Raw genomic sequence first — 72,089 nt, forward strand, 5'->3', positions numbered from 1 at the left:
CACATTCTTCACTGATTGACGAATCTACAGAGGCGCAAAGAGATGCAGTTAATTGAGTATTATTTTTGATTTTTTTATCCCAGAAAAAATTCCCAATGTAACTTGTAAGTAGTGTCTTACATATTCAAGCATGCCAAAATTAAATAAATATGATCTGTGCTGCAGATTGAGGACAAAGAGACAAAGATTAAATTCAATATTCCAACATTATTATCATGATATCATCACAACTGATAGAATATACTTTATATATTAATTATAGAACATATGAGCCTGCATTTTCTGGTATCTACTCATTCAATTTTACCACTAACCATAAAATGCTAATGAAGTCTTAATCATATAGATTAATTAGGTACCTACCTCTCATCGTATTCGTTGAGCGTACAAATTCTAAATCGAAGTACAAGATTTCGGACCTCTCTATGCATTTCCAGTTAGTTAGGTTTGAAACTCTGGATGCTCTAATTGTATCAATGTTAAGGCATTGTTAACCACATATAAATCTTGTAGTTTTTGGTTAAATTAAGTCGATCGTCTAGACCATAATGACCTTAGAATTTCAACCTGGCCCCAATCCATCCATGGAGGTCGAATTATGTGAACCACGTTTTCTCTGGGTTTGCACATCACATATATGACAAAGTGCAGGCCCAATTTTATATATATTTTGACATGTTGGACTCCCATAATAATAATAATTCTCAATAATAAATAAATAAAAATATGCATGATGATCGCACACTTTGCAAAAATAAAATTGGTCCTCATGGGTTTCATTTAAAAGCCATGCTTACATGTAACCCTACACAAAAAAACACAGGACGACCTTAAAACTTTTTTCCACAAAATAATTATAAATCATCTACTTGGCCTACCAACTCACAGTGATCTGACACGTGGGTTGTCTCCTCCTTTTTTTTTTAATTACTTTAATTCTCTCTCTTCCATTATGCATGATAGATATTGCATAGTCATCCAGCGAGAAGACCTTGCAGCCGATCAGTGCATAAATACAATTAATTGTTAATCCAGCATATAAGATACTCTCATAATTGAGCCACTTTTCATACATTGTCTGGTTGATTGGCTCTTGGAGCAAACGAAAGAATATTTCGAATTTTGAGATCCTATTTGACACCATATATCTGCTCATGATTCTACATCATTATAATTTATTAGAGCTAGTTGTACCGTCCAATTCTCGTTTAGGGTTTTTTTTTTTTTTTTTTCCGCTATTTGTATCATCTCAAGTTTGATCATACTGTGTATTATTCTTAATAGGAATGAAATTCATTTGTAAGTGGTTTGTAACTCAAGTGGTTAAGAGTATTAATCCATGCATACTTGAAGTTGTATGTTCGATTTCCCTCTCCTCCAATATCGCTTATTAAAAAAGAACCAATTGAAACTCATTTATATAAGTTATGTGATGTCTTATCGTTTAATAGAGGTGAGGTTCGCTTATATCCAATGTTGACCATATGTAAATGAGAATAAAAATTCCATAATTTGAATTTAGATATAAGATAATATGGTCGGTATATCCGATCCACATAAAGCTAAGCAAAATTTGTTTATAAAATTTGTCTTTTAAGTTGGTGATGGACTGGTTTCACAACAATATTCTTGCTCTTCACTATTCTCTGAGGCTCTGAATTAAGAAGAAAGAACAGATAAGAATATAATAATGGAAGGTTTATTGAGTTCAATGATCAATATAAGCTTTCGTGTTCCATGATGTCAATTCAGTGGATTTGAATTGTAGGCTGGTAGTTGAAGTTGGGCTCCATTCTTTCAAATCTGTGATGCATTCCTCAGTTCCCAGTTTCAAATTTCAATTAAATATCTCATTGACTTCTTTCAAAATCATGATTGTATCCTAACCAAGATTATACCCATGTTAATCTTCCTCTTTTTTTAAAAAAGAGGACAGAACGATATTCTAAACTATTCTAATAAACGAAAAAAGGGTTTATATTTGAATATAAAGGGGTAAGCACGCTGCCTTGAGCAAAATCTGAGTAATTTAATTTTAGTATTATTGCTATTGAAATGATGAAGTATGTGACCTAAATTTGTGGCCAAAACTTTGATTCTTTTTTATGAGTTGTCTCCCTCCCAGAAACCCTGGGCCAGACTAGAAGAACGTGGGAAAGAAAAGAACTACAGCGTTAACCCAACAACTGGAGGACAGAAACTAATTAAGCAAAACTAAAAGTAACCAATGACCAAGAACAAACCAAAAGAAGTAAACACCAACTAAAGCTAAACCATAATTGAAATCCAAACATAACACTCGATGTAAAAATCCAAAACAAATCAAAATCATCCCTTTATCAAAAAAATTTAAGAGTCAACAGATTAAGTCCTAAAACAATAACAACGTGGTCACTTATATTAGAGATATGGTCAGCAACGTGATCGATAAATGTAATACAAATAATATTATTATATTCTTTTTCTTCTTTAGGCCGTGAAATACAGTTCTGTTTTTATAGTAATAGCATGCGGGTGGAAGAGATGAGCAATTATAAACGAATTAGAAAAAAGAAAAAGAAAAAAAAAGCAAAGATAAATTGGGAAAGAAAATAGAAGTGGTAGCCTAGCAATCCCACTGCTCTATCTGGCATGCTTAAACCTCTGTCCTATTTGATCTTCGTCTAATTAAGAATTTTAACAGACATGCATCACACTGATGTCCTTTTAATCTTTGATTAATTAACTTGTATTTTATTTTTTCGATTTGTCTTAATTTCTATTGTGGTAAATTAGATTTGTCCGCCCATTTCTTCACACGAGTATATGCTCAATGTGTGACAAAATCAAGCTAGCTAGGTTACAGGTGTCATTTAAAATAAATAAAAAAATCTGTATGAGCAATATAATGATCCATCCATATCGATAAATAGACTAAATTATTATTATTTTATATGAAATAATTTAAATATGCTGCCACATCATTCAAACAAGAGCACCAGGACAAATCATAGAAATCACAAATATACCACCACTTTCCTCTTCTATCAATGCAAAGGTCTTTGCTATGACCTCCCACTATAAAAAGGCCACAAGCCCTGCCCCAGATTGTGCCACGGTTCCTCCCTTTTTGTATATATAATTCACTAACACTTTTGGCCTAAAGGAGAGCAACCAAATTAGAAATATTAAATAGTGCAGCTTGTGCAGAGCTCCAAACTATGAGTAATTGTACCCTCCCAGAAACACAAGAGAAATTGACCCTCCCGGATGCCTGGGACTTCAAGGGCCGCCCCGCTGAGCGGTCCAAGACTGGCGGCTGGACGGCGGCCGCCATGATTCTAGGTCTACATACATAGCTACCCTACTCTCTTTTTCTGTGTGACTCCCCCATGATTCTTTGCTCTCATCTTTGATCTCTTTGATATTCAGGTGGAGAGGCTTGTGAGAGGCTAACAACGCTAGGAATTGCTGTTAACTTGGTGACTTATTTGACTGGAACCATGCACTTGGGCAATGCTACCTCTGCTAATACCGTCACCAATTTTCTTGGTACTTCCTTCATGCTCTGCTTGCTCGGCGGTTTTGTGGCCGATACCTTTCTTGGCAGGTAATTAATTTTCTAATTGGGTTCACATTTTTTGATTTTGATATTGGCTCACTCCCATCACTTTTGGTGTTTGGTGTGCGCTTTTTCAATTTCCTTACAATGATTGATGGTTTAATTAATTTCACATTTTGATTGAGTAATTCTAAAGGGGGGACAATTTTTCAAACTTGATGAGATCTAGTCATTTGTTGTTTATTTGGTCCGCTAATATAACATGAAAATGTGGCTTTTCTAACATTACTTTTCTTGTTAAATGTTTTGACAGATACCTAACCATCGCTATATTTGCCACCTTCCAAGCAATGGTAAACTCACTTTACATCATCACTAAAATTAATTCAAACTTAAATTAATACGCAGTTATGTATCTCATATATGTTCGATTCTTACTTTTTTCTCCTCTCTAATTCTATGAAGAAAAAAAATGATTTTATTAAGATATAATTATTTGGTTAAATTCATTAGTTTGGGGAACTTGCTCTCTAGTACAACAACACACAAGTCATTTGGATGTGATGGACACACTATTACATGGTGATATTAATTTAAGTGTTATAATATAAGTGGACGACTTGATTGATATGTTATAAATTTTAGAATATAATAATATCAATAAATACATAATATATTATAATATAAGTGGATTAATAATATTAGGTGAGATTCATACCAAAGAATTTCTCACAAGCACTTGCTTTCTACCTTACTTCTTTGCTTGTTAAATTCTTTTTCCTTTCTTAATTACTTGTTTTGGTTAATAGGGTGTGACAATATTGACAATCTCAACCACAATCCCCAGCCTCCGACCCCGAAAATGCACCTCCGACACCGGCACACCTTGCATCCCGGCAAGCGGCAAGCAACTCATGGTTCTCTACATAGCCCTCTACCTGACAGCCCTGGGCACCGGCGGCCTAAAATCGAGCGTTTCAGGCTTCGGCTCAGACCAATTTGATGAGTCAGACAAACAAGAAAGAAGACAAATGACAAACTTCTTCAACTGGTTCTTCTTCTTCATAAGCATAGGCTCACTTGCCGCAGTCACCGTTCTTGTCTACATACAAGACAACTTGGGGAGGCAATGGGGCTATGGCATATGTGTCTGTGCAATTGTGCTTGGCCTCATTGTGTTCTTGTCAGGAACAAGACGGTACCGTTTCAAGAAACTGGTGGGCAGCCCTTTGACTCAGATATCGGGGGTGTGTGTGGCGGCGTGGAGGAAGAGGAACATGGAGTTGCCCTCCGACATGTCGTTTTTGTACAACGTTGATGACATTGATGATGGACTCAAGAAGAAGAAGAAGCAGAAGTTGCCTCATAGCAAGCAGTTCCGGTTAGTGTTTTACTCATCCTAATTCCTACTTTAACTACTGTAACTGCATTATTTTATTTTATTTTTTTCCAAACTAGATACATATTAAATTATAGATTTATTCTCTGATGTTAAATAGATGTGGTGGTGTGGTGCTATATATGTATATATATAATTTAATTTAATTTGATTTAGAAATTAAGAATGAAAAGCATATATTCACGAGGGTTGGGGCCAGACTGTCCTGGAAATCGGTCATCACGCTTCTTGTCTTGGACTTGGATGATTGAACCTTCTTAGTTATCACCTTCACCCAGCAATATGAAAATGCCTGCCTGTCTGTCTTGCTCCATCAGTCACGGACATACTTGCTTATGTATTCCACTGCATCTGCCTCTGCATCTTTGGCCACATACGTACTCTATTATTTCTAAATCACCCACTTTTTCAAATCTTTTCCTCTAAATATATATATATATATATATATATATATATATATACACACACACACTTGTCTAACAAACTGGCACAAAAGAACAAACCCTGAAACTACAAAAACAAAAATCATCATGTGACTCGCAAGGTTTCCCTTGTGCCTCTCACATGACCATGTTTCTAAAATGGTGTGTTATTATTGGGAAATGTTGCCTCTCTTTCTTTATTTTTTGTTTTTCCTAAAGTTCCTATGTATGTATGAACCTAGAAAAATGTTTGTTTTCATTTTGAACCTATGAACACGTGGTTGCTAGTTGAATGACAATATGAAAGTTCTCACTTCATAAAGTTTAACTGGATGATGTCTGCTACTCAATATATCACATGACATAAAAGTTTCCACTTTATAAAGTTTAACTGGACGGTGCTTGCCACTCAACCTGTCACATGACATGAAAGTTCCCAACGAAAGTTCTTCTCAAACTAATAAGAGAAACTATGCTGAGACAAAAACATGATCACTACGTCATCCATGGAAACGAAATTAATTTGTTGGTTTCTTCTTGTGCAGTTTCTTGGATAAGGCAGCAATCAAGGAACCCAAAACGACAAGCGGTACAGCCATGATCATAAACAAGTGGAGCTTATCAACCCTAACCGATGTTGAGGAAGTAAAATTGATTATCAGAATGTTGCCAATTTGGGCCACCACAATCATGTTTTGGACTGTCTACGCTCAAATGACCACATTCTCAGTGTCACAAGCAACCTCCATGGACCGCCACATTGGAAAATCATTTCAAATCCCACCTGCCTCTCTCACAGCTTTCTTTGTAGGCAGCATTCTCTTGACAGTCCCAGTATACGACCGGCTCATTGTCCCCATGGCAAGAAAAGCCCTAGAAAACCCACAAGGTCTAACCCCATTGCAACGCATGGGGGTTGGCCTAGTTTTCTCAATCTTTGCAATGGTAGCAGCAGCTCTCACAGAAGTCAAGCGCTTGAACATCGCACGATCACATGGCTTGACCGACAATCCAACGGCTGAGATCCCACTGAGTGTTTTCTGGCTGGTCCCACAGTTTTTCTTTGTGGGGTCCGGGGAGGCCTTCACATATATTGGGCAGCTTGACTTCTTCCTCAGGGAGTGCCCTAAGGGGATGAAGACCATGAGCACAGGCTTGTTCTTGAGCACTCTTTCATTGGGGTTCTTCTTTAGCTCTCTATTGGTCACTATTGTGCATAAGACTACAGGGCACAATAAGCCATGGCTGGCAGACAATCTCAACCAAGGGAAGCTTTATGATTTCTATTGGCTTTTGGCACTTCTGAGTGCTTTGAATTTGGTGATCTATTTGTTTTGTGCCAATTGGTATGTTTACAAGGACAAGAGGCTTGCTGAGGAGGGCATAGAATTGGAGGAACCAGAGATTTGTGCCCATGCATAATTATCTGGTTTTTTCTCCTTTTTTTTTGTTCTTCATTTTTTCTTTAACCTAAGCTTGTAATCTTTTATGTACAAAAGGAAAGAAAATAAGAAATGAAGAATCATTAAAGCTTGTTAATGATCACACACACCATTTTCTTTCACAAGTCTTAAAATCTAGTTTGAATATAAATAAATAAATAAATGTAATTTATAAAATTTATAATAAATATAAAAAAAAATTAAAATTATTTTTAAAAAAGAAAAAAGAAAAAAGACAGAAGCATCAAAGGCAATGCAGGGTACATTACCATTATTTTGGATCAAATTGATGTGATGTCCCTTAACTTATATAGAGATCGCATTATGAATTGCAATATAACATGATCAAAGAATAACAATAATACATACCATGCAAAACCATGGGCAACACGTCTCTGTCTCGAGCCTGGGATGGGAGGCATCCTTGTCTAAGCCACATCATTTATCCAAATGATTCAACTCCATTCTATTAGGGCCCAGTTTGTTCTAATAACTAAGTAACTATAAAAAGTAAATTAAAGGTTAATCACAGTTATGATCAATCTTAAGTTATTTTTCACTTCCGGCCCCTCCCTCCTCCCTCCTCCCTCCTCCCTCTACATTAGAATCTTTAGAACATCGTCTTGTCACTTTGGCTTCTTTAACTTTTAGTTATATTATTATATATTCCTTCCTCGCTCAATTCTAATCTCTTACCCATCTTCCTCTCTGCTTTTTTTATTTTTTATTTCCAAAAACCAAGTAACAAGCCATTAGAGTAATGTACAAGAAAATATCCAGAAACTTTGGTACATTAGCTTTCAAACTGAAATCAAATTTCGGGTATTTTATCACATAACTTAAGTTGATGAGTTTGCGTATCAATATCACAAAGAATTCGAAATGAGATTCAGTTTAATCCTCACCGAATTCAAATCGATGAAGTTCGTAGCAAGAACACTTGTATAATAATTGCCAGACCAAAGCTATTACATAACTGAATGATGACAAATTACATTTTTCTTTTTATTACTAAAGAAAATACAAATAAATATGAAAATGCTTAACCAATGGTTAGCACCCAAAGAAAAGAAAGATAATAAACAAACTACAACATATGTGAGAGTGAGAAAAGGAGAGAGATTAGATAAGTAAACTAATATCCCATGACACTGACAATGATAACATTACAAGGATACATAAGACTACAGTCTAACCATCATCATCATCAACTTACAGTCAAAGGAGAGAGAGAATTCTTCTTTAAAATGTCCAGGAGGATATCTGCTATCAACTTGACGACCAAACTCTTGAACAAATACACCAACTCAGGAAACGCCAAGCTAAGTTTTACACAGCTTTGACTGTGGCCATCTCAACGCGTTTTATTTTTCCTGCATTATCAGAAAAATTACTTAGTTAACAACATTTTAGTGAATTGGTAGAATTAATTCATATATGGCTACCACCATATATTGCAATTTTAAGAATGTACCAACATATCTTTCCAGGCAGTACACACCTGAATCATAATCATGACCCTTCTAATGCTTCATCAAGGCCTTCACTAAATTCACCAAAAATGTCTGGACATTCATCCCATTTTCCCTGCTTCCGTGTTTCCCAATAGCCCCCAACGTAGCGGAAAGGTCCATCTTCACCTTCTCTCTGGAACCATCTAGGTTTCCACCCATTTTCTTGTAGTTTCCTCGACTGTGCATTGAATATATTCAAGGATCACCATCAATATTAATAATCATACAATAATATTTCGGTTGCATCATACACCATGTCCATGTAAATATCCACATATTTATTCCAGTCTATACACTGAAAATATTAATAAACATTTTACGTTCAAAATCAAATGGATGAATCAAATAACTTTCTCAAACTGCTCTTCAAATCTTATGGAGCTCAGTAATTTATTGTAAAGGAGTAAAATGAGGGAAGAGGAAAACCATGCATTTTTTGTCATGTTCGAAGATGAAGTTGCTGAAGTCCCTTAAAACAAATTCCAATATTGACCAAAGAGTATCGTAACTTCTTATCTACCAGAAATATAAAGTCTCTCACAACTTTAAAGGGGAGGGACATGCAATCTATAAATGCCGGACTCCAACATGAAGGCTGTTTGATAGACAGGATTGACTCTAGTTGGCAAGTGACTTGAATCAGCATTTGGTCTGAATATGGTATGGTATGGTATTTGAATTTGATGACAAAGTATAGGGGTGCAATAAATTCTTAAATTGGAACATCATAGAAAAACCAAATACAAAGACCATGGCGAAAACTTAAAACCGGCAAGAAGAATATCAGCCATTGAAGCTAGCATGTAGGAATGTCTGTGTGCATGTGACCAAAAAGATAGGGAAAGATGCCAAACATACCATTCTTTGCCTTTTCTCCAACCGCTGTTTCTCTGCATTTGCCTTTTCATATTCTCCATTCTCCAAATGCCGCTGGTCCGGCCTGAGCCTGGAATCCGTGGGTGGTAGCTTCTCCTTAATCCGTGATCAAATACCCGGGATCAGACAAAGCTATAAAAAACAATTAGAGATGCATAAGAGGAAAATGAAAATGCATACGAAACATTTGATGTAATACATCATGTCTACCTGCAGTCCAGGTGTTAGCTCGTTCAGTGTGATTGCGAATGAAGTTAAGTTATACCGTGTGACGTTAGGAGGTTTACTACTTTTCCACAACAACGAAGCATCTGAAGGATTTGGCTTGCCACTGCCATCACCATTAACATAATGTATGCTTTCATCCCACTTCCCAAATAGCGTAGCAACCTTTTTCCCCATCACGTCTTCCACAACTCCATGGACCTATATGGATGTAGAGTTGCCATTAATCCAACAATTATGTTGGAACAAAAATTCTCATATTAAAGAAAGAAAATGGTTCTATCCTGAAGAGCGTCACAACATATAGGCCCACATAGATGTGAGTTGATAAAGGCAGTGACAATGTTTCAACATTCTTTACAGCATATAAACATCATTCTCTACGCATATTAAAACATCATTCAGGGCCTACAAATACAAAATGCACCACTAACCTGGTGAGGATTTCGGTCAAGAATTGATTGCTCTTTGAACTTCAGTTTGCATGAATGCTGACGATTACCCCGTATATGCATTGTACCATGGTGATCGCAGTATACTTTACCAAGAATAAGATTATATATACTTGTTGTGACCTATTACAAGACATGAAGATGTTTAAGCATAATTGTAGGCTTGTAGCATACATAAAGAAAAGGCAAGAAAATGATTCCAATGAGCAGTCAGTTTGCGGCAAAAACACAGTTACACATCAATGCGCACCTTGCTCCACTGGAAAATTTCACCATCGTCAAACTCCAAGCTCAGAACTCCAACAGGGTCAAGCTGAATTGATCGCCCCCAAAATTTTGTGCGGATATTGCTATCAGCCCAGAACTTCCACCCTCTACCTTCACAGTGACAGGCAATGAGCGTTGGGTGGTGACTAACCTGTTTCAAGTAAAAATTTATTGACATATTTTGGATTGAGTAGGTTTTTATTTTTGGAAAAATAATACATTTATATAAAACCACTGGAAGAATATCAAGAAAAGTTATAGCCTTTGCTTGCCTGTATCAAGTTCTCAAAAAACACTGACATTTGTTGAGTAATTTTCCTTTTCAATAGGCTAGGAAATATTAATAAACTTTCAAAGTCCTTTAAGTGAGAATATTTATGGTCCAAGTAGCATTTTATCTGTGATGAATAAGAACTGTAAACTCAGACATTATAACTACCCCTTTTAACATGAGTGGCAATTTCATTTCCATTTTTTTTTCCTTCTTTCTCGGAGGACTTAAGCCCAAGCCAACTTATCATATTTCTACTTTTCACTTCTCACAGTTTCTATTATTTGATGTGCTTTTCATTGTCAAAAACTTTGTATTGCAGTTTCTTTTCCAAAATTCAGGAGTCTTTTCAGAAGTTATATGCTTGTCACAAGTTGATTCATATCTCAACCTTATTTTCAGTTATCAGGTCTTATTTTCAAGTAAAGTTCAATAATACCAATTGCTCCCTTATTTTACTCCCTTACCTTTTCAGAGAAGAAGCGAATTCCTTTATCAGGATAGTCAGCTTCATAAGTTTCGCCTAACAAAGGATTGAATGGCTTGCAGTGCCGCCCTACAGACGATGCATATCCAGAAACCGCAAATGCAGCAACATTTAGAACCCTTTGGAGACTATTTCCCTGATAAGATAAACAAAGATAAGCATACACTATGACAGCAATTTATGATTATTTAGGAAGCCTCCTTAATCTTACCATTTTCCCATACTCATATGCCCGATCTAAAAGATACGAGTACTCCAAGTCCTCACAACACTTTTGAAGAGACGATATTGGCTCGTTAAAGTACACAGGGAGGCAAACTCGAGTGAGATCCTTTCCCACGTTGTCTTTGATCATAGACCAAAGGCTGACCCCTTTCTCCTTCTCAACTGGAGTGGGAAGCTCTTTTCGCCTTTCAATGTGTGGGTATCTATAACCATGAACTTCCTTCTCAGTTTGCATCTCCTCAACATTATCAAATTGACTTCGAGGTTCACGGTGCTTATTACTGTTATTTACAACTCCTTTCATAGACCCACAACCTATGTGTGGTTCAGTAAAATATTCTTTTGTGTCATGAAATGGCATTTCATCTTCATCTGACACTTCCTCAAGCTCTTGTTTCTCAATATCATCAGATGATTCAGTTGTGCTGCACTCTAAAAACCATAATAGATGTTACTACAAAATCGCACATGCTATGAAGCATGATAAAATAGATAATGCTCCGGGATGGCAGATATTTTGAGTATTTAAGCTTTGAAAGACAAAAAAGCTACAAAGTGAGAACAAAAAATGATGATTTCCATTGACCATTATAGTCTTCATAATTATACTAGCCACTTTTTTATCAAATGAAAAACGACAAGCAACAAAACTAACCATTCAAATGGGCAACCAGTTGGCATTATAAATCTTATCAACAATGTATGCATCATCAAGTCAATTCTAATGTTGAAGAGAGGTCGGCAAATTTTTTATTAAAGAATGGATCTTCAATGGATTAGTTTAAAACATAAGGGAATGTATAGTTCCACTTTAAGTGTAGTCAAATTCTAACAACATCTCATGGAGATCCTTAGTTTAGGCATAACCCAATCAATTGTGTACTCAAGAATAACTACTTTTTTTGTTCAAGGAAAGTGTATTGTATTTAGAAATAGAAAATGAAAGAATATATAAGAAAGTGGATAGAGCTAACATAAACTGTGTACCACTATATTTTCCCTGTCCCAAACCGGGAAACTCATGCTTCGTCAATTGGTATTCACCATTATGAATCCCAGACGCATCAGCTTCATAATTAGCTGCCTGCATATGCAAAAGTAATAGGCTTAAATTTAATGCATAACGAATACAATTGTAACATAAAAAGATGGGAGGTCACTCAATAATGAACCATTATTAAAAAACCATTGTAATGCCTTCATATATATGGAACTGGCAAACCAAACACCATAAAGAATAAGAATATCTTATGAGAATTGCATTCAAGAAACACAAGACAATGCTCTAACAAATTACCTAAATGGAAAATGATTATAAAAAAATAAGAAGCATCCAAAAGGGTAATGACAATTTTGGTTATGACATCTCTCTCGCTCATAATATCGAAGTAGTTTATATTAAACAAAAGTTTAGAATGATTTAAGCCCAGCAGAGCTTGTTAATTAGGACCAGTCCTTGAAAAAAAATCTGCTCTTGAAAGCTGGAATCAATCTTACTTGCATGTATTTAAGGTAGTCTGAGAATTAAAAAATTTGTTATAAAGTTGGAAAGCATGTCAAAGCTTGCTAATTTAATCTTTACATGTCCACTAATTAATGTGTTCATATAGTAACGTTCTCTTGTTAGTGGGAAAGGAGTATATGTATCTGCCTAGCTTTGTTAGATTTCCTCCAATGCAATCGACAGAAATTCGACGGATCCCTCGGTGGATAAGTCCAACAACTCAGCAGCAGTGTGGACTTGGGTATCCTGTCTGGTGGATCTGATCAATTGTTAGAGACATGCATATAGCTTTAAATGCTTTGTGCCATCGAGCTACCAAGATGAGCTTTACTGTTGATTGGCAGGTCCCACACTGTGGGATCCACTTCAGCCAACGCATACTGATGCTAGCTTTCTTCCTCAACCAATAGTTGAGGAAACGGAAATTATGATCCTTTTGTGCTGTTAGACACGATAAATAAGTGCATTTAATGGCATGCATCTGTTCTATGAGGTATGCAATTCCACTGACCAGAAAAATTAAAATCAAGTATAATCGTTTAATTGGTTGAGATATCGATTACACAATAGGCAGTCAAGAAAAGTAACTCTGAAATTTGCCCAACCAAACTGAAAATATAGACTAAAAAGATAAGGAAAAAAATGCAGTCCTAAGGTGTGAGAAAATTCCTTCATAACAAGATCAAAGATTTAGTTCATTGGATTTCAGGAGTAACTTCCAACTTCCAATCAGGAGGAAGACTGTTTATTACTTCAGAGAACTAGGAGAACAAAAGGACTAAGATGGAAGTTGGAGCTGGGAGAAAAGGCAAGATGGTCTATGACTAGATATCATGTGCAACTTAAAATTTAACTTTGGGAAAATGTAGTAAGAACTAGTTACCTCCAACTGCCTTAGCGTGTCGAGTAAATTGGATCGTTCTTCACAGAGAACCTTATACTGTCCTTGTATTTGAGAAAATTCAGAGAGCATTATCTGCTCGCAATCCTGAACAAGGTTCTCACTGGTTCCCTCTTCAAGTAGGCGTTTTTTCAGTCTTTCAGTCGATACAGATAAATCAGTTTGTACAAGGGAGAGACTATCATTCAAGTATCTAAGCGGAAATAGGCTCCGAGTTGAGACCAAAGCTTGTAGCCAAGCTGCCCGATCACTCCTTGAATTAGTTCTTAAATGAAGGGTCTTTGTAGCAGTAAATATGTAAAACTTCCGATCATCAGACTTGCTTTCTCTGAAGGATGAGATCTGCTAAATAAAGAGAAAGAAACATCTCTTTAGATTACGCAAGAAACATGAAGTATTAGCATTCAATGTTCAAAACAAATACAAATCTCATTACAAACATGAAGTATTAGCATTCATTCAAAGAGCACAAGTCAATGGTAAAGAAAAATATATCATCAATGCAGATAACATAAGGCCCTGAAAAGAAAAGCAGCTGATATCCAGAAATGAATTCATTAGCCTGAACTCAGCCCATCCACCTTCAGTCTTCAGACCACCAGAAAATAACCCAGGTGAGAGAAAACCACTTCAAGCTCCTAATTAATGACACCCACAATGTATGAAAACGAGATCATGCCATTTCCGTTTCAAAACCCAGAGCAGAAACTCTACCCAAAACCCCCCCTTCGGTTTATCACTGTAGAGAAAAATCCTCATCATGGACTTTGAGCATATCCACTAATAATTATAAAACCCGGCTTTGAAAGGGACTAAGAATATGCTTAGAAGTTAAAATAATTCTTTTTCCCGATTTAAAAGAAGTGGTTGCATACATCTCAACCTTGAAAAGGGCAAAAAAGCCACCTAATGGCCTCAAAGTCTTCACATTGTTAATATAAGCCACTGAAAATGAAACCCATTGTTCAACCTTCAAATATACAATAAAATAAAACTTGAAAGCAACCCCTAACTTGTGAACTCAACCCACGCCAAGTCAAAAGGAAACAAACAAGTGACAACCAAAACCCAGCAAAACACAGAATCCCACTTCCATATTTCAGAAAAAACACCATCCCCACCGTCCGATCACTGCTCTCTTTCAGTGTTTTTCTTTATATAAAAAAAAAAATTTCTCAAAGTCACGTCTGCCCTTTGCATATCTGTTACTAAGGAGGGCCTTAAAAGTAAGTTTCAAAAAAAAAAACCAAACCTTGTTTTCTTCTCTTCTTTTGGGCGCTTTTTAAACTAAAATTACACTAGGATGGGACGTGAAATTTTTTGAAAGAAAAAAACACTGAAGTGAATCAGAGAGCTGAACGCTCAAATGAGAGATTGAATCCAACGAATAAAAATCCAGCACCGATGTGACCACAGGATAATACCTAGGCCAACGACGTATCCTATCAGGCCCATGCCCACCTGCTGATGTGACCCACTTCACACTAACAACCAGTTAAACTGTTAAAAAAACAGAGCACGAAACGTGAAAATTGAAATTGAAAATCACAAAACCCAGAAAAAGAGAGAAACCAAAAACCCAGAACACGACGAACAACGCGACGAACCAACGGTTCATACCCAGTTCCCGCTCAGATAACAAAGCCTAGTTATATTTCTCGCAGATTCACAATCAGAACCCAAAATTTTTTATAAAAAAATTAAAAATTAAAAAAAGAAACAGAGAGAGAGACACACAAAAGAGAGAAAGGATAACGTTTTTGGTAAAATTTTGAATCAAGGTTTCTCCCCCATATTAGAAAGCGTTACCGAAATAGCGCCACAAAGAGAGCTCCAGCATTTCCCGATTGCAACATTGTTGCTCTAAAACCGATCGCAGCGAATTACGAAGACGAAGACGAAAACAAAACGAACCGTTTCGGTGCATACATTTACCTTGAGGTGGACGATTCCAACAGTTTTTGGGGGCTTATTGTTCCGTCTCCCCGTGCCGCTGTCAATCCTCGAAAGGCGGTGAGTGGAGATCTCACCGATGAGTCGAACGTCGTCGTTTGGCGTCAAGAGACTGAGCGTTTCGGGGCGCCGAATCTTGGCGTAGGAGAGGACGCCGTTTCGGAGAAGAAACCACCTGGATCTCCACCCCTTGCTGTAATTGGTCCACTTGTGGAGAACTCCGGCGACGGTGGTCTCAGATCCCGCCGGCCGGCCGGAGGCATTGGTATCAGATCCAAGCGGCGCCGTCGCCAGACTCGTCGGAAGGCTACGGGTCCGGGAGAGCGAGATCTCCGGCGACTGGTCGCCGAGTCCCGCGCTCTCCAGCGTGATGCAGCAGAGCGGGTGCATCTCCTTGACTCGCATTTCGGCCAACCAAAACGACGTCGCGAAAATTCCAATGCAAAAGGAAACGAAACGATTACAAGCGACAACCGTTCACCGATTGTTAATTCCCCATTCTTTCATGCGCTGAATGAAAAACTGCAACAGAGGAAGAAGAAGAAGATTAATACGAATAATTAATAAATATACGCAGCGTCGAGTTGCGTCAATCAAAATCGAAATTAATTACGAGAAATGAAAATGCAGGCATGCATATGTCGATCGTCACCATCAAAAAATGTGAAAATTGATTTTAGGCTATTTTGAGAGAGAGAGAGAGAGAGAGAGAGAGAGAAGGCTCCTCTGCTTTCTCTCTCTTTCTCTCGGTTAGAGACGAACCTGGGGAGAGTGGAGAGCTCTGAAACTGAGAGAGATTCGGGAAGAGAGAGAGAGTGTGTGTGTGTGATTGTGTGTGTTTGAAAGAGTAGAGGATTATTATAATGAGGACCGAAAAGAGCTTCTTCTTCTTTTCTTTTCTTTTCTTTTTTCTTTTTATTTATTTTATTTATTTATTTATTTATTTTTAATAATTATATTTGTTTGGCTTGGATTGATGGCAAAGTATTTATATAGAATAAGTTGGAAAGGGAAGGAAGGAGGGTTTGGTGTCTCTATATGGTGTGTATAAAGAGCAGTGGGTGTGAGACTGAGACTGAGAGTCTGTCTGAGACTGAGAGAGAGAGAGAGAGAGGTGTGCGGTGAGTAATTATAGTGGCAAAATAGTAATTAAATGCATTGGGAAACAGATTTCCAAGCTGGATTCTACTACTTACTTCTCCTTCTTCCCGCTCTGTTTAATCCTCTTTTGCTTTGGACATAGAGCAAGAAGAGAGGGGGAGATCTTTTATTTCTCGCGAGATGATTGAAAGTATATCGGAAAAATCTCGCGTGGACGGTGGACGGTGGATGTGGGGTGTTGGCGTGGCGGCAATCGGGGGAGAGGGAACTGAGAATCGGGAACCGGGAAATGGGCGGGACAGAAAATACAGATCCTGAAAGGGGTGTTATTAATATCCATTTACTGTGGTAATTATCATCAAATTTTTTTTTCCAGAGATAAATGAAAATTATCAAGTTCGGTCAAAGTTTTTTAGGGCCCTACCTATCCTGTTTAATTAGTTGCTGTCTATTAATATTTTCGGTAGCCCAAGTTCAGTGGTTTCCCTCCACATGGCATATTCCTATCCGACACTTGGGAGATTTCTAGAGGGAAAGAAAAAATTATACAAATATTGAATATATAAAAAATTATATTTGGGATTGGTTACAGAAAAAAATTGGTAACTCCTTTTTTTTTTTTTTTTTTCTTTCTCAAAGTTTAAAGAAAAGAAGGTTGCACAATATAATATGAGGCTTTGATATGTATGATTTTAAGATCCGTAGAAGATATTCGTTGTAATTTATTATATATTGAAAAGAAACGATATAATTTGAGGAATGTTACCGAAAAATATTGGAAAAGAGGTTTGTTTTAATTTTGGTCAAAGGTAAACTTCGTTAGAGAAATGAAGTTAGGACAAAAATTGTTTGTTCCAATAAGAACAGTGGATTAAAGGCCAAAAAGAAACAAAAAGATTAGTGCCTAATTGAGACATTATGATATGATTCATTCCATGATTTGATTCATTATAAATTTTCTCAATCTAACTTTCTTTTTTATCCCCAACTCACTGTGCGTTACTTTCCATCGATTGGATTACTTGACTGAACCAAAGAAAATAAATAAATGGCATTAGAGAAAGACTTGTTTAAAGAGGCAAGTGGCACAAGAAGTTTTCGAGGGCAAAAAACTTGTATTCCATTTTTAATTTTAATTTTTTTTTAATACGAGTAATAGTTTAAACTATTGTCGTGGAAATTCAAACCTAAGACTTTTGATATGCAATTTAATGCTATTTTTTATTAGGCTAAATTTATTTCTTAAATTAGAGATAATTGATTAAAAAGATAGAGAAATAGATTCATTTTGACATGTTCTATTCAAATCAGTTTCCCAAACTTTTCTTTTAAACCACCCTTATGATTGTGTGTCCGAATTACAAATTCTAATTTTGTCTTACACAATAATTATTACCATTGTTGAAACAACCAAATCAAATGAAGCCATCAACAGAGGGATTCGAAAACTCAAATCATGTATGTTAAAAAAATAGAGAAAGTTAGAGCTGCAGAATGGTTACAAAAAAAAAAAAAAGTGTTGGAAAAGGGAGATAGAATAGAAAGACAAAGACACGTGAGAAGAAAAGAGTGAAAGAAATGTTAAAGAATTCAGAATAACCATAATGAAGACAAATGTATATCTTTAAAGGAAAAGACATTTCCTCAAACATATAAATCCTATTTCAAATATAATTGATTAACTAGTAATACACTGACGTGTGTAGTAGTGACATAATTTAGTAATATTCTAATATTATTGAAGAGCAAGGCTGGCCTCCTTAAAACTCATGGAATTTCGACATTTGTCAAATTCTGATAATATTGACAAAATTTCAACAAAAAAGAATAGAATAAAATAAAATAAAAATGGACACGTGTCAAAAACACATTAGTTAAAAAGAGGATCTCTTTCGTAATTTTAAAGAGCCAAACTTTTTTCTGCATCATACGCATTCTTCTATATCTATATATATTATCTATATATATAAAGCAAAAGGCAGAGAATGGTGAAACATTCAAAATACCAGAAAATGCCCTTGGTTAATGCAAACATTAAGAATTCAAATTATTAATTAAATGAGGATAATATGGTAAATTCAACTTTTTCATATTTAAAAAAATTAAAAGAAAAAGAAAAAGCAGATAATGGATCCTATTTTTATGGAACACAACTACCCATTATCTTTTTTAATTCTAAAATAAATTTACTTATTTTTTTAAAAAAACCTCTTGCAAGCGCGGAAGCGCGTGCAGAGAGGCTAGTTATATATAAAGCAAAAGGCAGAGAATTGTGAAACATTCAAAATACCAGAAAATGCCATTTGTTAATTCAAACATTAAGAATTGAAATTATTAATTAAATGAGGATAATATCGTAAATTCACATTTTTTAATATTAAAAAAATTAAAATTAAAAACAAAATAAGATAATAGGTCCTACTTTTATGGAACATAACTACCCTGTTATTTTTTCTTAATTCTAAAAATAAAAATAAAAAAGAAAAAGAAAACCAATTGGCACATGCGTAAGCATGTTTCAAGGGGCTAGTATAGTTATATACATAAGAACTCCTTTGACACACATATGCAAAAATAATTTATAAAAAACACAAAAAGAAAAATTTCTTCACACACGTCACACAGTCACACTGCTATTTGTAAAAATATAAAAAATCTTATTTATCTGATAAAAAGGAAAGTATTTTCCTATGCATAATACAATAAGCCAAAAGGCCTTCACGGAAGCAAAAGGTTACATGATTCCATAATACTTGTAAAATATATTATTCTTGGTGTTAATTAGGCTGTTAATAGTTGGTTTGCATGGTCGTTAGATAGGAACCCATCAAATCAAATCAAATCGACTTCAAAGTTCAATCTAACTAATTAATCTAACTAATTAATCCAACTAATTAGTCTAACCATAATCAATGTGCCGTCCCTTTTACTCATTGTGATATGACCATTCCTTTGGTACGAGCCTATACACCAAAATGATAAAGTAGCAAGACTAGCTAGGTTGCCGAAGAAGAAAAGATGAATAATGACTTCCACTTCACCCAAAAAACAACAAAAAAGATGGTGACTTCCACAAATTCATTTTCGTAAACCTTGTACAAATTTACATTAGTCGTTTGACTTTATAAAAAAGAGTTGTAGATGTGACAAACTTAAAAGAAGTGATATAACTGTATTGTAATTTTCACTTTACATAATTAGTACCGCACGCTTGTTAGACTATGAATTAGAACCATTGTGGATAAGGACAGTAAAGATTTAAAGATATCATTCCACGTAGATTATGATAAAAAGGTAACTTAAAGATCTTCTAAAGAGATTTGCATTACAACAAAATTATTATAGAACTAGGAAACCCTAACACTAGACTACGCGTGATTAACAGTTCCTAATTAATCAACTGTCTACATATATATATATTTGTTAAATGATGTTAAACACAAATTTACTAACAAATCAACAGAGATTTGTGAATAGAACAGTAAAAGGTTGGGTGATGGGGGGGGGGGGGGGCCTTTAGAAGCAGCAATGGGTTGCCCATCTGGAACCCTCTTAGGTTTAGTTGGTTTTAGTCAATGATAGCTGCTGGACACAGCTATTAAAGGAAAGATTATTACTTGTATAATTGAGCACATGATTCAGTTTACCTTTCTATTTAATTTTCGTCAATGAGTTTCTATTTTTGGCTGAGGAAAAAAAAAAAGTATTTCTATCTTTCTTACCTTTCAATTAAAGTGACCAACAAATGATTTGAACATGCATGGCCGCAGCTTGGTGTGGCAAATCCAAGAAGCGTGGCCGCAACTTTAGGTTGGTTTGGTCCACTCTACTTCACACTTTTCTAGTTCTTTCAGTGTCAGGCGTATAGCTTCATGTTATTGCACTACTTTTGGCAGAGATTGTGACTCAAATTAGCTAAATCATCTGCCAAAAAATTAGCTTCTCTGTAAACATGCTTGCAAGCAAGAGCATAAAATCCCAACTACTCTTTACCCAAGTTCCCAAAAAGCATCAAGAAACTTTTCATTGATTCATGTTCTTCTTTTTATTTTATTAGCTATTAGATTTCATGAATTGAAATTCTTGAGTATTCTACTTCTGGTTGAATTATGAATTCTCCAACATATTAAAGCCAATGAGCAAGGGGTTTATAGTGATTAAGAACAGTTATTCCCGAAATTCTGAGTTCGAATCCCCATCCCATATCACTTGTATTAAAAAAATAAATAAAAAATAAAAAGTCAATAAATCCTTTGAAATTCACAAGCGATATAATTGTATGAAATGTGTTGCATCCTGAAAAGGGGCCCATTGGCCTTGTACGTTGCTCTACCCACGCTGTAATGGTTATGTTTTGATAGTTACAAACCATGAACATTGAAACCAACGGTGATATTTGTCTTGAATTCTTTTAATGTCAAAACCAATGTTTCTATAGATTGAATTGTCGTTGGCATCGTCTAGTGAATCAAATCAAGATTTTTCCAATACCCTACATCAAATTACACCAAAAAAAGAAGAAGAGAGTAACAAGTTTGAGAAATGAAATGTTATTTTTTTAATACAAACGAATGAGAGAGAGAGAGAGAGAGAGAGGTTTACGTAAATATTCATTGGGTGATTGAGAGTTTCAAACCTCTGAACTATACCATTGGTTTTGGGAGATGAAATATAAATCGAAGTCTTGATGTATAAGTTTTTTACAAGTTCTGATTTGAAGTTTGAAAAACAAAAAACAAAAATCAATATAAACATACACCACAAATGCATATATAGTTCATCGAATAAAAACCTGACAAAAAAATGTGAGAGAGTGAAAGCAAATCAAATCAGAAGCAAGCAAGCAATAGCAAACACTCAACCCCAAAAATAATGGTGTCATCTCTTTGTGAGACCAAAACTATCTTCTTTGCTATCTCTTAGTCATGTGTCTCTGTATTAAGGGTATGTCTTAATACCCCCATTATTTTTGCTGCGGGCCCCCACAAGGGCTCTTAAGCTTAAGATAGTCCTAATCACAAGTCGCTTCACGCATGATCTTAAAGTTTAAAACAAACAAACAAAACTCCTACTTCTCTACATGTATTTTCAAGTACATTTTCATCAACTTTATAATATTCCTCTTCTTTTTCTTTTTTTCTTTCTTCTTTCTTTCTTCTTCATGCTTTTGGTTGGAGGAGGCACTTTGATTTGAACTGATTGACATGTAAACCAAACAATACTCTTGTTTTTAATTCCACAATCTGTATTTATATATATATATATATATATATATTCTATATAAGGCATGCATGATGCATTAGATAATTATTGGTGTAAATAATGATGGTCGTGGGAGTTGTTGTTGAAGGTGTGGGGATTGTATGGGGGGATCCACATGGTCGTGTGTTTACGGGAGAGGAGAGCGGCTTAACCAGTGATAGCACAACCTAGCATAAAAACTCTCTTCTAACGAGAATAGCATTGTTTTACTATTTTCGACCAATAATGCAATTATATGTGGAAAAATTATTCCATCTGTCATTGTGCTATTAACCAATGATAGCAAAAAGTTGAATAGTTATAATAACCCGTGATGAACTTCTAATTACTAAATTATTTATGTATATATATTATATTGTCATACTGTGAATTTGAATAAGACATTACTGATTGTTATATTTGTCCTAGTTAATGTAGACAACTAGTCCACTATGTGGTAGCTTTAATTAGGCTTACTTGTAAATTGCCTTTTATCTTTGTTCTTTCCATCTGGGTTATATATGATCTTTCTAAAAGTGGCCTGCAAATGGATATCGTCTTTACATGCACCTTAATTTAGTATCTAGTAAACTTGGAAAATAGCTTTTGTTTGTGTATCTGGAGGCAAGCAGCGTGGGAGCATCATTTCCAAGTTGTATGGGATGGTGTAATGAATCTATCAACTAATTATTTAATTAAGCTTTAATCTACAATTACAACAAGTTTTAAGCACGGTATGTTGGGTATCTAATGATGCTAGTAAGTAGTGCCAAGTGATTACAAAACACAAAGTTGGAGACAAGAAGAATAAAAAAATTGTGAAATTACCAAGAATTAGTCCGTGGGTTGTACTTGTATCCCAGATGGTTTGCAGCACATAATGTTACAGTGATTTATTTATTTTCCTTTTTATACGAGTGATATAGGGGGAAGGGAATTCGAATACAATACTTTGAGCGTAAAAAAACTGCTCTAACCACTTAAATTACAAAACTACCTTGTAATTTTAGTGTCACTTTTAATATTTCTCCCCCTTTTCCCATTCCCTTATTGAAGAAAAGTATATGAAAAACTAGAGCTGGTCTATTAGCAAATTGAACTTCCCTTGGATCTGGCAGGACTGTTTGCTAGTTTATAAATATACTTTTTTCCTCTAACAAATGAGAAGAAAACAACTAAAACATGCATTTAGAAGTGAAGTTTATCTACTTTTTATATCAGTAAAGTTACCTCAAAAGAGTGAGGAAAGCTTCTACTTGAAAGGAAACTTATATTAATATTTAGGCTGCATATACTGTTAGAAGAACAACACCACTTCTATAGTTCTTATTTATTATGTAGGTCCAGAAAATTCTACCTAAGTTAAATTAGGAGTTAATTGAAAACAACTATAATCTCATCAGCTAAATATATAGGATTCAAAAATCAGCTCTTGAATTGCATAAGTTTCTAAATTATGCAACGAGTAGGATGAGAGTCGAACTCTTTTCGATGATAAATAGTTAACGCTTTTATAAAAGAAAATTCATTTTCTTCATCTGAAATTTCAGTCTGCAGGACTGGCAGGACTTCTGCCATTCTTAATACAGAGATCGAATCGAGTACTAATATGCAACCTCCCACAAAAAGCAACAGGTTGGCAAAGAAGATTGACTTTTGTGGTCATTGGTCAACCTGTTAAATCATAAACATGCCATTATAAAAATATAATTATTTAATAAATCAGTAATTTTGTTCCTTGTGCTATCTAATCAACCATCACTTAGCACTTAAATAATTGCAAAAACCTTGTTATAATTGTACAACGCCATTGACATGACCCCTTGTCCTTGGTGGTCACTGGTCTCCCTTGCTGCAATTATACCCTTCTCTCTGTGCTGCAGATTCTCTCTTCCTCTTCCCACTGTTACCAACAGAACAAAAAAACTACAAGATATGCACATGCATGGAAGAAAATGTCCATAACTTTATGAAAGATTTCAAAGATGAAAAACCCAACACCATCAAACCAAGATTTTTTTAGAAAAGTATTTTAATTTGGGCAATGAAAATTTGCACGAATTATATGGTTTAGGATTCAAAAGAAACCAGCAACCACCAATCAAATCCTTGTTTCTTAAGTACCAAACAATGAACAATTTTCTCCATTGGAGATCACCAGACTTCCAGTTGGGAAACAACTCATTGAAGCACTAACAAACGGCCCCCACAGCTCGTTATGTCCTCTGTGCATGGAGCAATATTTCTTTGTTCCCCTATCATTTCAAAATTTATATCATATCACAAATTGTATCTACCCAACACAGCATGTGCCCTGCCCATACCATCAATCCTCACTAGGCATGTTGATTTTTCTCACATATTGCATGCAATTTTGTTGCTTATGATATTGGGTTTCGTTTTGCTTGATTGATTTTGCATGATTCATGTCTTCTGTAGGCCACCCACATATGCATATAGTTCTTTTCTTTCAACAAGGCAACCACATCATTGATTTGAAATTTTGTAGTGTGAATGCCTATGCTCGGACATGGACTCTTGCTCTATTTAAGTGGTAGAGATCCACTCTGCCGGGTGTCGGTTCTTTCTTAAACGATGGACGTGTCAAGAAAATTTCATTTTTATTTTATTTGTTGACAATTACTCATGTCAATAAATAGAATCAAAACTGAAGAAAATTTCTCAACGCGAAATAAAAGAATTGGCATTTCTGTCACGTGTATATGATACTAAAACAGTTTTAATTCTGTTGGATCATATAGAGTTAAAAATGGTGATGTCCTTTCAAATTATGTTTAAATTTATGCAAGGACTTTAAAATAGCCACTGCTTTCAACCACTTTGTACCAAATTAAGGGCCCTCCCTCCCAGCTGGTTAATCTACCAGCTCATCCACAGCCCTTTTTCAAGGCTCAAAATCTGCAGGTGTCTCTTACTTTATTTATATATTAAAATTAAAATAAATTTTTTTATTTTTATAAATAAATAAATAAATAAAACCCTTCCCTCTAGCTCAGTTTTAATGGTGACCGTTCTAAAGTTTACATCACAAATATAGGAAACTACTTCAAAGTCCATCCACGGATATTTTGTACCAACAGATTTCATTTCACAGCTTTTCTTTCGTTTGTGAATTTTTCATCAAGGGCAAGAGGGTTGGTTGAATTCTTTTGTACTGTTATTCCAATAATTGTTACCTATCAGTAGAGGGTGTTTATATTTTTCTTGTTTGGCCAACTAAAAGAACAGTATTTTAGATTCGAATCTAGGACAAATTCTTGAAATTATATTGAATTTTCACTATTGGACTGAGTGCATAGGACAATAAAATAGTCACTTTTGGTAACTCAAAAAAAGATAAAGATAAATGGATTGGATTGTTTTTTTTATAGATGGAAAATGAAGAGAATTGTCTCGAAATTCAAATTATGGAGGGGACAAATTTCTTGACGTTCCAATTGAGTCACATCAGTACACACACAGATTGCAAGTGAATTGTACCTCTAGTCGGTCATGTTCAACATCACCCCAAAAAAGGCAGGAAAACTTACTTGTAATGGGGATAGCACTGTTTTGCTATCCCCGACTAATAATATAATGACACGTGAAAAAATCATCTCACGTTTGATTGTGTTATTTGTTGAAAATTGCAAAAAACGTTCTCCTCGTTGCATAAAAGTTTCTTTCCCAAAAAAAAAAGCTACGAGTATTTTAAGAAAAAGGAAAAAAAGTTGTCAAAATGTGTAGGGTTTATTTCGTCATTCAAGGAGAACACACACAAGGGAAAAAAGAAAAAGTAAATTTAGGTTTTACCCATAAAAAAACTTTCACTTTTGGAAAAAGCCAAAGCTTTTTCAAAAAAGACAGAATAACCTCTCAACTTTCAAACCAAAGACATGCAAATGTAAAGGATTTCTTAGGAAATCAAAAAATAAATAAGGGCAATTTTGTCCATTTTTGCTTCTTTTAAAAATTTTCTCTCTCCTTTGGGCTTTTCCAAAGTCTCCCAAAAGAAAAAGAATAAGAAAAACCCACATACCAAATCCCATTGGCTTCCATCTGCAACATATTAATAAAATTCAATTTGCCTAAAAATTGGGAAAATGGAAACAGTCTAAAGTAAAATTTCATGTGAGCTTGTTGAATTGAATGGTTTTTTTAAAGTCTTTCTGAGCTCAATCAAAATCTTTTTCGTTTTGTGCACCAAACTTCCCCTGGATCTGACAGCAAGCAATCTTAATTGTAGATTGACCCAAAATTCACTGCAATCTTAATTGTCAAGTAATCACCTTACTTAAGTTTTCAATTGCCAAAAAGGCACACAAATGATCACCACCACCACCACCAGGTACGTGGGGGTGGGTGGCTAGAAATTCCACCTGTTAAAATGAATAAACAGGCTGATGAATATACTCCAGTATTTCAGTTTTGTACATGAGTATATACGTCCATTAAATCCATAGAAAATCAAGCCATTGTTTCGACTGTAAATTTGCAAATATTTAGAGAGGGACAAGACAATCTTCAATCTCACCTAAAAAAGGCAACTTGGAGAATCTAATGGCCATGCACGGTGCTTAATGGGCCATAATGTGTCACCGCCAATGCAACCAGGCAGTATTCATAAGAACAAATTATGTTAAGGGTTCAATCCAGCCATTTTAAACATTTTCATCGATCGAATGACTATTGTTGACCTACTCATTACAACTCCTTATAACCTACTCATGAGTCATTACAACCCCTTATTAAAATTTAGAACCTTACTCTAAAAAAGGGTTCTCTCTCTCAACACACATATATATAGAGAGCAGTCCCGATCTCTTGGACCACAGGAGTCCAAGAGATTGTGGTCACCTACTTTTAGATATTAATCTAATGATTCAAAAAAGTTTTTTAAAAGGAGTGCAAAAGTGAGTGAACCGTTGAATTTACATCCAACGGTGAGTGACCACAAATCTCTTGGACCCATGTAGTCCAAGAGATTAGGACTGATATATATATATATATATATATATACAATTCTCTTCTATTGATGGATCCTTCAAATAATTTTATTTGAGGGACGCCCTTTAGGGTACCCTACAATTTTTTTCCCAATGATCAAAACCATCTATTTTTTAGGACTTCATTCATAGATCATCCTTACAAAAAATTAGACAAATCGGAAACCGTTTCGACATCCAATTGTGTCTTACAAAATCAATGAACACGGTGCTTCAAGAAAATACTAAAATTTCAATAACTCAATTGAGTGGTCAAATGATATCCGATTCAAGTGATTTTTTGTAGAGATGATTTTTGAATGAGTATCTACAAAATAGACAGTTTGGATTAGTGAAATACAATTCAGAGTGGAGCCTACAAGGAGTATCCCTCAAATAAGCTTATTTGAGGGATCCCTCAATGGAAGTTCTCTGTGTATATATATATATATAGAAAGAGAGAGAGAGAGAGAGAGAGAGAGAGAGATTAAGAGAGATCATTTTGATATTTAAAAAAACCAAAAGAAACCGCATGTGGGCTTAATCCTTCTTTCGATTTGAACTGTATACTTTCAGTTTTTCCGCAAGATTGTTCTTACGAAAAACCAACCAATAAGAAAATCATTTATTTATTTAATTATGACAAAATAAATAGATGAATACAGTGATTTCGATAAATATATCAAATGTTTAAATGATTTCTCATTTTTGATTGTTTGCGTGAATGATTCTTAAATAGGTATACAAAATTTAGATAGTTTGTATATAATCATTGAACCACATTGCCAAGTCACCCGTATAAAGAAAACTTAGTAAAATGTGTACATATATATTGCTTCTATTGAGGGACTCTTCAAATAAGCTTATTTGAGAGACACCCTTATATGGCGTACTCCGCATTGTATTTCACTAATCCAAACTGTCTATTTTGTAGATATTCATTCAAAAATAATCTTTATAAAAAATCACTTGAATCCAATATCATTTGACCACTCAATTAAATTATTGAAATTTTAGTACTTTCTTGAAGCACCATGTTCATTGATTTAGTATGACACAATTAGATGGTTTTAGATTTGTCTAATTTTTTGTAAGAATTATCTATTAATGAAAACCTAAAAAATAGATGGTTTGGATCGTTAAAAAAAATTTCGTAAGATACCCTAAAGAGTGTCCCTTAAATAAAATTATTTGAAAAATCTCTTAATAAAAGAAGACTATATATATAGAAATTCTCCTATGTGGAGAGCTTGGAACTCATAACTTCCCCAGAAATGCACATTAATCATGAGCTGTGACTTCTGTTTGCTCATAAAAGAGCTCCAAAACCAATCATGCATAGAAAAAAACAAAATCAGTGTAATGTCAACAATGCTTTTGCAATAGAGGCCGAGTAAAAGAGAAAAAGAGGAAAAAAAAAAAAAAAAAAAAAAACCCCCTCCCGTGTGGCAAAAGGTAAAATGAAGGAGCTAAAAACCAAAGGTGGCTCTGTTGGTGGGTTGGTTAGAGGACAAAACTCAAAATGATTTGTACTGTCTCCATCTCTACAGCTCTTTTCCAACATTGCAAATAAAGTCGGCAAATATGACTCTGAATCTGAATCCCTTCTCTGCCCAGGTCCTCTGTTTATGGCAGTGAAGGACTAACTGACACTTGGTCATACACAAAAAAATAAAAAAAAATAAAAAATGTAAAAAAAATCTCTCTGTCCTCAGGTTTTTGGCTATCCAATGTGGCTCAGTGGTCCTCAGCTTTTTCAAAGAGAGACACCAAATTTGAAGCTCATCATCAGCAGCATGTGCCAAATCAGTTCAATGATAGCATGCAAGCCAGGGCCTCCCAAAATGCTAATTTGGGCAGAAAACCAGAGAGCCTCACATGTTCACATCACTTTATTATGGAGATGAACTTGTGAACTGGCATCTGTCAAAATGGCTTTGAGGTCATCATCATCATCATCATCATCATCATCATCATCTTTCTTCATCCATCATCCATTCCTTACTAGGGTTTCTGATCAGCCAGATATTTTGTCCTCCTAAGTTGGGTCTAAATCAACTGGACTTGACCGTTCGACGTTTCACAGCCTCCGTTCCACGTTTCAGAGCCTCAGGATCTGAGGTTGGTCCAAGGTCCATGGTAGATAGATATTACAAGCACCAAATGGTCAAGTATAATTCTGACACCCACAACATGCCCATACAACTAAATTTGGCTAGGGATTTGAATGCAGACTTGAAATTATGACAGGCACATAATAAATTATCCAACTGGAAATCTGGTTATCAATAGAATTTCTGAAATCATAAAAAATTTAATCTACAATGTCACAAAATACAAGTTGGCTCCAAACAAATTATCTTCTTACCATGGAAATTGACAATGACCTTTTTTACCTTGAGGGTTTTAGTTTCTTGTGAGCGTGGTGATTAAATAGATAACCCACTTGATTTTTGTATCAATCATACAAGTGATGGGAGAAAGTTTGAAAGCCTAATAATGTTGACTAGGTAGAAGGTAAAAGTAAAACATATCTTTCAACTTGTTCCACATCTTCTATCCATTTGTAGCCAATCCAGGCACATGCTTTCAATCTCACAAGGCATCAAGAAGAACCTGTTCCTGCATTGGACCACTTGTTCAGATAAAAAGAAGAAAAAAGTTTGTGTTAGTTTTTCATAAAAGCCGGTGTTTGTGGATTCAAACAACAATCATGGAGAAGGAAAAATCAAAAGCACACATGTAGGTGACCCACAAACTGAAAAGATCCAACTACATTTCCATATTGTACACAGAACAATCTCATGGTCTCAAAGGAAAAGACCGTGATTTCAATGATTAAAATCCATGGTAGGACCGTTCTCTTCTCTCAAGTAGTGGATGAGTTACATAACCTAAATAAGTTCAATAAACCAGCATTTAAGACAAGGGCCATCCTCATGGCAACAGAACAAAAAGATAAGACAATGAATTGAATTTCAAAACACATTTTAAATTTCATCAACAGGCACAACACTTGGAAGTAGGACCAACAAAACATGAAAAGAAGAATATATAATGGCCAGGTTAGGAAGGGAAATGAGGGGAGAAATGGGTCCTAAAAGAGGATTTATGCCTTCTTCAAAAGTAAGATCCTTTCACTTCCCTTGGGGTTAACAGGTTATATTCCACTTCTTATCCCACCATTTCCATCTTGGATGCATGCTACTGCAATTATGCAATCACCAAACTATAACAATAATTGTCAGCACTAATCTTCCAAGTTTTTGATTGATTTCTTGTTCAAAGAAATGAATAGCAGTCAATCAATCAGTCAATCAACGAGATCTTATCGAATAAATCTTATCACAAAAATAATTAAAGCACATACTTTGTAGACGATTGAGCAAACTAACTGTTATTTTCCTCCAAACAGAGTTTTTTGATTCTGAGACAAGCTAAATTCCAATGCAGTTGAATCACAGAAATACAGAGCTTAATACATTTGGAGAAATACAGTGCTCAATAGATCCAGTGAAGCATGGAAAATACCACAGAAGAAGCACAGAATTTGCCAGCATATATTTCATCAGCTGAACTCAATATAATTCTCAGTACATCTGGATGCTACTGCTACTGCCCCTTGCATAGAGTTGCGGAGGAAATCTCCTCTACGTGGTGCAAGAATATCTTTACTTTCATCAACTTTCCACAATCAAAATGACGTTAATGGACGATCAATCCAGCCGTGCAGCACAGAAAATAAAATAATCGTCGACAGCTAAACCAGTTCCATATCCAACGGGGGTCATCACAAAGGAAAAGGAGTATCCCAAACCTTGAGAAATTATTTTCACCACATTGCCTTCGAGCCAGAACTGCGGTCAAATAAAACAGATTTCTGACAGCAGCAGATTTCCACAGGAGATTGTCAATATTCAGGCTGCTCCAGTCAGGAAAAGTCCTAAAATTTACAGTTAAAAGCCATCCATCCAGTCAGTCATTCAATTGTATAGAACCTAATTTTTTGTACAGCATGTAAAGTGCATAAGGGAACAAAATACTCATATTCAGCCAAAGAGAGAGAACTAATTGACACCAGGTACCAGTCAGGGTAAAGCATGCCCTCACTGCCATAAAGCAATTGGCAAGACTGATATAGTTCAAAGAAGGAATACCAGACGGTAGTGGGATTCAGAATTACATTTTTTGGGCTCGTTTCACTGATCCAAGTGACAATTTTTTAACATCATCCAAGCAGTAATACATTTTGTAATTTCCATTTGCAATTTTTAAATCCAATCAATATAGACTGAACAGAAAATTACCGCACCCCAACCCCAACCCCCAGCCCAAATTTACATTCCTACAAGTTTTACACCTTTAAATGCTAACCAACCCATCCTAAAGTTCCCTTAAGCAACTGCTGTCAAGAATTTCCGTAGGCACTTTTTCTACTACATCACCCAATGAACTCAGCTAATTTGCCCCTTATTCCCTCCATACATTTTCATCCCATATTTTCATTCGTAATCATGACATATTAGGTCTCAAGCCCCTACACCAGGGGCATAACATTCAAGTCCCAGAGGCATAAACAAACTACAAATATATTTCAATTGGAATAAAAAAATTTAAACACGATATTTTTTCTTTGGGGTGGGAGAGCTGGGGAGAAAGAAAATACAGCAATTTCCAATATGTATACTACATAATAAAAGAGGCATATTGCTCTACCCATCATGAGATTGTCAATTACATTTCCATTCTAGATAGCAGCACCTTAGCTTGTGAAATTTGTTTTTTATACAAAAGAGATTGAAAGATATGTTTAGGCAGTGTGGGTTTCTTATTATCAAATGGAAGCTTCATTGAAAGTCTGTGTTGTCCTCGCATCTTTAACTTGTTTAGTGGGGCTTTTGCTTGGGAAGAAATGGGGCTGGTTTCTCAGAATTAAAAGATGGAGAGTCCAAATGGGTTGTCAACTTTCTATATCACGATAGATGCAAAAATGACTTCTTTATCCACAAATCCCATGCCTTACAATTGTCTGAGTAATGAAGACACAACCCGCAAAATTATAGTACTGGTATGGGAGTTGCCATACAAGTAATGTGTAGGCGCCTTCAAAATTATGGAGAGGATGACAAGCAACGCATATGAAAGGCAACAAATCCATTGTTTCTCTTCTTTTTTCCTTACTTTTTTTTTTTTTCTGGTTATAAAAAACAAGGAGGCTGATCTGCTGCTTTCTATTTGCAAGGAACATTACCAAGTACTCCAGATTGGAAAAATAAATAAGTCGGATGCTATAGAAAGTAGAATTTGCATGCTTTTATATTAGTGAATACATTGAACTTGAACAACTTGATAATTTTTACCTACAGTTTTGATATGGTCTGCATAGCCACGCCTCATTAGGATATAGAACTAGAAAGGGACTGAACCTGAATCTCTTTTAAGTTTTATCTTTACCATTTTGATATGATTTGTTATTTTATAACAATGGTACCACATGCAGTCCAACTAGTGTTGCTATAAGGTGAAAGTGAGCGAGTGAACCCTCCCTCCCTAAACTCATTCAAAAGCTTGGGTAGAAAAATTGGCCAACTTGATACAAGGTTCTATAAACAGGTCAAACTGAACTTGATACAAGGGTGCTACACATATAAATATTGTCGTTGCGCTGCCATGGAAGTGGCTCTAATACTACCACTGCCATCAATGCCAGCGTCGATACCAATGTCACCGACAGAACTATGTCATTATCAACACTGACAACAGAACCACGCTGGAAATAGACATTGACATAGGCACCACCATCCTCATACCATAATACTTGCAACCATCACAACCACTGTATCACAACTATCACCATTGTCATGCACCATCATTATTAAGCCCTGCCCACTAGTATTGCCATGACCACCACTACTGAACTAGCATTGCCAACCTAACCATGCTGGAAATAGACATTGACACAGGCACCACCAGCACCACCGAACCTTTACTACCTCCATCACTAACATCACCAAACATGTATTCAAAAACATCTCACAAACTGGACTTTTCATTAGAATTGCCTCACTAAAATTATTAACCAAAATTTTTGCTTAACTTCTAGTATTCTAGTTCTAAATTTATGCATTTGTAATGTTACTTAGTAGTAACAATTCGAAATTCCATAATCATCAATACCACCATCATTGCTAATAAACCCATGTCACTAAACCTTTTATTCAGTAGTATGTACCCAATTTAAGTTTTATCAAGAAAGATCACTAAATATTTCTGAACTATAACCAAATTTGTTAACTTTTAGCTCCAAAATTTTAGCACTATCAACTCAATCTTCAACGTTATACCATTTTCTGGATGCATCAAACTTTGAAGAAAGCTCCAATCTTGCCAGTAAATCATGATCTCCAATTCCAAACTCATTCAAATAAATGTCTAATTGCACATCGAATATTGACTCTTATTAATAAATGAACAAAACTTGTGGGAACATTCAGCGTTCATACCTTAAAACCTGAGGAAGCGAAACGCAACGAGACCCTCAAACATGCCCAAACACGCCCCAGCGCAAACGTCGGTGACGAAATGCCTGCCCAGCACAATCCTAGAGAAGGAGGTGGCGTAGGCCCAGGTCCAAGCAACCAAGACCAAAACACTAATGGCGCTGACGGGGTCCGCGCCGATCCAGCGGTCAATGAACGGAGACGTTGGCCGGAGGAGCGCGAGGGCATCGGCGAGAGCTGCGGCGGAGAGGTGGAGAAGGGCGGCGACGAAGCAGACCCTGGAGGCGTGTCCGCTGGGGAAGGAGAAGTGGTCGACCGAAACGGCGACGTTCATGTTCTTGTTGTAGAGAGGGCGGGCGCGGCGGAAGAGGAGCTTGATTAGGCCGATGAGGGCGAGGTCGAGGAGGAGGCCGAGGATGAGCGGGGAGAGGAGAGGGCGGAGGATTTGAATTGGGCTTAGGCTTGCGCCTGGGCCTGGGATTTGGATTGGGGATGGGGTTAGGGTTAGGGTTGGGGCGAGGAGGAGGGAGAGGGAGAGGGGAAAGAAGAAGCGGAAGTCGGCGGAGATTTCGAGGAGGAGGAGGATGAAGTGGGGAAGGAAAGGTTTGGCGAGGACATGGAGACGTTGGGAGAGCGTCGTGTCGAGAGTTACTAAGCGGCGGTGGAGTGGCGGCCGCGGCGGTGGCTGTGGCGGTTTGGTGGTGCTCTTGGATTTGGGTGGTGGCGATGGCTCCATTGCTGTAGTGTCAGTCATTGGCCGTTGGGTTTTGACAGTTGAGAACTAACCAACGGTTAGTTAAAGGGTGAGTTTGGCGGGCCAGATTTGGATTTAAAGAAGGTTTTTTTCTGAATTCATGGCCCATAGAAACACATTTGGGTGACTGAAAAATAATTTTGAAAATAAACATTGGCCCAGTATTAGAGGATTGTCGGCCGAGCTTGCAACCCTAGTGGGGCTTTGAGGTGCTGGAACATTGGCCCAGTATTAGCGGCTTGGGTTTGGGATGCCTATCTATTGGCCCGCCATTCCAAGCCAAGGGTTGAACCTTGTGGCTCGAGCGAAGGCTCTGGGTCACAGAGTTTCTAAAGAGGAGGGAACCGGATAAGGTTGGCTTCACAAAGCAACAACTACCTCCCGCTCTTGGCCGTGGAAGGATTACAGATCAGTGTCACATGGATCCACCATGGCCCTCTATATTGTCCCAATTGAACTAAAATCTTTTACAAGTAACTAACGGAGTCTAACTCAATGAAAATAATATTGACTTGTAGACTAATAGTCTCAGTTTCGAACTCCAGTCTTTGATAGCTTAGTAGTGTGTGTGTGTGTGAAAAACCACTCCCCCTTATAATTTAGACTATCGCTTGTATTAATAAAATAAAATAAAAACCAACTAGTTATTAATTTAATGATATTTTTTCACATAACATTAGCACTCTCCTAGATAAAGTTATAGTCAATCATGAATGATTGTTGTCTCATTAAAGAAATGTGGATTGAGTCAGTCGATCTTATTTCGGTATGGCTAACTTTTATCTTGTTTCGATTAGGCACTTAACTCATTAAAACTGATTGAATCAAACTGACGTACTCTGATTTGGTACCTTTTTTTTTTGTTGTCAAAATCGATGATAAACCGAACCAATTCTCTCATCGGTTTTTAAAAATCAAAATTGGGCGAGTTCATCAAACCGAAGAGCCTCTAATATACGGCGGTTCAATGTCGGTTTTCCGAGATCACTTACCTATGGCGTTGGCTCAGTGGCCTATTCGACCTAGCCGGTTTCATTTTTCCATGGCCAAGGGTCACAATATGGACCAAAATCTTGACCAGGCCACTGATGATCCATCTGGAGTCTATAGGCCAATATTACTGCTGCATGCCCGTGCACTCATAAAATTTTGAATTTTTGAAAGACATCGGAAAAAATGCAAGACACCAGGAAAACTGGTAATGAAATAATAACTTCCATAGTAGGAGAAAATGCAATTATACTTTTTGTCATCGTGAAGAAGGAACCAATTCAAATTATTTATCAATTGGGATAAAACAAGACAAAAAATGAATCAATAATGGTTAGGATTTTGGAAGAGTAATAGTTTTAAAATCTATTGCATGATAATTTGACCCTAGTTATGGAGAACTGGAGAAGATGATAGGCCAAAAGTCACCTTAAAATATGGAGAAATTGCAGCACATAAAATTCCAAAAACGTTAATTATTGAGCTTGAATCATGTGCATTGCCTATATATATAGTTATTTTCTGATTCGGATGTCTGTACGTTATTATCGTGCGGATGCTATTGTAAACATGCAGGAAAATAAGAAGGATTAATACAAAATACATGACGTTTGCACGATAATAACATCTGAATATCCGCATTGGAGAATTTATATATATATATATATATATGCGCCCATGCTAATGCTATAGTCCCTATGGTTATGGATGTCTGCAAATTGGCCATCTTCTTTTTCCCATTGGACTTTGACTTGAAACCTATTATTCTATTGTATACTTCAATCAAAAACAATGTCATAATGTCTCATTAGGCTTAACAAATGTTTAAATATAGACATAATTTGTATGCACACAAAATCGTGCAATGAACATTATTCGTAGGGTTTTTTTTTTTTTTTTCCTGGCTTCATAACAATGGCCTTTGAAACCAATGATTGTCCATGGAATGATTCTGAGCCTCATTTATTCACGCTGAGTGAGCAACTCTCATGTTATGTCCAATATCCCAAGTATATGTTATTTGCAATAGCTCATTAACAATGTATGAGGTTCTTGGGTGAGTAGAAATACAACACTCACCAACTTTAACCAATCAACCATACTCAAGAGAAGAATCCTAAGTCATATTCAACAAGTTGAATCTTTTACAAGTGATAGGTCATGAGTGAGTACGTAAGGCCAAGTCCATGTCCATACAAGATTGGCAAGCTGAGGCCATTTTCAAGGCTCACGGGCAAGTCTTTGTCTAGATCTCAACCATCAGAAAAATCCAACACATATTGGCAATTGAAGGCAGATCAAAGGTGAATATCAAGGAAGTTAAATCTCCAACAGCAGGCCATAGACAGGACCACCAAATTCTGGGTCCAAACCAAACCCTCTCTCTCTCTCTCTCTCTCTCTCTCTTTGCCATCCTTAATTACTGACAATGCTTATCTGATCATATTTCATCCATTTCTCAAAGCTCTTGTTGGCTCTAGGGCAGCCCAACTCCTTGCCAAAATGTTGCATTTGTTTGATTCAATAATGATCCGAGAATCACTCTCCACCCGACATTGTGTAGTTATGATCCTGCATCATCATCATCATCATCCTGGCCTTACCCACTGTCCTAATTTTTATCATTTTGAATTATAGATTAGTTAAATAAAACTTCTGATTGGTTTAGGCGAAGCAATTATAACCTGCATCATGGCAAAATATATAGCCTAATACATAATGATTGAAGAGATCAAAAGATTGTGAGTGGGGTGAGGTGGGTCAAATATGCTAAGAAGTCTCTAGTGTACATTTGGATATAAAAGGTTTTCACATGTATAGTTCTTGAGAAATAGGATGCCAATGGGACAAGTCCCATTCCCAAGCTGCATTGATGGGAGATTTAAATGATGTTCGAGATCAAGGTGTATAAGAATTTGTGCACGTATTAAATAAAGCAAGGAGAGATTCAGGAGAGATGGATTTTTTTATCTCCAAAACCACAACATCGCATTGATGTTTCCATGACCCAAAGTTTGGTCAAAAGATATGCCATTAAAACCCTTAATTAGGGTAAGAGAAAGACACATCTCCCTTTGAAAAGCCAAGGTCTTCCCTTTTCCTTTTATTATTTTCTTTTGCTCTCATCATTGCTTCTTTCTCCATAGAACTCTCTTTGCTTGCTCTTGTTGATAACTCTCCATAAATTGTGTCACCTACCTCAATACCTTGCTTAGCTTTGTAGTAAGACGAAGCTTTTATGTTTTTTTTCTTCCTTATTAAACAAAAAGACTCAACCATATAAAACCCTAAAATGTGTGTTTTTTTAAAGAAAAAAGTATTACAAAGAAAATTTGTGACGGATCTGAAGACCATGCGAATCAAAGTTAACTCTTTAACTAATATCCACGCGAAGAAGATTCGCGACGGATTTGAAACCAAATAGGATGTGAAGACCCTATCAGTATAATTTCCCTTATTGACTAAGGAATCTACTACTATATTAACTTCCCGATAAATATGCTGAAAAATAAAACACTAAAATCTAAACCTAATTTGAAAGATAGCAAACCAAAATAGAAAAAAACAATTGAAATTTTGGAGGTCCAACTCCAAACCAAATACACAGCACGCTTTGGATATAACGCAGTTCCCGGGGATGGCTTCAAAAACAGGCGTGAGAGCAAAGGCTGTCAAAACTCCACAACCATATGGTTTGCTTTTTGCACTCCTAAACCATGCACTTCTTTTAACTAATAACACCATACAGAATCTCATAATCACCCTATCATAAAAAGCACAAAGAAGATGAGTTTAATTCGAATTTTGCCCATTTTGCCCAAATGGGTCGTCCATAATTAACGATTTCTCAAGGTTTTTGGACCATTTGGTGTTTAGGATGCCTTAATATAATCATGTTTTAGTTGATTAAGCTTTGATTATCTCAGTAAAATTGTCTCCTTGTGTAGCTACAAAAGGCCATTATCCCAATGAGCACAAAACTTTGTGCAAAACCCCAACTTGATTAGTGCCTAATTTGCCAACGGGTTAGCTATAGCTACAGTACAAAAAAGATAAATAAAATAAATAAAAAACTTGTGGAGAAGTTGTCGTTTTACTAGTTTAAATTTCAGGGCTTTTTTAGATGCACTCTCTGCCAGTTTCCATTCTCTTCCTAGTTTCTATTCTTCTATTCTATTCCCACTTCAAACTCCTATAAAAGATTCCACCTCATTCTGTCCCCCTTACTCTTTTACAATATGGAATTTGGAAAATATATTAAAATTATACAATAATCTCTTTGCAACTTGCATCTTCAAATCAATTATCAATTATAATTTAAAAAAATTTGCATTCTATATACTATGCCAACTATGAGTATCCTTAATTAACATTTTTATACAAGCGATAAAATTTTAAACTAATCAAAATTATAGATAGGGGGATTCAAACTCGAGTTGGAGAGTGGGAAACACATTTGCTAAACAACTTGGTTAGGTCTATATCTGCTTATGTGGCATAAATTAATCCTTCAATCAAGCGCTCCAGTTATAATTCTTGAACAATACAAGATTTATTTTATTTTATTTTTCCTGATGAGCCCTTTGTCTGCAAGTGTGAAGAGGGGGAGAAAAAACCAAGGGAAGGAAAAATTAGGGTTCAGAAACCCCACCAAGAAATGTGAAATGGTTATTATTTCTTTGATTTCAAGGTGCAAGAAAGTCATAAAGCTATCTGAGGGTTAGATATGTCAGAGCAAGAAAGCCTTTATTAGAAAAGGACTAGACTAGATTAGGTACTTACCAACTAAATGTGTATTTTCAAATGAATGCAAATAAAGTCCCTGTTTATGGAGATCAGTTGGGTCATTGATACTAATTAACTTGATGGGTTTGCAACTGATTATCATCCACTTCTTTTTTAGTGACTATAATTCAAATTTCAGAAGGAAAAAGAAAAAAGAAAAAAAGAAGAAAAGAAAAGAAGAAATGTATTTTGCTTTTACCAAAGGTTTAGATTTGAGTAGTAGTTTCTTTCAAGGTCATCATTGTAGTATAGCAGGTCTAGTGCACTGCATTTCAATTTTCAAAATCATGGAGAGAGGGCCAAAAAGATGGGAAAATAGAGAGGTTTTTGAATTGTTTTTTACCCATCCACATTTTGATTTCGACAAACTGGTGCTGAATCACTTATTATATTCGTATTCATGTGAGTCGAATAGAAGACCTACTACTTAATTAGGTGGACAAAACTACCTCTAGCTTAGACACCGATTATGAAACAAAAATAAAAGTTGAATATGATACAATGTGATTAGAAATGAGCAAACAACACATTTAAATGTTTTCAAACGGCAAAAAATAAAAGCACTTAATTAGGTTTTAAACCTCTCATTCCACAAGTAAGCTAAATAAAAAGCAATAAATTAAGAAAAAAATTCAAAAGCTAAATAAAAATGAAATGTTTTCGAAATCATGATGAAGAAGATGACCAAATGTAACCCCAACCAAATGCAAAGCTAATTAATCATGTACGTCCACCAAACTCCCATCTCCCACATAAAATTCAAATACCACAAGAACCAGAGTAACTAGACACATCTCTCTCGACCTCCCTGTTTTGTCCCATCAAATTAAACCCATTTATGGTGACATTTGTTTTCTTTGAGCAGCATGCTTCCTCTCTCATGAAGAGACTGAGAAATCCACGTGGGTAATTCCAAAATCCTCAGAAGGGTAGTCCAGTCATTTCACACCCGGTCACGTATCCGGTTGAAAGTTAGAAACCCCCCCTCCCCCCATTTAATAAACGCGCCATATCTCTCTCCTCCTCCATTTCATTCTTTTCTTTTCTCCCAAGACAAATGAAGAAAACCAGAAACAGAGAAGAAAAAGAAGAAGAAGAATAAGAGAGCTCAGCACTGAACAAACAAACCCATTCAAACCCTAACCCAGAAAACACAGCACCGTGTCGTTTTGAGTTCCGTACAATAATGGCGAGTGGGTGGGTGAAGTCGTTGCAGTGCAAATCCAGAGCATTCGAAGACGTTTACCACCCGACCCCGAAAAATCTCATGAACAGCGCGAGTTGCAGACAAAGCGTTCAGAATATCAAAGACGTCATCGACACCACAAAACACTACAAGCCCAGAAAGCTCAAGCCGCTACCGCCGGCGGGTCCACCACGTCCGCCATCCAAACGACCCGACCCAAAATCCCAACTACCCACCAAACCGGAACCCGATTCAAGCCCGGGTCAGCAAACCCGAACCCGACCCAAGCGACCCCACGACCCGTTTCTACCGGCCCTGACCGAGCTCCCGGAGGGCCACCCTTCGCGCAACGTCGTGGAGATTATCTTCCACACCAGCTGGAGCCCCAAGGCGTTTTCGGGTCGGATCGACATGATATTCAAGGTGCAGAACGGGTCGAAGACCGTTGCCCGGTTCGAGGAGTACAGGGAGAGCGTGAAGGCGCGGTGCCGGGCCGGGTCCAAAGGCGGCGCCCAGTGCGAGGAGGAGAATGTGCGGTGCGTCGCTGACGGAAACGAGGTCATGCGGTTCCACTGCCTGGGGCCCACCACCTCGGGCTTCGGGGTCTACGACACGTGCGGTGGCGCGTGGGGGTTTCATGGAGGCAAGGGCAAAGCGATTTGCACGTTCTCTGGTAGCGGCGTGGCCCACGAGAATGCGGGTGCAGGTGGTTCCAGGGGCCGGAGGGCGATGCTGGTTTGCCGGGTCGTTGCGGGTCGGGTCTCGAAGCAGCTGGAGCTCGAGTCGTTGTTAGATGGCCGGGTCGGGTTTGGGTTCGACTCGGTGAGTGGGGACAACGGCGAGTTGCTAGTGTTTGACTCACGCGCGGTGTTGCCTTGCTTTCTTATCATCTATAAACTGTAAAATACAATGTTTCTTTCATCCTTTTTTTTATCTTTTTTCCGTTTTTTTTAATTTTTAAAATTTGTCCTGTTATATATTTTTGTGAGGTTTTGATCACATCTTGTTCTTGCATTTATCAACTCAATTTTTTTTTCTTCTTTTGTTTTTTTGGATATTTTGGTGTGATTATTGAAAAAAAAAAAATTGAGTTGATAAATGCTTAATTATCCAATTTGCCGTTTTTATTCTTTTATGATTAATGCTACGTCTCAGTTTAACTGTTTCACTTACGGAATTAATGGATTTTATTCCGTTAAGTCATTCAAAACTTCACTAGAGAGCTTTCACATGTTAGGTTAGTTTGTTTGGTAATAATGTTAGTAAAATGATTTTCTAATATATGATAAGGAAATTCGAACTTTAGTGCAAGGGACGAGCAAATTGCTGCCCAACCCATATCTACCATGAGATGATGTTAATCACAATTCACAATAACAATATAATCATCGAAATGTTTTCCAAATTTTAAGAATGGTTAAAAATTGGCTTTTTTTGAAAAAAAAAAAATACAAAACGAAATTGGGAAATGAGGTTATCAAAACTTAACTACTTGTGCAATAATTCATTTACATGTAGTTTTAATTCTATGACAAAGTATAGAGTGAGCACTTAATCTAGTCTTATAACAGTCACCAAGAAACATAATGATGATGCTTATGGACTAAGAGTGTTACCTGCACTAGTAAACAATAAAATTTGTTATTCTAATTATGATGGCAATCTGCTCCCAAAATATATATACTGATGGCAATGAAAATCTGCTCTAGAAATGTAACTTATAGTCATATAATTTTTTTTGACTCACCATATTCATAAAAAATTTCAGTAATAAATTTTTCATTAGACATAATTACAATTGTCATCCATAAATTTACAATATCTACTTCAAGAAACACTTATATTTAGAGAAGAAGATTTCATAATAACAAAAGTTAGTTGGGAATACTCGAACAATGTTATATTCTAATCCAAATTCATTGGTAATGATTGTAGACAAAGCATGCATTCAAAACTTAGCAAATTAGATCAGTCTCTATTTTTCTTTTTCTTTTTTATAGAGATGCTATCCTATTCAAGGGCATCTTATAACATATAACTGATTACAACTTCAGAACTAAGTGCTTTTTTTACACAAAAGCGATAGGATTCAATTGATTATGAGGTATGAAACAAATGCAAAAATTGGGCTATATCCTAGAGGATTAGGCGAGTATCTCTACAACAAATGGGCGTATGGTCGTCAGACAACATAAGTAGCCTACTGCCTCCATTAGAGCACCCAACCTCCCCTCCCCCACAATGGTCGTCAGACAACATAAGTAGCCTACTCTTGCCTCCATTAGAGCACCCAACCACCCACCCACACCAAACCCAACCCCCCTCCCCCTCTTCACAAATCCTCATAGAATCATGCCCATAAAAACTACTTATTACAATCCTTAAATAAAGGGAGCTGATTTTCCCACTCTTCTTTTGTCCACTTACACTCCCTTTGTTAAAAATTGTATGTTCCCACTCATTTTTTGTTCACTTACACTCCCTTTTTTTGTTATAATAAAAACTATTAAAAAAACAAAAGGGAGTAAGTGGACAAAAGGGGAGTGAGAAAATTACCACCCTAAATAAAACATCAATAAGAAAATCTGATGGTTCCTCAAACTAGTTAAGTATAAGTTCTGAGCAATTTTGACCTCTTTGGGCTACATGCTCTAGAGGCCCCGTTTAGTTCAAGGTTTAGGAGTTTGGGAATAAGTTTGAAATTGTATTCCTATGTTTGGCAAGTGCACTCTTAGGAATGCAATTATGAACTTCCCATGTAGCGGGAATTTCATACCCTTGGCCGAGCTTGGGAAAATTCCCCCCCCCCCCCACTTGAGAAAGCATTTAATGCAAATTTTTATGACTAACTTACTCCTATTCTATTTTTAAAATACCATGTTTTACCCTTAGAAAAACTCTTTAAATTTCTTTCTTTGTAATTTAAAAAAAAAAGGTTTAAGTGTATTGTTGGAAAACTGAATAATACTGCACAAATAAAAAATGGGAATGGGATAAAATGGCCTTTCTTGATCATCATTTCCGAATGTTTTGAAATTTGGGAATGAACATCCTCCATTCCCATATCATGGGATTAGACATGGGAAGTTCAATCTGCGAACCAAATAAGCACTAGAGGTTTTGTCTTGTAATTTTCTTTTTTGCATAAAAAAAATCAGCAATTATAATTTTACATTGCTTTCAAAATTTTATTGTCTTACTACAAATCAAAACTAGAGAACTTAAGAGGTTGTTTGATAAACATTTTATTTTCATTTTTTTTTAAAAATTGAAAACTGAAAACATGTTTGGTAACATATTTGTTTTTAAGTTTAAAAAAAAGTGAAATCTAGTTTTTAGAATCACCCTTATTTTTTTAAAACAACTTGAAAGTGTTTTCATTTTTATTTGTGCACATTTTTCATTCACTAATTTTACATCACCGCACATGAAATGCACTCCAATTATCAAAACTCAGTATTTGGGGCCTCTGGATTGGACCCGGCCACTTGATTCTTGCATTCGTCTGTGGACCTAGCCCAAGCCTCGAGACCTCCAAATCCAAAATTCATTGAAAAATACTACGAACTCTTTGTAACATGTGCTTTCATTTTATGATCTCAAATTCACAACTTGACCCCAAAAAATTTCATTTCCATGTTCGAAATAAAATATAAAACTGAAAACTGAAATCTGTTACTAAACAACTTTTGTTCAATTTTCATTTTTTTTATATAAAAAAAAACTAAAATTAGTTACCAAACAAGTTTTTAATTTTTAAAAAATTAAAACGAAAAACAGAAATGACTATCAAACGGGCCTGTGTCGGTGGAAAACATATTCACCAGCAACATGCATGCAAGTCTCAACATACTATTTATTCTACATACACATCCTAAGAGAGAGGCTATTATATATATATATATATATATATATATATATATCCGGCGCATATGATATTTTTGCAGTAGGATTGTAAAGATAGAAATCCCACTGCACCTATAAGCAAACACTTAATGTCAATACCAAAATTTTCCAGATTTGATTACAAGTGTTAGAAACTGAAAAGACAAGCAAATGAATAGCATAGATGTGTTTTTATTCCATTAGAAGAAGTGGTAGCTGTGTTGTTATGTTTTAAATTTCTGTTATTTGGTAAGAGGCTTTACATTTGGTGGTGTTGTTGAAGGATGAAGAGAAATCCAATAAAAGAAATTTAGGATGATCAGTAGAAGTCAGTAGGGTTTCTTGGGTCCATAGATGTCCTTCTCAACTGCCCAAGCTTTTGGTTAATTTGGCAAAGTACAGCGCAAGTCACGCAACTGCTGCTAAAACAACACTTGTCTTAGGAGAAAATGAAAGGCTTGACAAGGGTGGTGTATGGTCACAATCTATGATGTAAACCTTGTGACCTATAAAATGTAATTCTACTTACCAAAAAACTCTCTTGCCCCCATCCTTACGTATGTTTTCAAAGTCAAGCAAAATAAAATATTCCATCTACTAAAACACATTGATTCTGTATTCAAAAGAGTTGAAAGATTCTCTATGGAAGAGAGCAAAAAACAAATGAGAATTTGCCTTGATGTAATTTGACTTGGACCAGGGTGTTCCTATTTGCATTGGGCCATGGTGACATATTGGTTTACTGGAGACCACATATTTTAAGTGGCCCACGAGAAAACATGCTCAGTTCATACAAAGTTGAACACAATAACTTTTGATCAAGTGATGAGTGATGGATCAAGCTAACAACATTACTACAGCTGGATTGGGAATTCAGATATGTTGAACTTGTATGAACCTCAACCTGAGTTTGATCATAAATTCTCAAATCAAGGTCAAACTCCCTCTAGCTTACCCACTCAGATTTCAAGTTTGCTTCAAGTGCAAGAATCACTAAGAAACAATGCCTATATATACGGCTCTGAACTGAGAGAAACAAAATGAGGGGGTTACATAAAATTGAGTTCATGGAAAAACAAAGAAAATGAGTCCTGCAGAAGTTTTCTCAAATCGAACGGTTTCCATAATTCAATGGTCTATGCTCTACTAGTACTAGCTAAAATGAGGGGTCTCAGCAACCAAGGTTTATCAAATTTCATTAATCATTGAAACAGGGAAAAGGGAATGGCTGGGGTGAATCAAATCAGATTCCGGATATGGGAGTAGCCCAGAATGTGCATGTTCCTCATGCAGCACCGACACAGATGAATCATATAGTCTTTTGCCCGGATCAGTGGTATTCAACTAGTACATACAATGGCTTGCCGTTCAATCGCACACGACCCTGCAACATCAGGAAGCATGAAGTCACTGGCAATGGTGACACAAAACATAGCAATGCAGAAGGGCCATAGGGTTCTTTCTTTCATATTGTAATCATAAAACTGAGGAAAGCCGAGAGCTAAACCAACTCACCTGTAAATCTGGTAATTCAATTACACATGCACATTCAACTACTTCTGCTCCAACACGTTCTGAGAGGAAACATTTAATTTTACCAAATCAGCACTAAGGTCTTACAAGCATCCACAAATTTAAAGTATGTTGAAATTTGCCAAGGAACAAAGCAAGCAATCCAGAAATCCTGCCTCCAAATTTAATACAACAATTAGTTGATTAAACCAAAGAGAATTTTGACGAATATAACATGCATACTTAATAACCTAGATGACAAAATAGAACTTCAAAGAATCAAAAGACTACAATTCAGTAAGTTTTCTCAGAATTTAGACTCTGATCACTTCTAACTTCTAACTAAGCAAAATATCATGAACCAAAAAAGTACTAAATGAAAATTATGCTTTTCAAGAAAAAAGCCAAACATTTGAAACAAAAAAACAGAATAGATATTTAATTTGAGCACAGCTTGGACATCTGAACTGAAATATGAACTTGACACAGATCACCAATGGATGCACCGGTGACTAGTCCCATATAAAACATGAATTCTTCCAATATTTTAACCAACAACTTGTTTATAATACTAAAACAAGTGTAATTACCCAATAAATTCATTGCAGCACAGAGTGTGCCTCCTGTGGCTATTAAATCATCAACCACCAGAGCTCGCTCACCAAGTTCTACTGCTCCAACATGCATCTCAAGACGGTCCCTTCCATATTCCAAAGTGTACTCTTCAAAAATAACATCTCCTGCCACCATGGAAAAGTTTTTCAGCAATCCTAAGATTAGTCACAACTTCAAAGATGAGACTTAAAAATCTCAAGAGGAAAAAGAGATTCAAAACTATACGTAAGACAGCCCTCTTAAATGTGGTTCCCAAGGCACATAACTGCATGTCAGATATTAGAACATTAAAAGTTAAAAATATATAAGTTCCGAAGTATCAGGAGCATCATTAACTATCTGGACAGTATACAGCCCTAAAAAAAAATAAAAAAACACAGCTCTGCAGTTCACTGAAGAAATAATCACTAGATAAATACGGCATGGTGGAAGACATGCAAGGACTGGCGAGGACAGAAACAGATATATTTTAAAGCCAGAATTGGACAACAAAACCACACTAGAAGCATGTAACATCATAAATTATCAAGGACTCATAGTTCATATCAAGGCAGTTCCAACTTCCAAGCAGTGTCTTCAAGCCATCATTCATCAAGGGCCCAATTCATTGGCATTATAATTACATCCTCTTTTACACAAAGGATACACTGGAGAAATAATATCCCTTTAAATGGCGGTCTATAATATGCTACTCAAGCAGAACTGTCTTGTACTTGATCAGAAAGTCGGTATGTGGCATCCGTATGTCATATGCGATTACCGTTTGAAGATAACTTTTACTGCAGACCATCACAACCTTTGCTATATTGACCAACTGTAATATGAACATACCATACATAATAGGACAAACATGTTCACATACAGTCAGTCATACCAAGAGATGTAGACAAAATATCTAATAGGATAAAAATTACCAGGCAACTTCCTTGGCTTTCTCAGGGGAACAAACTTTGCTCCTATTGCCAATGCAATGGGAGGGCCAAAGATAAAACCTCGAGCCTCAATTCCTGAAATAAACGAAAATGAAACCTCAGATTTCAGAACGCCATAAGGGCTACAGAAATGTTTTCTACTACCACATAGAACTTGAGACTTCAAACAATACAGGGTTATCACTATTCACTTAGAAAAGGCCACAACAAGCATAATTTCTGTGTCGATCACTCTGTTACCAGAGCAATAAAAGTGTACCAGCACAAATAATTCTAAATGTACCATCCACAAACATAATGCCATGAAAGGAGACAAATAGCAACACTTTTAACATGAAAATGGGAATGGGAAGTAAAAAACCCATTTGAATGCATCTTTATTATCAGGTATTTAAGTTTCCACTAGGATTCAATGATCTCTAGACAATGGTCCAAACAAATTCAGGTTCTCAACCCGTTGGACTGCAATTTCCTCCACTAGGATACAATGATATCTATAAAAAAGGTCCAAGTATATTCGGGTCCCCAGTGTTGGGTGTAGGTGGCTCGATACAAGCCATGTGTAAGTTCCACATTGGAAAATACAACAATAATCTACAGTTTAAATATAGGTGGTCCACTTCTAATTGCAACGAGACCTTTTGTGATAAAACCCCACACCTAGAGGTCCATTGGGTCTTCTCTCTCCTTGGTGGTTAAGGTGGGGACAGTATCGGTGCATGATTTGGACAGGTAGTGGGCTCCTATTGGGCCCATCGGTACAACACTCAGCTCAAAAGAAACAGTAAAGGACAGATATTCAATTTAAGTTTCCACTAGAATACAATGATCTCTAGACAATGGTCCAAACATATTGAGCTTCCCAACCTGTTGGACCGTAATTTCATTGTCAGGTTTTTAAGTTTCTACCAGAATACAATGATATCTATAAAGGTCCAATCCAAGCGTATTTAGGTCCTCGACTCAAAGAAAAGATTACCATATTCAGGTCCTTGGCTCCACAGAAACAGCTAAAATACTTTCAAGGATAAAGAAAGATGTTGGTAAAAAGTTTATTATAAGAACAGAAGAAATTTTAAAAGAACGGCACGGTGAACATAATTCCCAATGCATAAGAAATATGGAATCAAATGTTATGAGACAATAATGAAGGAATGAATAGGGAAAGAAATCCTTCCAAATTACAATTTCTAATGTAGCATAAGACTACAACTATGGAAAAGTAAATGTAAGAGTTTAATGATCAAGGCTAGGACTTGGCTTCCATGGTTATCGAGGGCAACATAATACTAGGAAATATTGGTTCTTCTAATAGAAAAACTAAGCACAAACAAGAAATCAACTACAACATCAATTAAAATAACAACAGATACGGTATGCTTTTCTTTTCAAGAAGAAATACCACATCTTGTCTATGTCAGGGTGTAATTTGCAGGTAGATTCCCAAATAGGTATAAGGACTTTCATTAACACAAGAAGACATCTTAAGTCCACATAAGCGCACAAATAGATAGATCCTAGTGTATACACATTAAGACAAAACATGCATAAACAATTTGGACCAAATAATTTGGGAAATCAATATAATAACTGAGAATCAAGGCCAATCAATAATGAAATGGAATTAAATTTTCAGCTGTGTAGGACCTAAAGTGGTATATTTGGATACCTATTATAAGTTACGAATGAAATGGAAAGCATGTGAATATATATCGATTTCTAATGAAGTCAATTCCGATTAGATTCCTTGAGGCATAAATGTGACTTTTACCAGCTCCACAGACACAAAGCTTAATTTTCTTCATAATCTTCCACAATGTAATATTTTCAAAACTAGTAGGGCCAAACAAAAGAAGCTTAATTTTAAAAGGAACTTTCAATGGTTCTTTTATCAATTTTTGAAAGGCCAAACACAAGCCAAGGCAGCAAAGATTCATAAAACTATTACAGTAAACAATTACATCACAATAATAAATTCCCTCAATGCACAGCAACTCAAGGACACAAGGAAGGGCAACAACATAAAGAGAATAAATAAGGGTCACCCAACAGTAAAGTTGGAAACCCACATTATAATGAAGCCAAAAAATTCGGCCCAATTGAAATGGGGGTCCACTTTTAACAAGGTGGGCATCATCACCAACCACCACCATCCACGCAAATTGGACTCAAGCACATACCCACAAGAGAGAGAGAGAGAGAGAGAGAGAGAGAGAGAGAGAGAGAGAGAGAGCAAATGTGAGGAGCTGGAGAAATTTTTTTAAAGGAGAATAAAGAAAAGAACTTCAGAGAGAGCCATCAGTGGCATAACGCACTAACAAGGCTTAGAGTCAAACAAAAAATCACTCCCAAAACCCAGTGTGACTTCCATTCCATAATTCCCCTTAGAAGCATTCAAAAGGACAAGGAGAAACTTATGCAATATTTAGAATTTCTGCATCACACAGACCTACTTTTCTAGTAAGCATGGACCCACCACCTTCAAGCTAATCACTGTTACAAAAAGTTCTTTAAAAGCTTTGGTCCTTTGGCTCAAATGCGCAAAATCTTTAAACCCCAGTTCTCCAACTAGTCCTTAACAAAAGAGAATTATAAAATTTAAAAAATATATATTTTCTTATTTTTTTTACCTGCAACCACTGAAATGTTTTTGCCTTTGTATCTCTCAACGAACAAATCGATTGTGTCCTTGAAGGCTTTTGGGTCCAGCAATAAAGTTGTGATATCTTGGAACATAATACCTACACAGTGTGGCAGTTGCAGGACATGAACCAAAAACAAAATAAGCAAATTTCCAACAGAGAAAGACAGAACAACCACAAGAAAAAAAGAATAAACAATCACTTCAACTGTTTGTTATGAAAAATAGAAGGGAAATGAAAGGAAACCAAAAATGAAAATTTTCATTTTTATCACAAAGGCCATCACTTTTTGCATAAATGAAAACCCACTTCAGTCAGGCCACATAATCAGGTTTTCATGACAAAGATACAACATTTTTTAAGACAACTTGTTGAGTCAAAAACGAAAACGAAAAACTTAAATAGCGCCAAATTTTAGATGAGAGAAAAAAGAAGAACAAACCAGGTTTGGGAAAATTGGGGACGACCCGAATCTTGGTTTTAATACCATGGATGCGAGGATCTTCATCTTTGAAAACCGACATTGTGGTGTATGCAAGAGACCCAAAAGAACTCACTCTTTGTTTCTTCAAGTTTCCCTGACCAAAACCCAGGTCAGAAAACCGCTCTGTGTGTCTGTATTCCACCAGAAACAGAGTGACAAAAACTCAGAGAGAGAGAGAGAGAGAGAGAGAGAGAGAGAGAGAGGGAGAGGGAGAAAGAGAGGGAGAAGCGTGGGCTCAGAGATAAGAGAGAAGTAGTATTTATAGAGTGAGCAGAGAAAGTGTGCAGCGTGTTTTCAGTTTTCACTTTCCGAGAGAGGGATGATGATGGTAAAAGGTGAAAAAGAAAAAACAGAGGAATCACGAGATCATCCAGCCAAACACGCCCTTCTCTCTACTAGCCAGGCGCGGCTGTCTTTAGGCCGATTTCGCGCGTTTCTTTGAGTTACTGACTTTGTGAAAAAGACTTCACGACTAAAATATCGATAATATCGATAAAATATCAATGATATTATCGTTTTTTTGGATCTAGAATATTTTGAAACATATTTATACACATATCGTATAAGTATCGATAATATCGAAAAATATCGATGTTGATAATTTCTCTCACACTTCAACAATATTTGACCAAAATATCGCTATAATATCGATAATATTGCTAAAATATCGATAATATCGCTACAATATCGACAATATCGAGATGACGATGACTGTGAAAAATTTGAAGAGTTATTTACACTAACACCCCGAAGTTTCTTATGTTTTCACAAAACCCCCTCGTATCTCAAAAATTACATGAACACCTCCTGAGGTTTCAGTGTCTTTTCACAAAAACCCATTTTCATTGATTGTTTGTCCAAAATTGATGATTTCTTTGAAAAAAAAACTTATGTAAATGACAAACTTAACCTTAATGAAGTATATGCAATCTAATCTCAAATGCCAACTTTGTCATTTGGATAATTTTAATTTTATAAAATCATCAATCTTTAGATGAAAAATCAATGAAAATGAGTTTTGTGAAAACAATTTAAAACCTCAGGGAGTGTTCTTGTAATTTCTAAAATCTCAAGGAGTTTTGTAAAAAAGCCGAAAACCTCAAGGGGTGTTAGTGTAAATAACTCAAATTTAAATCTTATAGGAACTTTATGTGGTACTAAGTCACTCATATATCTTACCATGTAATGTATAAATTGTAATATTGTAGTAAATCAATATAAATAAATGATTATGGTATGTTTAATCTTCTTTCATTAATTGCTATATATTTTCTACACTCGCAGTGTTTGTCAGCTCGCTATATAATCAACTTAAATCAGTTAAACCCATCTTGCAATGCATTTTTTTTTTCAATTTTCTATGATAAAGTAATAGATAATTGATTAAATAAACATCCTCCAAAGTTTCAAGAAAAAATTTCAAGTTTTTATTATAATTTTCATGGTTTTTATTCAATTTTTATCGATATCGATAATTTTCCGATATTTCCATAGAAATTTCCGTGTTTTTGGACTATCGATATTTCTGAAACCATTGATATTTTAGACCTTACGACATTTTTTTTTTTGTTTTATAATTTTTTTTTATGCTATCTAGCAATGTTGAGGGAGGGGGTTTCTCACATACATTATCAAAATATTATGGGGATTTGAACTTGAGACTGCTGATTTGCATTTTTCCACTGAGATAGACCTCGTTGACCACAACATATACTAAATACGTTAAATTACAGTAATGATTTATGTAGTTTATTTTTATTTTTAAATTTGACGAAAATTTATGAAGGCATTTGATACACCTTTCTTAAACTTTGCATGATTAAAAATTGAGAAATTTTATGAAGATCATATTCATATACCATCTTGTATATCCCTCTAGAAAGGTACTTATTATATTGGTGACAATTTAACTATAGTGACATTTATGATTTCAAATGGTTAATTTCATTCTACATCATCAAGTATACATGCATTATTCAATTCAGTCAATAAAAAGAAGTTTTAATTGTTTAAATTTAAAAAATAAGACTAACTAAATCAAATTGTTAATTTCATTCTACATAATAAAGTTTATATTACTTTTTGTTTTTTCTTTCAGTCCAAATATGTTACAGAAAGTCTTGCAGGCTCCATTTTCCCTCAATTCTTAATGTTTATCTCCCCATGCATAGCTATAGTGTCGCAGAGAAGAGAATCAAGCCCTAAGCAGGTTCATAAAATCCTATCTGGCTGCAAATAGAAACCCTCATATTTCTGATGAAAGACATACAGCAATAGCTATCGAAAAGTTTTGGAGAGAGGTGAAGACCTTAATTTCTCAAACCAACCATAACTTTTTGGATCTGTCCTAGTTTCTTATAAAATATTTTTAGTAGCTAGCTCGGATTGTGTACTGGTCCATTTCATTAGTCCATTATGAATATGTTATTTCAACATCCAACTACAATTTGCATTTGTTACAAACCATAACTACAATATTGGCCAAAATGGCCAACTTGATATGTCATTAGCTAAGCTATTATTAATATGGGGAGGGGACCCTATCTACTTTGAAATCTAAGATAAGGTAGCGATAAAAACTGTGAAAACAAGTAGATATAAATGTGTTTAGCCAGTAAACATCATCCAGAGTCTCACTTATCTTAGACGCATGTGAAAATGTCATTGTCCTCTCTAAGCTTTGTTTGAAGACACAAACAACGAATTTTAAGAATCTAAAAATTATAATAAATTAGATCTTGAACTTGATGAGTTAGATTCTAATCATAAATTTTATTAATAGGAACAAAAAGTGATAGATTGCATATAAGGAAAATTCAATTTACAATGGGTAGGCAGGGATGTAGACCCTTTTGTATTCTATGTCGTGCTCATGTGCACTCATTTGTTAATTGTTTTGTGTAATATCAAATATCTAAAACCTAAACATGGCATGTCCCATAGCCTTGACCTCGACCCATTCCCATTCATGCTCGTATCGTGTTTGGTCATGCATTAAATGGTCTAGAACAATGGGCCCGATTTTATTTATACTTTTTAGTGTTTGAAATTTATCAAAGCCAAATTGGTCATTGTACTTAGTTTGGGCTTATTTTGTATTTGTACCGTGTTAATTTGTTTAGTCTCGTACCGTGTCCTGTTTAAATGAATAACGAGATATGTGGGTAAGTGATAAATTTGTTGATTTAAACATTGTAAATATATAGGACATTTATATTCGTTTGGCACAATAGTAAACGCGATGCTTATAACTTCACCAGTTGAGTATTTACTCTACAATAATATTAGGCACACCAAATTTTTTTTTCCTCTTAACTCTTATCCAACTCCTGTATAGGATGTGTGAACAATGAGATTATCCAATCATATGTAAAACTCATGTAGGACCCATTCTATGTAAGAGAGTTGAAATAAAGAGTTAGGAAAAAAGTTGGTGAGCATTACTATATATTCTGATCATCTAAGAGTGAGTTTCGTATAACTTGTCATGATGTTAAATATATAACCTCCTAGTCATCTATGCCACTAAGGGAGGTCTTAGTTTGGTCCAACGTACATTCTTACCCCTTGTTACATTGCTAAAAGTAAATCCCTATAATCTAAGTGAAATGTGGTTTTTTTAGGGTTCTTAGATCTAAGTTCAAAACGTTTGGTTGCTATTAGGTCTAGTTCACATATTTTTGCTTTTTGATTCAAGTCATTTGACATTTATTCTTCAATTTTTATACCAATTTTTCCCTTTGAACTAAAAATGAAAATAAATTTTAAGAAAGTGATTTCATGCATCTTTTCCTCCTCATTCAAATGTTGACTTTTTTTTCCCCCCCTTCATAAAGCACCTACAACAATAAAAAGAAATCATCAATAAACAATATATCTATCTATGAGGTAAAAACTCATTTAAAAAATACACAATTTTTCCTTTAACTTGTAATCTAACTGTTGAGGCCCAAAAAGTCACGAGAAGCCTAAAAGCATTTAAAGTCCAATACGACATGCGAAAAAATTAGCTCAATTTAAATGCTTGGTTATGGTTTTAACTCTTAAATCACCATCGCCAGAACTTCAAACAACAAATGCTCAATACCCGAACTCAAGCATATCCATAACCAAGCTAAGCACATGCATTCTCATTTGCTAAACTTGTGGATCTTTAGCTCCCACACTCCAAGCTCTCATGCCAAGCACATATAATCTTTGTTCAACATCAGCAAATCACCTTCACCCATTTTCAGAGCTACCGGAAACGTCAACACAAAATACGCAGCTGCTGGAAGAACAACATAGTACCATCCTAGGACTTGCTTCTCCTTCGGTATGCTTTGGGTCTAGTTCTCGCTAACTCGGAAAAAAAAAAAAAAAAAAAAAGAGGCAACGAAGACTTGATTCACCATTTTATGGCAATCCAAGAGTCAATAAGTCCTGACAAGCCTTCCGAAGGAAAAAGACCCCAACACTAACTCAAAGGTAAAAACAAAGAACATGTTATATATTATCTTACTAAAAGGTACAACACATTAGATATAATGGTGAAGGAATGCATATATGTAGATATATATATTGGTCGAACAATAGAAAATATGAATTTAAAGATAATAATAATTCTTAACAGAAATTGTAATCACAAAATACAATAACAAATTTACATGAAATTAATGTAAATCAACAAACACAAATAGAAACATTGACAATCACAAGGCAGTTCTATAGGCGTTCATTTCACAGGATTCAATGATCGATAATCCTAAATTGAAACACTTCAATTTAATACTATGGTGAACTAATTATATATTTGTACTCTCAAGACACTTAGGAAAGAAACTTGAAGATTGATACTTTATCATAGCAAGAGTGGGGAAAACTCCTTTTCAACACCACACTGGAATGTCATATATATTTGGTTTATATAGAACCCAAATAAAAAGACAAAGGCCTATAAAGCGTCATACCTATACATTAGAGACGTAAAGAGGCAAAATAAGATGAGAAAAAATGCACCATGTGAGAGACCCACATGCTAAAGCTAAATACCCAAAAACCAAAACCCAAATCACCATCCCTTTGCACCTTATGAAGAGGTAAAAACCACCATGAGAGGAACCCTCGTCATCTTCTATGCAAAGAGCATGTATATGCATTGGTCACTGAGTTTAGAGCTAAACTTTCGATTTGAGCATTTGTTTGCAATGTCCAAAAGTTCATTTCTCACATATGTGTGGTTGATGACTTCTTCATCATTTGAGGTTCGGAAGTGGAATCGGTAAACCAATACAATTGGTTGAGTAGTATGTAATTATTTTTGTCTTCCTCTCATTTCTTTTTTGTTTCCATTGTATCTATTGTTGGTTCGTCATTTTGCTTAATTAAGCAAAAATTTCTCTATAATATGTGGTGATGGGTTTGCTTAATCAAGTAAGAACACATAAAAGTCAGCTCTTAAATGATCAATCACAAGAAATATGGAATCTTGTAATTATTGTCATAGAAATCAGCCTATTACCTTATTTATGTCTCTAAAACTTAGTGCAGTCGCATGTAATGGTTGGAGGAAAATCCTAACAAAACAAAGAAAATAGGGGAACATTTTGTCTCTGAAAATGGGGGAAGAGGGGAAAGGAGGAAGAGAAAATGGGAGAAGGAAGGAAGAACAGTGGCTTCCTTCGCCCTCAAATTGAAAATGGCTCTAGGAATGTTTTTTAGGAGAGAGGGGGCTAGGGCTTCTAGAGATATGTGGTTAAGTGATAATTAAACTTTGAGTGCTACTATTTCCGCCCTATATCCTATTTTCTCACCCACCATGTAAATTTGAAAAAACACAATCTTATCTTTCCACTCACCATTATTCATAAAACACCCTTTAATTATTAATTCAATCAAATTATATTTGCTAATTATTAGTAGTTGAGATATGAAGAGGATGAAGTTGTGTTTGACGGACTAGATAAATGTTTTAGTTTAATATTTTGATTTTATGGATCTTTTAGTTTTTTAATTCTCTGCCTTGTAGCTTGGGAAAATATTATGAATAAATGTTAAGAAAAATGTACATTTGAAAGGGTCATTTTCTATTGTGTTCCATTTGTGCGTAAAAAGAGAAAGGTGAAAGGAATAGAAACAACACCTTGCAGACCCAAAAAAAGAAAAAAGTAATTGAACTACTCAACATGGAATAAAATCAAACAATGGGGTAAATTTATCTTCATAAGTCATTTTACAAAGGGGTAAATTTATCTTTAAAATGTTGAAGATAAAATGGATGGGGAAATAGGAAAGGGGAGTGAAAATAGCAGTACTTTTAAACTTGTTGGTGTTACCAAAATAAATTAATTAGGACAATTTATCTTCGTTCAACACAACAATCAATTGTGAGACTTATAGCTAGTAGTTGAGCATCGTTTATGAACATCATCTCTCATAGATTATAATTTTACTAGTTGAGTATTTACTCTCAGACCAACAACCCTTGATGGATAAGAGTGAGTTTCCACACAACATAGCTTATAAATCCCCCTCAAACCCCCACGATCCTCCCCAAAAAAATGTTAGTGTGATTTGAGGACCATTGACTTTCCTTACACACCAAGAATTCACACATTAATTCTTGATTTCCTACTGTAAATAAAAATATGAATTTATTATTTTACTTGGCCACCAAGGTTCGGTCGTATTATAAACATGACCTCCTACAAGGAGAGGAATACACAGAAAATTCCCACAAATAAATATTCTCTCATAGTTTCTCATATTTTAGCATGGTATCAAAACAACGATATTGAGATTGTTAACTCTAGTTTCAAACCCTTGCCGCCGCCATGGGGGAGGATCATTTTTGTATTCCTCATGGAGGTAATACCATTGACCTCACCTCTCCTTCTCACCCAACCTTAGCCGAATTGAGTGGTCAGATGTCTCAGTTCCTAAATATGCAAAACCAGACCCGACTCTAGCCGAATTGAGTGCTTAGATGGCTCAGTTCCTAAAGATGTAGAAACAGACCTTGAACCCGATCCTCACTCAAGATCCGATCCCAACCCCGAACCTGATCCTGACCCAAGATCTAACCAAGATCTCAATTCAGACCCCGATCTTTGAAGAATTGATTTTCAAAAAGACACAGATAGAGAGATAGAAACGTTTGCACAAAAGCGATTGATCGTCCAACACCGACGATCGATCGCATTGAGCCTAGAACATAATGTTCTTCTCTGCCGAAAATCGATCAATCGTCCATTCCTGATGATTGATCGCCTAACCCGTGCGAAGCTGTTTCTGATTTGAGTCCCACTCTTACAAACAACTTAAAGCAACAAGTTGACGACTCCCCTCTCACTTAACAGTACGAACGGACCAAACTCCTGAGAATATCTTTGAGGTAACTACTCATATTGCACTTGTGAATTTAGAGGATAAATTTATTGGATATCAATTATCTTTCAGGCAAAATCGTAGAAAGTCACCAAATCGTTATTCACCAGATATTAGCAAGACATCAAGGTATCTAATTGCGAATTATGTATCCACTAAGAAACTGTTTGAACCACTCAAGGCTTTTGTGTATCAGTTGTCTGCTAATCATAACCCAATTAAGGTTGCTGAAGCATTAAAAGACCTTAAGTGGGTTCAAGCTATAAAGGAAAAGATGAAAGGTCTTGAGAAAAATCAGACTTAGACACTGGAAACTTTACCATAAGGGAAAAAGACTGTCGAATGTAGATGGGTGTTTACTATAAAACACAATGTTGATGGATCTATCGAGCAATACAAGGCAAGACTTGTGGCAAAGGAATACACACAAACATACGGTATAGACTGTGAAGAAACCGTTGCACCAGTAGCAAAGTTAAACACCGTCAGAGTCTTACTGTCTTTTGGAATTAATTTGGATTGGCTACTACACCAATTTGATGTAAAGGATGATTTCCTGAATGGGGAACTCACAGATGAGGTGGATATGGACATTCCTCATGGATGTAATATTACTCAGATTGGAAGAGTATGCAAATTACGAAAGGCATTGTATGGATTGAAACAATCACCGCGCGCATAGTTTGGACGGTTCACCATAGCGATGAAGAACAATGGTTTCAGACTGAATAACACAGATCATACTATATTCTTGAAACATCAAAAATGGAAGGTAACTGCTTTAATAATCTATGTTGATGATATGATTATTATTGGGAATGATAAATAGGAAATATCTCAACTACAAGACTATTTGGCTATTGAATTTGAGATGAAGAATCTAGCTGGACTCAAGTATTTCTTGGGGATTGAGGTGGCCAGATCAAAGCAATGCATATTTCTCTCTCAAATGAAATATGTCTTGGACTTGTTGACAGACATATGAATGCTAGATTACAAACTTGTAAACACTCCTATTGTTCAAAATCATCATCTTGGAGAGTACCCGAATCAAGTTCCAACTAACAAAGAAAGATATCAAAGGTTAGTGGGAAAATTGATCTACTTGTCACATACCGACCATAGAGCGTTGTCAGTCAATTTATGCATTCTCCAAGTGAAGACCACATAAATATAGTTTTTTGGATACTTAGATATTTAAAGTCTGCACCTGGACTAGGACTTATGTTCTCAAAACATGGTCATCTGAATATTGATGGGTATTCATATGCAGATTGGGCAGGTAGTGTAACAAATAGAAGATCCACATCTAGTTACTTCACATTCGTATGAGGTAATTTGGTGACATGGAAAAGCAAAAAACATAAAGTAGTAGTTCTATCTAGTGCAGAAGCCGAATTCAGAGGTATGACTAAGGAATTTGTGAGCTCCTTTGGTTAAGAAACTTGCTTACTAAACTTGGGTATGAACCTACATCCACAATGAATCTCTTTTGTGATAACAAGGCTGCAATCGTTATTGCATAGAATCCGATTCAACATGATCGCACCAAACATATTGAGGTGGATCGACACTTCATCAAACAGAAGTTTGAGGCTAAAGTGATTCAGTTTCCTTTCGTGAAGTCCGAGGATCAATTAGCGGATATTTTGATAAATGCAATTTCCAGTAGAGCGTTCCATAATTCACTGGACCAGTTGGGTATTGGCGAAATCTATGCACCAACATGAGGAGTAGTGCTGGCGTGACTTGTGGACCATTAACTTTCCTTGCACACCAAGGATTCCCATATTAATTATAATTGATTTACTTTAATTCCTGATTTCTTACTGTAAATAAAAAAATGAATTTATTATTTTACTTGGTCACTAAGACTCCGTTATATTATAAATATGACCTCCTACAAAGAGAGAAATATACAAAAAATTCCCACAAACAAATATTTTCACATAACTTCTCATATTTTAGCAGAAACTTTGTTTGATTTTTACCAACTACAACAAAAGATATAAGGAAAGGACCAAATTACCTTGTTTGGAATTGGATGCCCTTCTGAAGCTGGCATCCACAGTACATTGAACTAATGTTGAAGTCAAAACCAACCAAAGCCATTTTCTAATTATAACTCCCTGACAATTTGCCCCATCTCTTTCTCTGTGCGTCTCAGGGGTTGCTTTCAAATCTGCATAGCAATATTCTGTGCCCAACTCTAATCCCTTTCACGTTAACCCACGTATCAATTTCTTGGTCCTTCTGCCCCAAAAAGATAAAACATTTTAATCAATTTCTTGGTCCTTCTGCCCCAATGCCAAAATTAATAACAGCAGAGCACCTGCCTTACTGTAAATTAAAAAGCAGGGTCATGACAAATAAGATATAGTAAGATTTTTGGAACTTTAGAAGTACATACCTTAAAGTTTTGATGACAGTGACTTGCAAAATTAAGGGTGCCCCAAATCATAGTGTCTGTAGCAGATACTTCTCTCGGAGAAGATCTTACTTGGGTTTTGCAAGCCAAAGATTAAGATTTCTCCATCACAATTTATATATGGAGACTGCAGATAAGTATATTATATTAACGTTAACCTTTTCTCTTTTTCTCTTTTTCTCTTTTTCTGAGTAATTAAAGCAGGCATTTTCTATCTTAACCATTGCGAAAGGGACCATGCTTTTGTTTTTGTTTTTTTTTTTGGTGTGAAAAAAAGGGACCATCTTTGGCAACAGCTAACAAATAGAAAATCTGGTGTAATAAATAATAGTACAGAAAGCTGCACAGTTTCTGGCTTAAAGCAAAAGGGTTTGATCAAGACAATGGACTCCAGATCACGAGTGTAACTTCCATGTAACATGTTTTATATATATTTATTTTCTATCTTTCTCATTATGAGATGAGTTACGTGATGAGCATATATAAATTCATCTATCTAATGCGCGGGTCTAAGTGTAGTCGCAATCTAAATTTATATCCTCAACAAAGCAATAATCACAGCACAAATAAAAAACAAGGAAACGATACTCACACAACTTTTTTGTAATAAAAACATTTGAAATAAAAGCTCTTAAAAGTAAATGGGTGAAGGAAAATGGGTGAAGCAACTTGTCGATGAGGTAAATGGGTGAAGCAAAAGAACATTATGATATTATGAGGCACGATGGCTGAACTGAAACATAAGAACATTATGATAGGAATAAAAATGAAGCACGCCCCAAGAAAACACATAATATATTGTAGCATCAATGATTTTATTTATAATTCGTTGTTAATTGAAGTGTTATAATCATGTTAAGCTATAGCCTATTTAAATACCTAACCACCGCCCTTCTGATCAATTATTTTCATTTATAATTATAATTATTTTAATTTAAATCATATTAAGATATTTTAGTAAGAAGCACGTGTGAGTATTTTTTTTTATCACAAAATCAGTCAATTTATCTACATTATTGTTCCTTGATATATTTTATCTACTACTTAAATAAAATGTTGCGATCGTTAATGGTATCTAGCCAGTGAAAATGGCCTTAATTTGCAGACCAGTAATCTTAGGTTCGAACCTTCATGACACCTTGGTTGTGCGTGTGAGAATACTCCCTCCCCTTCCTAACTTTGGCAATATATATGCCTATTGTGATTCAAGCTACACTTGATCGACTCATTACATTTTAAGTTTGGTATGGCTATCCTACATTTTAGACCAATTTTTCCTCTCTGTCTTTTCCGATGACTCGACTTGGATTGAATTAGAGAGTTGAGTCCAAACCAGTCCTTATGAGTCCTACTTGTCCCCTCTAAGCGGGACTTGTAAGACACAATATGCTGGATTGTTATCCATTTTAATAAGTTTAGTCTCAGCGCATGTACCAAACAACAAGAAATTATAGAATGATACTGTACCATCACGTCAGCCGATGATACTTCCACTTAAAATTTTATATGTGTACAACTTTTTAAAGAAAAATTTAAAATTTATACAGTTGGATTTAAAATCCATTTTTCAATTTAAATTTAATTTAACAAAAATAGAAATATCTAAAATAAATAAATGAAATTTCCTCGGCAACATCAACCCCTTCTTTGAACGTGCAACAAAGCCCCCAACCCCACCTTTCTGCCATGGCTGCCATTGGTCTTTTTTTTTTTTTTTCATGTCTTTGTGTCTTTCTCTCTTCCTTTCCCTCCTCTGTAATTACGGGTAGGGTTCAAGGAATTTGGATTGAAACTTTCTTGGGGGGTGAGTTTATGGTCTTTGAGGAATCCAAGCTTTCAACATACATCAAGAGCAAAATCAAGTTTTTTTCTTGATTGTGAAACTCGAAGGATTCATTTGCCATGGGTTGTCACCATATTCACAAATAGAGAGATAGATAGTCATGACAGGGGCTTCGTCACTATCGATGAGGCAAATGATTTTTGGGTTTTTCTTTTTAAGTTTTTAAAATTCTTTTAAATTTATTTTTAAGGGTAAAAAATTATACACATATCAAATTTTGAACATGAGTATCACCAGCCGACGTGGTGGTACAGTACTATTATATAATTTCTCTAAATAAAAGTTAAGACTCTTATCCATTTTAATTGAAATAGTCCAGTATAATCTCACTCATCAAACTTGTGCGCCTATAATATATAAAAGTGAAGTGCTTAGAAATTTCACTTTGGGGAGTGAATTAGCCAATTAACTCCAGAGGCAAATTCAGCGACCATAAACCTAAGCCGCCTCATGTACCTAGTGCATCAAAGTTTTCTCCTTCACGACATGGTGGGGATGGCCATAGAAGTATAGGACAGTAGGGAGGATGTAGGGTAGGCTAACCTATAAACCAAAAGAGTACAGAAAAGTTCTGTTTGGTAGGTACATAAATGGGGGATCTTCTTAGAAGATAGTCCAAAGATCTTCTTGTCCCCACTATCTCCATCTCTCTCCCCCACAGACATCAATGCATTGCAATGCAATTCCATGCGCAGCACCAATTGCGCTTTTTGGCAACGGTTTAGTGGGGAAGAACAAAATAAATTCTTCAAGTACTAAATAAATCCCTCCTGGCCTAGTGTTGCTGTGTACTTTTTTTATACATTAAAATTTGACACTTGTTTTGTGTACTAATAACGTTGTGAGATTTGAGGCCACCTTTTAAGTACAAAGAAACCATACCAATGCAAAATCCATGCATGCACAGCATCCATTGCTGCTTTTGGCCATGTTTTGTTTTGGGGGAAAAAGAAAATTTTATTCTGACAGCATTTGGACCTGTCGTTCTGCACTGACGTTCTGCACTGAAATGCGACATTTGCATGGTGTAATATTTTCTGATATATATAATAACCAGTGTCTGTCTCTGCATCTTCACACACACACAAGTGCTTACTCAATAACCACACGAGGCACTTTTGTCTCCTTCTAACAAATGCTGTAAGAAAAGAAAACACTCGAATTTGTGTTGAACTTTTTTCTTCTTTTTTTTCACCACGAAAAACTCAAGTACTTCTCACATATTCACCTAAGAAATGCTTCTTTTGAAAACACTTTTTTTCTCTTCCTTTCAAATGATGTAAACCAAAAACACTTTTAATCCAGTAGTCGTCCATGTTCATCCTTAGAAAGTATTTAATTAGTAAACCTCAGGAATTTTTTTTTATTTGTTCTCTTTTTGCCAAATGCTGTAAAATGCACTTTTAATTATATAAAAACACTTTTTGGCACGATCAAAATGAACATGTCATGTCTCTTTTCTCAATCTTGATTAAGATTGTATGTCTGCAATATATAAAGTAAAAGGCAGAAAATAGTAAAACATTCAAAATACCAGAAAATGACATTGATTAATGCAAACATTAAGAATTAAAATTATTAATTAAATGAAAATAATATGGTAAATTCACACTTTTTCATATTTAAAAAAATAAATAAATAAATAATGAGTCCTATTTTTATGAAACACAACTACCCATTATCTTTTCTAATAGAGGCTTAGTTAACATTACAGTATATTTTGCAAGCCATCCTGCATTCGAATTTCAAATTGTTCACATATCGCTGCTATGGAGCTATGCCATTAATTATATATGCCCCACTGTTTTAATATATCTGTACTGATCAGTTATAATAATTTTATAAGTGGTCCTGAGGTTTACAAAGAAGGGTATCAAGGTTCCAATGAGATAGTCTCTATACATAAATAAATTAAAGAAACACATATGTATGTTAAAGAGGAATGGCAAGTTCTTAATTTGTATCGTCATGATTTTATTTTGGACAAAAGTAAATTTTGAGTTGGAAAGAAAGATTAACGTTCTTTCTTGTTTCTACAGTCTCTATACTAGTCTTAACTCTAAACCCCACATCCCAAACTTAAAACGCTTAACCCGGCAAAAGATTACATTCCACTTTTTCGTCAAAGAAATCTCACGAGTTTAGAAAACAAAAAAATTGATCCAAAATGTACTTGGACCACATATTCAAAAAACAAAATCATCATTCTGATCTTAATTTGATCCTATACATCTTCAACTTTCTTTAACCATGTTGCATACGTAAGACATAAGAATATCTTGTTTTCTTTATTTTTTCATTTTTTTGGTCAAGGTATATCTTGTAAGTTGTTCTTTTTTGTCGTAAATTAGTGGTTTCGGTGGTTCCAAACTTATCAGTTTTCATAGGACGTGTGACTTATTTACATAAGATATAATTTTATATCTTCTTGTTTATGATGAGGAGGAGAAAGGAAGCAGATTGGCTATAAAGAGAAATAATTATGGTGACAAATATGTGCATCCTTTTTGGACAAAAAATTTGAGGGGCATACTCACTTTTATAAGGAAAAGTTTTTCTACCAAAATGATGGAAGATTGAACACAAAGATCCTTTTTCACGTCTACAGAGAAATGATTATTTGTAGGAAAGAGCTATAGAAATAGATGGTTGATCAATTTTCCATCCATCGATTCATCATATTCCCTACACAAGTTAATACAAAAAGAAATCAATATTGGAGGTTTTTTTGGAGGGTAAATTATATTAATGTTGAAGTTCTGAGTTACCTAGTTAATTAAAAGGTTGATTAAGAAGAGGACAGTAACGTTGACCTCCACGAGTCACTTTTACCTTGTTCAATGAGTGCAGTGCAGAAACCCTTGTAGTGTTTTGTGTTTGTGTGTTTGAGAGAAACGAGGAAATCTCCCTTTACACGTATGTTTCTACAAATCTATCCTCTCACGATTGATCTTCAATATAACTTTGCCTCACATCTAAACTTCTTTTCTAAAAGATTTTATAGATGTTACTTGAATCTGAAATATATATTCAGCCTAATTATATATGAAAAACACTTCCTTCCTTCTTTATTATGTAAGCAGAAGCTCCTACATTTCTATCAATAGCAATGCGAAGTGTGTGTATAAATTTTTATTTTTGTATTTTTGATGAATTATTTTTACATATGTAGCAAACTATGATTCAAAAGATGAATATCTCTTTACCCTGTAAGGAGACAAGTAGTATCCATTATATATATATATATATATATGCACAATTGCGGAGCAAAAGTTTTTAGATTTGGCGGTCAAAATTAAAACTTAATTATAAATGATTTTATCATCTTAAATCAAGGTCGAACATTAGCTTGTAATTTTATTTTTTTTTCCAAGTGTTAGAGAGGGTTGTAAAAGAGGTGGGGAGCTAAGACCACTTTAGGGCTAACTTTGGCTTCCCATGTATATATATGCACACATATACATCTCAACCATTAATATATGATCTAATAGCATATTACAAATGTTCAACTTACATCCCTGTTACCACGTATGAATCGTAATATTAGTAATATTTTAATATGAATTTAAGTTGAAAATTTGTGCATATCTACCACCAAATCATATAAAATTATATGACGTGCGTAGATGTAGAACGAAAAATGATGTATCTCAACCATTGATATATGATCTAAGTAGTTGGTTTGATATGACAAATCTTCAACTTAGGAATGTATCAATCATTCTAAGTCACTTTTCCCCTAAGTGGAATCATTCCCTCTTATGTGAACTTAGACTCTTTATACATTTATCCAAGACTACAAATTAATCATAGTCTCTGCCTGTGATCATGATCAGGAAGAAAAAGGGCATGCAGTTTCAAGGGACAATCATGTTGGCTTTCCTAAAACAAATAATATTATTTTTCTTCTGAAATTGCTTTGAAATATCTTTTTTACATGAACCATAATTGGAGTTTTTCATGCGGCTAAACTTATTATGGATCAAGGACTGATATTTGGGCCTACCACTTTAGCAAGCATCACTAATGGTTGAGAGTAAATAACATAGGATGGTGCCCAACTTTATATTACACCTTCTGCTGCTAGTACTCATCACCCACTCATGCATCAATCTTACATTCTACACCCATCATTCAATAAGCGTTGGAGCACACTTGCAAAAAAAAAAAAAAAAAAAAAAATCATGTTTCTTAAAGGACCTTAATGATTCAATGTAGGATATAATGATAAAAGGATCTACACAATTGCAATGAAAGATTTAAATCCTATATCTTACAAAAGATGACGAACAAATTTTTTTAGAAAAAGGGGGAAAAAGAGAGCATCCAATGTCTAGAAATTGTAATCAAATCCCACTTGTAGCACAGAAAAACCCTAAACTCAAAACCCTTAAAAGATAAGTCTATACGAGTGATATCCACGAAACTTATATTGAAACTAAAAGATAAAATCAAAACACATGGTGTTTGGTGTGCTTGAATGATGGTTTGTCTTACATCTCAGACGTATCTCAAGTGTCAAGGCTGTGATATCTTGGAATGTCTCTCTTAGTTTTTGCTTATCTTCAATGATGGCAAAATGGTAGGTAAATCCAGGCTGAAAAGCTTCACTTCAGACAATTTAGAATTGTTTACAAAAGATATGTGGGAGATTTGGCTGTACCAGATCGGATTCGGAGGGCCGAAGCTTGAGCTAGGTACATAACTATGTAATATAACTTAGCATATATGTTAATTCAGTGAAACAATCTTATTAACTTGGTGGAGGCTCAAACTTGCTCCGTAGAGTTGGTCATGGTCGGCCACACATTCTGGCTGGCCCTTAAATTTTGAGCCCTTTGGAGCCCACTTGGGCCATCTAGGACTTGTAATGAGGAAAGTCCATTGCCTATCTTGCACTATTATGTAGTCCTTCATTCTTTTTCTTGAGCTTAAAATAGAAGGAACATGCAAAGGACTTGTACCTCAAGCGGTTAAGAGTATTTATTCTGCACCTTAGGTCTTAAGTTCGATTCCTCTCTTCCCTAATATCGCTTTGTTTACCCTTTTTATATTTGAATATGTTGAAGACTAAGTACAATTCCACATTAATCTTTTAACTACTTAATGGTTTCTTGGATTAACTTTATTTTATGTGAGCGTGCCACTGTTAGCAGATAATACCCTAACAGATTTGAATGACTTTATATACTTGCTCCAAAAGTAATAGATTTTAAACAAACGATTGTGATTTTGGGTGGGGAAACCTCACAAGTGAGTTTCTTTTCTATGCCTTAGACGGGTGAGGACTTCACAATTTATTTAAACAAAACTAGTAAGCAAAGCAAAATACACAAATTTATGGAGAATATAACAAACTAATCCAAGTTGAACTGCCTGAAGCACAAAGCATCAAATGAATCTCTAAACCTATGCAGTTCTCAGAGGTGTTGGACTTTGATTTCTGTTTGAAAACATAGTTGCAATGATGACTTATGATGAGGCTAGACTGAACTTTTGTTGACTGGACTGAATGTTTCTGCACTGGAATTGCACGTCAACACCTTCAACTAATAGAGTTTAGCTGGAATTCAATACCAAGTTTGAAGTTGGCAGAGCTATAAACAAGTTGAGCCTTGAAGAGGCTGTGAAAGTGATCAGAACTACAGACGAGTACTTGTTTTGGTTGATTCTGATTAATATGGAAGCTATCTAGACAATTTTAAGACATTAAGATGTCTTTGAAAAGCTTGTTGAGGATTTCATATGATGAAATACTTGACTTCTTCTTGTTTGATCTAATTTGCTGAACCAAATTTGTAAGAGGAATTAATCTCTTTTGAATTTTGCCTGATTTTCCTTATCTAGATGCGAAGGAAATCTTGGTTTCTTCTTCGTTTTATGAACTTCTTTTTGAGCTGGATTGCTTCTTAAGGAAGATTGCTTGCCTACTTTTGGTAGTTGTAAGATTGTATGATCTTTGATTTCTTTTGATCAATATGGATTGATTGTTGAGTTTTTGCTTGATTAGTTGGTTGGTTGGGTGTCTCTTCTCCAGTCCAGGCACTCTTGAATATATAGGAGAAAAATGATGTGGGAGAAATCTGGATATTTTTGGTTTTGGACTAATCTTCATTTAATGCACAAGTGGCAAATGTTTTGTCAGTCAAAGCATTGGTCATTTTTTGGCACCTGCTCATCAATCTTCCTGAATGTTTCATGATTGTTCCTTGCAACAACTAAAATGAAGTGAACAATAATGCCCAGATTCTGCCAATGTTGGTACCATAAATATCCAAATATCCTGGTGGTAGAAAAAATTTCGGCGATCAATGTAATAAATAGCCGTGATTCTCAACTAAAGCAAGTTTGACTTTTACTTCCCAACTTCTAAGGTCATCAATTCTCCTTGGAGTTTAGTCACCAACGGTGAGGAAATTAACCTGACAAACCTTAACAACTAAGAAACTGTGAATTTTGGAAAAGAACTATTTCAAATAGCTTTGATCTTTTGGATTGAATTACTATTGGTGGTAACTTTGTTTCTCAACTGTCAGAAATGCAAATTAATTTTAAATTAATTCATAATAGTTGAATAACATGCGTCATTCACCATTTTTTGGTAAACAAAGCCAAATATTTTGTAAAAAAAGAACCCATCAGCCAAACTGGGTTGGCACACGGATTCTAGTAGGGGTGAGCATTATTATCGAAAACCCGACCGAACTGCTTAAGGTAGTTTGGTTCAATTTTTAGACTAAAAAATCAAAGAACCGGTAAAAAACCGGCCAAATCGAACCTGAACCGTGTTGGGCCGATTTTAAATACCAGCAAACTGCTCAAAATCGGACCGGACCGAATATTTTAATTATATTATTAAAAATAAAAATAATACACGTGTCAAATAATGATTCGTCGAGTGTAAGCCATTTCCTACTCTTTGCTAACACGATTGAGCGAAACCCTAAAACATTTCAAGGGCTTCGATTTTTTTTTTTTCCATTCCGCCTATTATTCTCTTCCTCCTCTCAAACTCTCTGCCTCTTCTCTTCCTCCACTCAAACATTTCTCAACCGATCTCTCTCTCTCTCAGCCGCTTTCTCTCAATCACTTACGCTCTCGCTCAGTCACTCACTCTCGTCTCCCTCAGCCGGTTTCGCTCTCTCTGTCTCTTTCGCTCTCTCTCAGTCATTCTCAGTCTCCCTCTCTCGATTTTTTTCCTGTTTCAGGTATTAATATATGGAAACGGTGCAGATCAGAAGCTTTAAGATCTGTGGAAGTTTCAGGGTCATCTTGTTCAAGAGATCAGATCTTCTCAACTGGGATTCTTGTGATTTAGCACTGTCAATACATAGGTAGCTTTACACTAAATACATTTATTTGTTTTTATTTGGATTTTCTTTTGAACTTTGCAAATATGCAGATTGTGATTGAGATTACTCTCACAATTTGCTATAGTCTGTAATAATGATTTCTGTATTTGGACATGTGTGGTGAATGATGGTTTTCTTAGGGTTTAAGGTTTTTTTAAAAGTATTTGAATGATGATAAACTTTAGATATGCAAAGTTGGAGAAACTGGAAAACCATACAGGAACTCTCAAACTTGAATTGGCCTGGAAATCTGACCTAAAAAATAGAATAGGCCTGGAAAACTTAAAATAAAAAAAACAAAAAAAAAAACCTTCAATTGTTGCTTTTGTTGGGCCTCGGCAGATACCCGAATCGAACCAACCCAGCCCGCCTAATTCGAGTTTTGAATTAAGTCGAAAATAGGCCAAATAAACAGGTCCACGGTTTATCATTTGGGCTTGCCGACCTGGCCCGTTTCGGCATACGATTTGGGCCTATAACCGGCCCGACCCGACCCGTGCACAGCCTTAGATTCTAGGCCCAAACACACTTGTATAAAAAATTTGAAGGAACATACATAATCAGATTGGCAAAGTACTCCCACATTGGCAATTTTCATTGGCCAAGTTCTGGCATCAACAAAGTTAATGTTATAAAGAAAAGTATTAGAAAATGTACAGTAAACTCGGGAAGCAAGTGATTTATGTTAGTATGCAACTTCATTGGCTTTTCTGGCTTGAAGCCCAATTCTATCAAGAGTCTTCTGATCCACAATAATTCACAAACTCCATGAGCCATTCCTCGATACTCTGCTTCAGCACTAGACCGAGAAACTACATTTTGCTTTTTACTCCGCCAAGTGACTAGGCTACCTCCCACGAATGTAAAGTAACATGAAGTAGAGTGTCTATCTGTAATGGAACCAGCCCAATCAGCATATGTGTATCCAACAACTTCAAGATCTCTATTTTTTTAGAACATTAATCATTTCTCAAGGGCTGACTTTAAATATCTTAAGATCCGATCAACTGCATTCCTATGAGAAACACTGGGCGAATGCATAAATTGACTAACCACACTCACAGCATATGTAATATCTGGTCTTGAAGGACGTATGAAAAGTAGAACCTTTGGTGGTGGTGATAGAAGCAGGAGTCTGGGTAGACAGGTCAGTAGGATTGACCGCATGCTTCTGTGAGTTTGCAATAAGATGGAGAATCGTATAGGTTCCTGACATCGCAGCGAAAGTAAGATGTGATATGAGAAGATGAGGAAGGTTATGTGAGAAATTTGATGTAGGAATTGGATTTAAGAGGTATGTGTATAAGATTTGAGGATATGTGTTTAGGGATTTGAATAAGAGGATTTGAGGACTTTAGATTTGAGGGATTTGGATTCGGGGAAAAATATGAGGAATTTGATTTAGAGTTCTAGATTTGAATATGAGAAATTCGAGATAAGGGTTTAGAGACAAAACAACTTCTCTTCACTCCCCCTCTCCCCCTGAAGAGAAGGGGTCGTCAGAGTAAAGAGATATGCAGTATCTTCATGGGACTACGTCACGGTAATGGGGATACATCAATAAACATATCATTTTCACTCCCCCTCCCCCCCTTGAAGAGGAGGGAAGGAGAGCACTTAAATTTCAAGAAGAACGCAAGCACAGGTCACAAGAGAACTAGGCTCTGATACCATGCTAAAATATGAATATGGTTTGAATACTTTGGGTTGGGTTTTATTCTTCTCCATAAGGAGGTATATATATGAGTTTACATGAGGGTTTTACAAGGAATTAGATACAATAAAGAATTAGGAAAGTATCTCCTAATTGTACAATGATTTATCACTTATATAAAAATAGGAAAGTAAATCCCTTAATTAATCAAGGAAGTAAATCTCCTTGATTAGTTAGTATACTCACGTCAACATATATCATTAAAGAGAATGTATACAATGATCTGAAAAAAGCATTATTGAAGACTCAATTACATACCAGAAGCAGGACAAACTAGGAAATTAAGAGACAGAAAAAAAGGGGGGAAAAACAGAGGACTAGTTTACACTTACAAGTTACAATTTTAACAGTTTTTAGGACAGAAGAGAAGCTAACACTGCAAAACCAGTTCAAGCTCTGAAATGTTGGCATCCATTGGATTTATTATACCGGTTAACTTAAATCGCAAGTGTAGGTGCTTGAAATGTAATCTTGGGGTGTTGATGGTCGCCTTCATATGTAACAACCAACATGGTAGGATCTTCCAAGCATCGTTCGACATGCTTTCTTGCAGGGCATCCCCTCACACTGCTGCATTTGTAATAACTCCTTTGAAGGCAAAGCATCATGGACAGACTTATCAGCTAAGCTTGGAAATGGCTAAGCATATATATAACATTCAAGAAGAGCACATATAAAGCTCATGGCCATCATCTAATATATTGTTGCAAATTCTATATCCAAGGACAATGTTAGGGTAATAATCTATAAGAAGCATATCAAACTAAGGGAAGTGATTTTGTTGAAATAATTCATTCATTTTCCTCTGTTCTTCCAGCCAAGTAAGGACTCATTCATTTTATGGAATTATGGACTAACTTTCATCTCTGCCATAAGCTATGGATTGTTTGTGTATGATGAATAAGCCAAAATATATGAAACAGAAGAGAAAATATACATATTAAACAATCTAGACCTTAAGATTTGAAATCATTATGGAGAGGCAAAAATAAAATAACACAGACATACCTAGGATATGGAGACCCCTTAATAGGTTTCTGCCCATACTTCCTCCAGGTATAGTCATCAGGAGGTATATCAGCTAGCTTATTGCTTAAAGCCGGAACTCGGATTCTTCTCTTTATTCTAAGTTTCCTGTTAGGAGATGAACAAACACAAGAAATTAAAAACCGTCAGCAGGACACAAGAAGATAGAAAATCAGAAATCCAATCATAAATATTGTGTAAACCAACAAAATGTAGTGACATAAAGGACTGCATTTTAATCAGGATTTCAATACCTTCGCTTTGAGCAA

The 72,089-nt window shown here is 35.6% G+C and overlaps 6 protein-coding genes across 21 annotated transcripts in view; 2 read left to right on the top strand and 4 right to left on the bottom strand.

Annotated features, from left to right (window-relative positions):
* On the top strand, positions 3,078-6,911 carry LOC18777482 (protein NRT1/ PTR FAMILY 6.3). Its single transcript, XM_007210808.2, has 5 exons — positions 3,078-3,324; positions 3,412-3,589; positions 3,855-3,894; positions 4,351-4,922; positions 5,908-6,911. The coding sequence occupies exons 1-5, from the start codon at positions 3,201-3,203 to the stop codon at positions 6,782-6,784; spliced, it is 1,791 nt and encodes a 596-aa protein (XP_007210870.1). The 5' UTR covers positions 3,078-3,200; the 3' UTR covers positions 6,785-6,911.
* LOC18777679 (oxysterol-binding protein-related protein 2A) lies at positions 7,691-17,085 on the bottom strand. Of its 10 annotated transcripts, none has more exons than XR_002271652.1 (12): positions 16,242-17,085; positions 15,462-16,001; positions 13,509-13,871; positions 12,096-12,205; positions 11,108-11,546; positions 10,877-11,032; positions 10,122-10,289; positions 9,854-9,994; positions 9,405-9,620; positions 9,177-9,326; positions 8,306-8,496; positions 7,691-8,177 (listed from the first exon to the last, which is right to left on the bottom strand). XR_002271652.1 is itself a non-coding variant. In XM_020563729.1 (12 exons), exons 2-11 carry the CDS (start codon positions 15,882-15,884, stop codon positions 8,317-8,319), a joined length of 2,316 nt encoding a protein of 771 aa, XP_020419318.1. In that variant the 5' UTR covers positions 15,885-16,001; positions 16,242-17,079; the 3' UTR covers positions 7,691-8,177; positions 8,306-8,316. The 10 variants fall into 10 exon arrangements, 8 of the variants coding, with proteins under 8 accessions (XP_020419318.1, XP_020419319.1, XP_020419321.1 ...); XR_002271653.1 differs by having other exon boundaries at positions 11,108-11,553; positions 12,109-12,205; positions 13,509-13,868; positions 16,242-17,083; XM_020563729.1 differs by having other exon boundaries at positions 9,177-9,296; positions 16,242-17,079.
* LOC18778106 (probable lipid phosphate phosphatase beta) lies at positions 29,069-34,165 on the bottom strand. 6 transcript variants are annotated; one of them, XR_002271832.1, is made up of 3 exons: positions 33,310-34,161; positions 30,338-30,749; positions 29,069-29,428 (listed from the first exon to the last, which is right to left on the bottom strand). XR_002271832.1 is itself a non-coding variant. In XM_020564473.1 (2 exons), exon 1 carries the CDS (start codon positions 34,058-34,060, stop codon positions 33,311-33,313), a length of 750 nt encoding a protein of 249 aa, XP_020420062.1. In that variant the 5' UTR covers positions 34,061-34,165; the 3' UTR covers positions 29,069-29,441; position 33,310. The 6 variants fall into 6 exon arrangements, 3 of the variants coding, with proteins under 3 accessions (XP_020420062.1, XP_007209786.2, XP_020420063.1); XR_002271831.1 differs by having other exon boundaries at positions 29,069-29,441; XR_002271830.1 differs by having other exon boundaries at positions 29,069-29,441; positions 30,177-30,749.
* Positions 39,847-41,190, top strand: LOC18776616. Its single transcript, XM_007209344.2, has one exon. It carries the CDS (start codon positions 40,023-40,025, stop codon positions 40,923-40,925), a length of 903 nt encoding a protein of 300 aa, XP_007209406.1. The 5' UTR covers positions 39,847-40,022; the 3' UTR covers positions 40,926-41,190.
* On the bottom strand, positions 44,801-50,458 carry LOC18776268 (adenine phosphoribosyltransferase 3). Of its 2 annotated transcripts, XM_007209605.2 has the most exons (6): positions 50,051-50,448; positions 49,597-49,707; positions 46,949-47,041; positions 46,010-46,159; positions 45,423-45,481; positions 44,801-45,291 (listed from the first exon to the last, which is right to left on the bottom strand). In XM_007209605.2, the coding sequence occupies exons 1-6, from the start codon at positions 50,130-50,132 to the stop codon at positions 45,238-45,240; spliced, it is 549 nt and encodes a 182-aa protein (XP_007209667.1). In that variant the 5' UTR covers positions 50,133-50,448; the 3' UTR covers positions 44,801-45,237. The 2 variants fall into 2 exon arrangements, with proteins under 2 accessions (XP_007209667.1, XP_020420140.1); XM_020564551.1 differs by lacking the exons at positions 44,801-45,291; positions 45,423-45,481 and adding an exon at positions 45,488-45,591 and having other exon boundaries at positions 50,051-50,458.
* The window catches only part of LOC18776508 (probable WRKY transcription factor 15), a 2,675-nt gene continuing 1,508 nt past the window's right edge, over positions 70,923-72,089 (bottom strand). The window contains exons 1-3 of the mRNA XM_020563402.1: positions 72,075-72,089; positions 71,803-71,928; positions 70,923-71,382 (exon numbers count right to left, since the gene is read on the bottom strand). The exon at positions 72,075-72,089 is cut by the window's right edge and continues 1,508 nt beyond it. Coding sequence (XP_020418991.1) covers positions 71,232-71,382; positions 71,803-71,928; positions 72,075-72,089 — 292 coding nt within the window. The 3' untranslated portion in view covers positions 70,923-71,231. The remainder of the gene's footprint in view (positions 71,383-71,802; positions 71,929-72,074) is intronic.

Source organism: Prunus persica, chromosome G5, assembly GCF_000346465.2.
Source record: "Prunus persica cultivar Lovell chromosome G5, Prunus_persica_NCBIv2, whole genome shotgun sequence".
NCBI lineage: Eukaryota > Viridiplantae > Streptophyta > Magnoliopsida > Rosales > Rosaceae > Prunus > Prunus persica.

Coding starts and splice junctions, on each gene's coding strand:
- LOC18777482 (XM_007210808.2), top strand. CDS start 3,201: ATGAGTAATTGTACCCTCCCAGAAACACAAGAGAAATTGACCCTCCCG. Junction 3,590..3,854: donor GCCGATACCTTTCTTGGCAG/GTAATTAATTTT, acceptor ATGTTTTGACAG/ATACCTAACCATCGCTATAT. Junction 3,895..4,350: donor TTGCCACCTTCCAAGCAATG/GTAAACTCACTT, acceptor TTTGGTTAATAG/GGTGTGACAATATTGACAAT.
- LOC18777679 (XM_020563729.1), bottom strand. CDS start 15,884: ATGCGAGTCAAGGAGATGCACCCGCTCTGCTGCATCACGCTGGAGAGC. Junction 11,547..12,095: donor TATAGTGGTACACAGTTTAT/GTTAGCTCTATC, acceptor TTTAGAGTGCAG/CACAACTGAATCATCTGATG. Junction 9,621..9,853: donor TTGACCGAAATCCTCACCAG/GTTAGTGGTGCA, acceptor ACATCCATATAG/GTCCATGGAGTTGTGGAAGA.
- LOC18778106 (XM_020564473.1), bottom strand. CDS start 34,060: ATGACTGACACTACAGCAATGGAGCCATCGCCACCACCCAAATCCAAG.
- LOC18776616 (XM_007209344.2), top strand. CDS start 40,023: ATGGCGAGTGGGTGGGTGAAGTCGTTGCAGTGCAAATCCAGAGCATTC.
- LOC18776268 (XM_007209605.2), bottom strand. CDS start 50,132: ATGTCGGTTTTCAAAGATGAAGATCCTCGCATCCATGGTATTAAAACC. Junction 49,708..50,050: donor CCCCAATTTTCCCAAACCTG/GTTTGTTCTTCT, acceptor CACACTGTGTAG/GTATTATGTTCCAAGATATC. Junction 45,292..45,422: donor TTGAATTACCAGATTTACAG/GTGAGTTGGTTT, acceptor CTGATGTTGCAG/GGTCGTGTGCGATTGAACGG.